Source organism: Parambassis ranga, chromosome 8, assembly GCF_900634625.1.
Source record: "Parambassis ranga chromosome 8, fParRan2.1, whole genome shotgun sequence".
Taxonomy (NCBI): Eukaryota; Metazoa; Chordata; class Actinopteri; family Ambassidae; genus Parambassis; species Parambassis ranga.
The window spans coordinates 8,418,019-8,489,635 of NC_041029.1; the positions used below are offsets into that span (position 1 = coordinate 8,418,019).

Consider the following 71,617-nt stretch of genomic DNA (forward strand, 5'->3'; position numbering starts at 1 on the left):
ATGAATGACAGTAAACAACACAGGATCTCTGGCTGCACCCCCCCCCCTCCCTCCACCCCCGAGGAGAAAGGGGTCACACAAACACAGCATCTGACTGGCTCTTAATTTGTTTAAAGCAGCCCATTCAAACAGGATCCCCAACAGAGAGAAAATCTCGTTTCCAAGGCTGTCGCCATGGCTCGAGCTGTGTTGTTTAGGAAGGAGATCAGGACGCCGCTGACAACTCAGCTGACTTCCAGCACACACAGCTTCACAGAGGCGCCAGGTTGTAATTAACACTTTGCAGATTACGTTTACAGGACCAACATGGTCTGCCTGAAGTTTTATTACCGCCTGGATTGTACTTCTGCCCTCCAGGTATACAAAACACTTTCTGTTTGACGCTGCCATGTCCTGTGTGAGTACATTTGACAAGTTTTGATCGCGCTTAGAGTCAGCTGGGTGTTCACTGCTCCACAGAGATAATGAGAATCTGCCCTCGCTTCTGCCAGTTTTCTAGCTATGACTGTCCCCTGCCTATTTCTGTCTCCCCTATCTGCAGCTTTCATTCATTTATTTGGGCTCACGCTGTTGGTCTAACAGTCTTATTAGAGAAGCAGTGAAACTAATCCATTTCTTGGCAGCTGGCAGCAGACAGCTGGGCAGCTGAGGAGTCGCACAAAGTGGCTGATATAATTGCAGTGTAATCATTTTCATGCAGCTCCTCGGTTTCTTCTCGGACAGGCAGGCAGGCAGAGCTTCAGGTTAACATGCTAAGGTGATAAAAGCATCATTAAAGTCCCAGTGACCTCAGAATGTGAGGGCCAAGTCAATTCAGCTTTCATCAAACGTGTCACGACAACGCAAAGGAATTCTGATCATGCAAAAAAAAGTAATAAAACATGAGTACAGTAGATTCCTCAGTGTTTGTCTTAGATCTAAATATATCATATAAAAGCACTAATATTAGGCCGAGTTAATGTAGTGAACACTTGTGCTTTCTAATCACGGACCACAGCGGCGTCACAGTTTGCATTCCGTATCCTTTTACCACAGAGGAGGATCTGAATGAAATACACATTAAATGCAGCTGTGGGAAACATCTGAACACATCTGTACCACTAGATGGCAGGCAGGCATCCCCTGAAATACCTTTCATACAGCTGTCATTAATATACCTTCATTGAAAATTCAACACTGATAGCTTCCAGTCATGACAGAAGAAACCGGCTAAAAATAAACACAGACATTTATCTGCAGTTCAGACCTGAATCAACCTGCAGTTAACTGCAGCAAATACCTACTGAGAGAGTTAATTATAGATCAGAATACAGAGAGGTGTCAGTCTCTGTGGAAAAAGCCTGAGTTTCCCATTCATCTCTGCAAACCCAAACTCATGTGTCTTAAACACTTCACACTGAATTAAGCTGAAGTGGAAACCCACTCTCCAGACTTGCAGCACTTCTTTCCACTCCAGGCTGGGTGATAAATCTCCAGTCTTCCACTCTGTGCTGTCTGCTTCCCTTGTTCCCTCTGTTTTACGCCCCTTTCTTCTCCTCCCTCTGTTTGGGCAACAGTAGATCGCTCATAAAATAGGCAGAGGGGACAGCACGAGGAGCTGTGGGATTGTGAATTGCACAAGAACATGTAATGCCAGTGAAGACGTTTATATATGTTCACTTTTCTAAAGGATATTTATAATTTCTGTCTTTCTATGTTGATGAAATCCTTAAGCTCAGCACAAAAACTGGAAGCTCTCTACAAAGAAAAAGGCTTACCAACATCTAATTCTCCCTAATGAACATGTTGCATCTTGTTTCTTAATTCTTACACAAACAGAAATGTAAAAACAACAATTTGCGGTTTTAGGAGGGGCTGCAAGCTGGAATGCTATCTGATAATACCTTTACAGCCTAAATCAGACCCTAACCAGCAAAGCTGTCAGTTTTTCCTTTGACATATGCCATAAAGAAAAACTCTTATTTGTATCTTTGCTTGAGTCTCACTGCTGAAATTTCTGGGATTAGTAAGATAAGGAGTGTTGTCTGACAAACATACAGTATTTATGTGACATGTTTGTGCAGCAGCTTGACAGAATGCAATTAAATCAGCACCCACAGGCGTGTTAATGACTGTACTCTGTCATCAGGCTGGAGACGCTGAGTTGGTTTTGTCTCGGCCTCTGGTGCTCAAGGCCTTTTTTTCTTGTAATAACCTTTCATGCTGAACTTCAGGTAATAATGATTATGTAATCAATCTCAATAGAAGTAGCAACCAACACACAGTTCCTATGGACCTCTGCACCTCTCTGAGTCATACACAGGCTACGAAAACATCCATGCTGCCAAGCAAGCTAAAAGATACATTCCTGCTGTATACGTCCAGTGTCACTGCCGACACACAGGGTTTACCTGTATCAATACCTCTCAATATCACACATGCTGAGCGCTCTAAATCTCTGTAGAACTGATCTGAACCTGTCAGAACAACCCTTGGAGTGCATCGATGTACTTTTCAACACCTGGTGAAAAGGGAGAAAGGCACAGTCTGGATTGCCAAAGTTATCCGCGAAGCTGCCAAACGTATCAACAGTTTCCCAAAGCAGGCGTGATGCTCGCTATGCTCACATGGCTGCCAATGCCGAATACCATCCCGAACAAAAACCTCCGACCAAGGATGGACACCTTGAGAAACAATTCTGCTTATGAAACCAATCCAATCACATGGGAACCTTTAAGTGTTATGGGATGTTTTATTTTTTGGATGTTTTATTTGTAAAATTCCACGAACAGGTCATCTATGATTTAAAATATTCAAGCTTCTTACTGGCTCAAATCAAATCATGTATGCTAACAGCTAAATGTGTTTCTTTTTATCACTTTGCCAACATCTGATGGGCACTTCGTTTGCACCTGAGTGTTCTCCTTATATCATGTCTTCTTCAAGTGACTGCTGAGTGGTATTTAAGGAATGAGGGAAAAAATACGAGGAGGGAGCACTCTTGTTATTACTTTCTCAAGTTATTGTAGGTGAGAGTCTAAATCAAAAGGAGGTGGACCTGGAAACAATTTGCCGGGATCCTGGAGTACATCTGAGAACCTCACAAACCTCCAGGAATGATCGCTTTAGATACTTACCATCTGATCAAAGCAAAGTGTGAAGAGAGTGAATTAATAAATATCCTTAGGCGGCTTGTTTGGTTGTGCAAGATGACAAGGTGATAGAAAAGCTTTGGCGTGCTCTAAGAAGCGGGTGAACCTGAATGTGCTTGAGGGGGCATACGGAGACATAGGAGAGGAATGATGGACGGCTCACACGCCAGTCATTGTGAGAAAATTATAGCTAGATGCTGCCAACTGAGGCAGTGTGGCGGCCAGCCAAAGCCCCCAGGAGTACAAAGGCCCAGGGATCCCTGTGTGTGAGTGAGCGCCGGCCTGCCTGCCTGCCTGCGGAGCCCCAAACCTTCATATTTACATGCGACGCTCAAAAGTTAATTGCAGCGAATTCCTGCACTGGGTGCAAAGTAGGGGCTGTTGTTGCTTTATTTTACATAACAAACACACAGTTTCAACTGATTTCAAAGGAACGTAAACCAGAAATGCAATTGGATTTGAGCTCTTCTCTAAAAATAAACAAATTAATTGATGCTTGCTTATACAGACAATTGTGCTGATATCTTGTATATATATATATATATATATTCTTGTCATGGCTCTTTTGTCACTGGATTGGTGGCTCCCCGAGGGAAACACAAATTCCTCCAATTACCCTGTGTGTTTGGAAAATGATTTGTATTTGATTCAGCTTCTTAGGAAATGTTCATGTGCATGCTATCAGCAGCAGGAGAGCTTGAAGGCCCGCATTATCAAGCCAGACCTCATTTTCACAGTAGTTGATGGACATAAGCCATAATGTGTCAGGGTTGCCACGCTTTCTGATTTTTGATAAACGAACAGTGCCCTCTCCACTCTCTGGACTTGGCAGAGATGGCCCGTGCATATCAAAGTTAAGGTCTGACCTTGCATACCAGATGAGGTTTGGATTAACGAGCTCTGGACATCAAACAGCAGGATCACCCCCCCCCCCCCACGCACAGACACACAAGTCATCAAAACCCATCTCGCTGAAATTTACAGCAGACAAAAAAAAAATGCTGGAAAAATCAACATCGTGCTTGCCACGCATCTCAGTCTGAACATCGTGACCAGGATGGGGGAAGAGCAGCAGCAGTACCAGCGGAGAGGATATTTCAAAAGCCTCCAATTATATTATGTGTGGGAGAGCACAAAGAGCTGGGCCGTGTGCCAAACGGCATCCTTTACCAAACAAATAAAACTTCTGACAGGACGTGTCTGCGTTTCATTGGACTACACACAAACAGACTGCAGCGAAAAAAAGTCTCACATAATTAAACAAGTCACATTCATATTTAATAGGCATGGAACTACAAGAGGGGTGCATTATGAGTTATAAAATAATTTGTGTCCCACGCCCACTCGGGACATTAGAAAGGAGTGGGAGGAGGCGGAGGATTCAGATGCTGTTCAAAGAGGCACACTGAAGCCTTTTATGTGTTATTCCATCTACTTCAATGACAATAATCAGGCACAGGTGGATTATCATTACTGTAACTAGGCCCTATTCTAAACATAAAAATGGACAGAAAAATGAGGCTTTAACCGAGCGACAGGCTCATATCAGAGCTGCTTGAACAACAGAAACAGCTGTTCCCTGCTCCACTGGGAGTGAACACCTGCCTTCATTTTGTTTCGCTGAGGCCTCTGCTACAGCCACAGCTGGACATCTGGACAGGGAATGAATGAATGAATGAACGAAACGAGATTTGATTATATTGACAGATGTACGCGGCTCATTAAAGCAGGCCTTGTATTCACTGACAAGATGTGAAATACTGATCTATGTACGTTAAATTAGGTGAGATCGTGTTCTGACAGATTGTAATTCACAGATTATAAACAGCAGGTGTCAAACCATCAATACATGGTTAACAACTTTTTTTCTTTGTTACACATATTTTGAAAGACATCCTATATTTGGACCAAAAATAATATGCGGATGAGTCGCACATGTTGTTTCCTTACATTTAATCTAGATTATCTGGGTAAAAATATGGTTTAAAAGTTGAAAGTTAAAGCCGCTTATCACATTACGTCACGTCCATACCGACCTTTACTTAATCATGTTGTGACCATAGCAGGCAAAAATACACTGTGCATACATTAAAGCCGCCAAGACTGCAGGTAGCTGTATAATGGCTGCTGTTGTTTTCCCTATTAAGCTTTTGAGAATAACAATGCGCCTTGTCACTCAGTTTAAATGATAAATTTTTTTTAATTTATCTCGTAACACAACTATTTCTGCTGCCAGTCCATGCTTTCTCTGAGCTACCAGCATTATAAAGATCAAAAGGTATTTCTCAAGCTTTCATCACTGCAAAACTTTGTGTATCAGTTTATTATAGAGTTGTGGTCCAAGTGTACTCGGCGCTCTCAAACCTGATCATTACGGCCCATCCTTTCATGTGCTGAGCTGTTTAACGGGATTATTTGAAATTTGTCATTCCCACAGAATAAACATCATTCTGCAGTCTGACTTTTACAAACTCAGCTGGCACACTCAGCTCGTTATTGTATTCATAATGAAGGTGCCACAAAGGTCACCCTGTGGCCTATTAATGAGCCAGGCTAGAGTTATTAAAACTAATTTTATCATCTGTAATGAAAAATGAATGACTTGTGTTTGATATTTTTGGCAAAACTAACAAGGAGAAGTTTGCTTTGATCAGGAAAATATCTGAACCCTGTAGGAGAATTTAATCAGCAACAAGGTTTTGGCTTCAGAATATCTGCATAGAAAAAAAAAGGTTGATTAGGTTAAAGGGGGAGGGGGGTAGAAAAGCAGTAAAACAACCCTGTACCCAAAGAGATCATTAAGTTAATGGATTGCTGGTGGCTAAAAGCATTTCATTGTTGGGTATCTGAGACTTCAGAGATCTGCGGACGGCCGAGGCTGGGAAGCACCACGCTGAGCGACGAGGCCCAGCACAGAAGTGACGAAGGGCATTAGCGACCCTGCATCCTCCAGTCTGCAGCTGGTATTAGCAGGCAGGCACCGAGCGCTCTGTCAACACGTGTTACTCCGCACACAAATCATCTGACCGGCGTCAGCACTCTGCCTGCGTTACAGCAGGAAAAACTAAGGGGAAAGAAAGGTTTAAGAAGAGGGAAGATCACAGAGCAGCTCCTGTTATTCTAAGATAGGATAAGAAATATGAGGAAAGCGTTCAAAGTGTAGCCCAATGCTACATTAATAAACGTCATCTGAAGGTTTTGTGTGTTGAATACACAGGGAAATAGAAATATTCTCTACATGACACCTGTTGAATGAAATAATCAGATTGCAATACATCAACGTGGAGTGGTATATGGTAAATAATATCTCAAACATAAATTTTTGGGGGCAGTTGTTAACTGAATACCCTCTAATCCTTCATACGGCTTTAACACCTGACTGTGACACACACAACCTGAAATAGGTGGGTATCCAAGCAGCTTGTCAACTGTGAATCCTGACCAGCGCTGGCTTTACACAAAAGGACAAACAGTAACATGTATAAGACAAGAATATCAGTGTCAAACACTGTGGACCCAACACACACACACACAAGCTCAATGCAGGCTACGCATTGAGTGTTTGTTTAAGCTGCATTGTACAGATCTTCGGCCTTATGTTGCTATCCGGTGACAAGTACAGGGATTTGTCTGCTGCACGCGTATGTGCAGAGCTGGCTCTGAGGCTAAGGAGCATCATTACGACCTAAACACAACTAAAACAAAACACAGGCTTTCTGGTGCCCCACAGTCTACCCAAGTGAGGCTCTGGAACAACTGAGGGGGGGAGGTTGTCTTAGTCAGTGTGAGAGAGAAGCAGCAACACACAACTCACACACATACAACTAAAAACAGTGTAAATTTGTTTAAAAAAAAAACTGAGACCCAAACGTTGAGAACATACAGTCTATGTGATGATGTGTGGAAATATTTAAAATTTAAACTTAAGGGAAAGTGTAATGACTTTTAAGTGATTTATCAGACTTAGTAATCAAAGACTACATGCAGCCAACGTCGTGAAGCGATCACTCCTGCCTGATGCCAAAAGTTGTGAGAACAAGACATATTCTGGTCTTTTTTGTTTCTTTTGTTTAATTTTATTGTTGTAATGATTCCACCTGCTTTATTTTAATGTCTCTGGAGCAGGTTATGGTTATGAATTGTTTTGTCATACTCTATACAATCAAAACGTATAGTACTTTACATTAGTGTGAACAGAATTGTTCTTTTACAGCATTTCAGAGAATGCTGAATTGGTGCTATAGGCGTAAAAAGTCTAGAGTCCCATCAACATTAAACTGGTACTTACACATTTATGCATGAGTATAATAATTCACTTACACACTGATGGGGACGATTTGGCTGTCACTTGAGTGCTTCCATTATTGATTAACAGGTTCACAATACTTAATTTCTCAAGATGGCATTTACACTTTATTATTTCAGTGAATGCTTGTCATTTCATTAACTTTGTGACTTTTTAAACAGCAATGCACTTCTTTGTCTCGTCTTTTTTTAATCTAATATTTAAGCATTGATGAACAGCCAACAATCATTGTTCATTTTTATATTTAAAAACAAATCTATTCCGTTTTAAAGGTGCCTAATGACTCAGTTCTAAAGACACGTAACAGCATCCGTGTGTGATTCTTTTTCTGCTGCTCAGCTCCTGCTGGGCTGCAAATGGGTAGGAGGGTTTGTGCAGATGAAAGAGTGAGACCTGTGAGCAGCTGCTGATTCCTTCAATCACTGACTCTGCTCCTTTCTTTATCAGCTTGTAATGGCTCTGATGTATGACTGACGGCTTTACCAGTGATAAGATAAGTGGCTGTTAACTTGAGAGCATTATGGACCACATTTCTTCAAATCAAAAGCTGATACTGGAAATAGAACCAAAACACATTTCCTTCCAAACACCTATAGTGCATCAGTAACTCATCTTTTGTTTGTATAATTATATTAAGTTACAACATAAAAAAGTAGGCTATAAGCCCCTGATTGTAAAGAGTACATGATGCGTAAAATGGTGTTAGCTGAGAATCCCACACTGTGCGCACTGTGGCAGGTGACTTAAAGGTTTACCCAACGCTCGGAAATGACCAGAAGAATGAGCAGAAGCATTTTCAATCGTTTCAGTGTCGTTTTATTGTAGGAATATAAAGAATAAATAGCACATTTCCTTAATTTACAGGTTAAAACAAGTCACTGATACACCAATAATCCACATTTAACTCTGAGGTCGATCAGCTTCATCCACGTGTGGAAAAAAGTCCTTACGTGGCTCTATGGGCCATATCTCCATAAATACAAAATATATAACCAATATTCTCCACAAATAAAGTAGACTCTGGTTACAAATAATACTGACTTTGTACAGGGAGTTATATATAACTGCATGGCACCGCATATACAGAAAATACATTCCTACACTCGGTAGTGCATGTGAACAAAAAAAAACGATCATAAAAATACTGAGCTTATAATTTATGTTTAGAGTCTGTTTTTAACTCGAACAGGAGCATTTGCAGTCTGTGATGATCGGATACTGCACAGGTATCCAGGCACATTTCAGCCCCCCTTTCCTCTGCACGCATCTCCATCGCAGTACCGTCAGGTGGGTAGAGTTCGCAGGTTTACACACCATCCCCTCCGGAACAGAACACGACCTTTTGCTCAGGCAGCTGCCCACACGCACGAACCGCGGCCAGAACCTGTTCCCCAGGTCGGTCCAGGTGTACACGACCGGACAGAACGAGTAGGCCCACAGCCACTGTTGCAGTCGTCGCTTCAGTTTCTTACTGGGTTTGTGCTTCTTGCCAAACTGGACGTCGAAGTCCACCGCTCGGATTTCTTTCGGGAGTACTCCACCGGGCTTTTGGATCTCAAAGTCCTCGAGTTCGTCGTTCCCGGTATATTTGTCCTCAATAGGAGGCAAAATGGACAAAAAGCGGCCGTCAAAGTCTCCGAGAACGGTCTTAAGCTCGGTCTCGTTAAGGTCCCGCTCCTTGGGGTCAAAGATTGGATCTGGATCCTCTTTTAATTCCACTAGTGGCAGACTGTCACTCGGGATGGGGCGGAGAAGGTAGTAGTGCTGACAAATCCCTCTTTGCATCAGAAGTCCGAGAGACAGCATCAAAAGATACATGGCTACACACTGCTGAGACTGATCCATGTCAAACGGGGAGATCAGCGCGCACACGGAGCTGCTAAAAGTCCACTTTCTTGTGCGCAATTACGCGTGAGCCGTATCCAAACCTGAGTCTTGACTGTCCCTCTAAATTCAGTTTCCCATGATAGAAATCCGCGCCAGAAATGAAAAATGTGTCTGCAACAGCATCAGAGGAAGCTATTTTCATTGATCGACTGCATGACAAAAGTGTGATCTCTCCTCGGGCTCCGTGCGTCCGGGCTCGGCATGATGCTCCACTTGTCTCCTTCGCAGAAAAGTTCTGAGAGTGACCCGCGACCTCCGTTATATCCTCCACGCGAAGCGTGATGTAATTCGTGTGCCCCCTCTTTGAATGTGGGTTTGTTGTCTAGGAGGAGATCCCCAATACCTCCTTCTTCCAACGCGCTGGAGGTGGGGAGTAAGGAGGGGTGGGGGATGCAGGGAGAGGAGACGCCCCCTGTCGGTTTTCCACATTTCTTTAAATCTGACTTTTCATTCGTCAGAGAGGTGTTGGTTATCTGGTGAATCCTTCAGCTGGGAGTCTCTGCAGGCTTGCAGAACGCAAACGTTTTTTAGCACTTAAACAATACCTTGTTGCAACTTCTTTTAACAGTTTTGACAGTCCTGAATAAGCTGAAATGTTTATCATAAATTAAGATTCTGAAGGTTTTAAAAAATTAATCTTTCAAAATAATCTTTGCAGCTTGCAAATTAAGGTTAATCTGCCCAAATTTACACAAAAATCTCAAACATTCTCCAAAAGCAGCCAATCATGTTGGTTAAAACCCACACAACTTCTAGCAGAGATCTAAAAGTATCCAAAGATGTTATTTATGCCAGGACCAGTTTTGTTGTAATGCATACACACGATGCACAAGACCACCTGATGGACTGAACCTTCAACTTTTATTAATTACTGTTAACTATACCTTTTGCAGTGTATTTGCTGCTCGTGTCCAGCTCAAGTGGGACAATATTTCTGCCTGTAAAGGTGCCACAGCAAGCCTCTCAATAAAGCCGGCCAAATTAGCTCCCAAATAAACAGCGCTAACTAAGCAGCAGCCATGGAAAGTATCACAATTTGTGAACCTGTCTAAACTCATGCTCAGAGAATCATTCTTTGAAAAATAATTTAATGGAAGAACTTAGCCAGCTGCTACATCAGCCATAAACCATCCGCTTTAGATAAATGCATCTCTGTTTCATTTTGAATGAGCTAATTCACACGCAAGCACTTGAGCGCACGACTCATTTAGTTTACGGTGAAATGATGGTGAAAAGTCTGGAAAATGTCACACTTATATTTTTCATCTGACCGGCATGTATCATAAACCATCGCTTGACAGATAGGCTCAATCCAGCGCATTCACATGTGAGACGGTGCAGAGCAAACGACCCACACATGCAAATATAAACTGAACATTAGATATGAAGAAATCTGCAATCTGCACATACCTACAGAAAACAAGCTTGATTCTCTTTTTTTTTATTTGAGTTGCACTTCCTTAATGACACGCTTAAGGAAGTTTCAAAATGAAAATGGGCATGTTAGCTCTCTTAAGAAATAATATTTCATTTCTAATGTGGCTGCATGGGTGAAGTCCAAATATGGTTCTCATTATATGTCATCAGGATTGCCAGGCTCATTTAACGCTGAGTTGTTTTTGTTTCTTCTAATCCCTTCCTACTGTTTTACCACAGGAACATTTCGATAGTGAAATATTCCTCCTTAGTAAGTCAGGCTACTTGAGACAGACGCCTGCTTAATTGAGGACTTAAGTTAACCAAACACAGTTCCCTTGGGCTAATAAACTGGCCAATGTAATGACCTTTTTTTTTTAGTTAAATGTGGGGTCTGGTTCTTGAAGACTTTTAAACCCGCGCTTCAGGATATACGTTCAAAATGAATCTCCATGTTTGAACCGTGCAGGTCATTGAAGCCTTCCCTGCTGATTTCTCATTTAGTGAGGAAAAGCAGACTTCTGCCTTGGCAGCCATCTTCAGCAGTGGTACCAAGAAAAGTCACGCTCAGGTGGAAACACAACAGAAAGGACTCTCAGATAGCTTTCATCCACGCAAGAGAGAACCACAAAAACCTGAGAGTGCGTTTTAGGGCATTTTATTTCCTCCTTTACTACAAATCATTCAAGCAGATTTTTGAAGTTTGATATGCTGCCTTCGATGGCTCATGGTTATCAGTGACGTATAACAGTATCCATCAGAAAACGCAAAGCACCTTTTCACAGGCTTTATCTCCTTTGGTGCGTCGTTTCACACCTCTTGGTGATTGAGGCCACATTGCCAAGCTGAATACACACAGACATGAAGTGGGTGCTATTCTGTTTACACTGGCACTTGGGAGGTGTGCAAATTGCTAGTTTGTTTAGCACTTTTTTCCATTCCTTTGCAATCCAAAAGCAATCACAATAATCACTCCCGCTGTGAGCTTAATTAAAATTAATTGCCGCTTCTGACCACTGACCATGACTGGGACGGCAGACTGCATTCCGAAACACTATTCTCGTCCTGTTGAAGCCTGAATTACTCAATACTGTTAACATAATTTCTCAGAAAAAAATATATATAATAAAATCAGTTTTCCTTGAACCTGAAAATAAAACAAGCAAATGTCTAAATGTGTTAGTCAACAAAAAACACTATAGCTACAGTCTCATTTCATTCATTTAAACTAAAATAGAATGTATTTTTAAAATAACATATTTAAATTAATCCCTTTTATCAAAATCCATTACCGTTAGGGTGTGTAGAAAGCTCTGAGAAAACTCTGCGGTTTTTAAACAAGTACTATAATTATCGCATTTAGCTAATTTTTCCCACAGGTCAGAGAGCTGATGAACAAAGCACCCAAAGCCTGATGTGAGCATGTGTTCCTTCCATTCCTCCATAAACTCTTCCCAGACAGAGGACTCCACACACAAACAAAGTTGTTAAAGCAAAACTCAGAAAAGCACACAGTGAGTATTTAGAGGTTGAAGCACCATATAACTACAGTCCCTTCCCTCTCTTTGTTAAGTTAGAGATTCTTTAAGTTAGACATATCTCAATAGGATTTTAATGCTAAGTGAATAATTACATGAACTAATAGGGGGTCAACTACTGGCAGAGTAAAAACAACTCTTGTGTACAATGTGTGGGGTAAATGTGGGCGTCCTTTACCAGAATTTGAAAACTCCTCATTTTTAGCTGTGATGCATACGCAGAAAATTATTTTCTCTGCTAGCCATTAAAACATCTCTTTCACAAATGTGACATTTGGATTCATCATATGGCTACAACAAAAGATAAAAAAAGATGGTTTTCCAGTAGTCAAGGATCGCCTTGATAGCCACTTGTAACACAACAGCATCTGCTTGTACATACTGGTCAAACCCGTGCAGGCAACAGTCACACATCCACTGCACACGCCCTCTTACTCTGGCTTTAGTGAGAGACCAGATCAGCAGTTTTAGATCAGCCTTTATTTTACTGGAATCAAAGTAAATACTTTCGCCCTTGGTGGATGATATAGTACTCCATCAACCCGGCGTGTGATATAAATGAAGCCTGACGACCAGCACAGAGACACAGCAGGCTTCCTCTGTGGCTAGCAGGGCATTTAGTGCATTTCAACGCCCAGTTGAAGCCGAGGCGTTGATCTCCAAGTGGTGATCTGGCCGGATCATCAAAAGCCAATGCTGCTGGCGTGCCAGAGGCTCCTGTGAATGAGCGAATGGGCCAGGAGTCTGAACATGGTGGTGGTGGTGGTGGAGAGGGGTTGATGGGAGGTTGTGGTGTCTCCAGCCCCTACAACACAGACGGCTGTCTGTTTGTGCCATGCAAACCCCCCAGCGACCCCACCTTGGTTTCAAACTCTCAGCTCCTAATTCACACTTCATAAATCAAGATGACCTATTCCCATGTGAATTCATCTCTCACTGTGCTGGATAATAGTGGAGCTATTGTTCCCACTGTTTTCAAGACATAAACTATCCTCGAGGCCGATGTATAGCCTTGATAGCTATAGCAGCTCCTGGATGTCCGCATGGAGACCGTCGAGCACTGAAATTGCAGTCCTCCGTGTCAGACCATGTCTGCGTGGTTATATTTTCAACTCCTCTGGCAGCTAATGCAGTTCCAAAAATAAGAACACTAATTGGCCAGTGTTTATTTCTGTATGGGAGAAATAAGTGTTTTTAGCAGGTTGTTTGTGGCACGATGGTTTAACAGTCAGGACTCTCTGGGAGGTACGGCTCAGTCCACTGCATGGAAAAAGAGCCGACTCTCCCCTTTTTTTAATAAATAAGGTCTTTTATACGAAAATTGGTACTACAGTATAGTTGTGTGTGAGGCTGGCAAGGTAGCGTGTGACATCATGAGTGTTGACTCATGAGCAGATGAGTGATGCACACTGAGCTTTTTGCCTCCTCTCAAACTCAAATTTAGTGGCACAGAAACAGCAGTAAAGCCTCACTCTACTCTTGTCTGTCTCTCTCTACAGCTGGGGGGGTGGGGGGGTCGGGGGTCTGGTAATGAAGCAAGTGTTTCTATGCGTTGTGAGGGGGGCTGTCAGCTCTACACACAGCAGACCTCTGTCACCTGTTGCCACCAGCGGGAGGCTCAGGCGACGGGCGTGGAGCCAAGCCTGGCGGCCAGCGGCAGGACCCTGGCTCCACCTATAGACAGCTCAGCAGGGTGATTTACTCTTGCCTCCGTGCAGACGTGTCTACGGATGCCCGTGTTAAAGTAGCCGCGGCGTGCAGCCCTGCCAAAGCCTGAGATTTTACACCCTAAAATGGATGACAGGGTTATTTCTCCACTTAATTAGCAAAAGATAAGAAACACGGCAGGCAGTTTAGGTTAGATTCAGGAGAAAGAAGTTCACCCGCTGACCACATCTAAATCATAAACATGCCACTCCACCTATACTCAAGAAATAAACGTGAAAGTCAAGACGGTGCAAGAGTGCAACGAGACCTTGTATATGTAAGTATTGCAAGTATTGCACTATAGCCATACTGGTTTGTCTTATAGTGCAAACTGTGTGCAAGTTAAAAATATCAGAGATTGTATAGATCCTTGGTGTAGTGCTACAGACATGCAGCTTTGCTATGAAAATATTTTAAAATATCATGAAAAATGGTTTAAATGCATGAACCGCACCTTCTTTGACAATTTAATGCAACTTCCCTCTGTGTACTTTGTCACACATGGCCACATGTGACATATACTCTGACTTGTCAACACACAAAAACTAATTGATGTCAGCACACGTGAAGTTTTTCAGATGAGCCGGCTGGCTCTCAGTGAAGCTGAAAAAGGAAACAGTGAAGCAGTAGATGAGACGGAGAAATGAAGACTGACAGCGAGAGGAATGGGACTTGAGTTGGAAAGAGGGGGTTTGGGGCCTTGCCAGCCGCTGCAGTAGCAGTCAGCGCTGCCACGGAAAGGGTTAACGCGAGACAGTAAAGTGAATCCAGATGTGCTGTTATTATTAATATCTCTGGCTGATGAATGGGAAGGTAAAATTACAGGCGCCAGCCAGGGAGGCCCCGTGTGTTGCCCTGCCACCCAGGAGCTTCCCCGACTCACCTCTGCAGCTCTCACAGCAGCGGATTGGGTTGAGACTATCAGTGACGTGAGACAGTCAGCGTTCCTCCATGTGGCTTCAACGTGTCAAACTACCAGGAGGCCAAAACAGGCAAGGGAGACAGGAGGTCAGTTTCACCAGCCACCGATCCTGCATCGGGCAGAGCACAGGGCGTCAGACACATGACTTCATGCCTCAAATTCTTCTCAGTTGTGGCTCTGTGTAACATGTGTTGATTTACAAACAGACACAAGATTAAGACACTGAAACAAGAACTTAAACTTAGAGTCAGTTATTCCAATAGTCAATCTATAAGAGTTACATGGTAAGATGACATGTATAAATATGTGAAAATGATGGTTTCTGCTTCAAAGAAATTCAAAAGAATTTCTACAAACTTCATGATTAACTGATAATTAAAATCATTAAACCAGTCAAAACCGTAATTAAATTAAGTTAGATTAACTTAAGGAGGGCCTCGGGTTGCTCTGTGTTTGAGCCCCTGTGCAGACAAAAATCAACATGTTTGTTTAAGCGGCTGTTGAACCGAACTGTTAAGCAGATCTGTGGGCTTGATAGGAAGGAACCTATAATCACTTTATTGCCTCCATAAGCTTCTCACACCTCCTTCAATTCACACCTCGGTCAGCCTCTCGTGTTGGTTCAACAAAAGTGACAGTGTTGTCGAATTCAAACAGACATGGAGACAGACAGGATTTCATACTGGGAAGCAGAGCGGGGTTTTTTCCTCCCTTTTTTTTTCCTTTTCATCATAAAATGTGACACAAAGTAGGCAAAGTTTGTACGAGCTAGTTTAGAACTGTCCTGCTGTTTGTGCTGTGGCCATTCAAATGGTAATATTTTTTTTCTTGCTGAGCTACTTCAGTTCATTTAACAAGTTCTCTGCAGACTAGTTAGCCTTCCTCTTACATATCATAACTCAGTGAAACTACACAGAACAAGGAGGGAGAAGATTGATTCAAGTTTTTATAGGCTGTTTGTGTTGGTTATGTTTTATGATGATCGGTTTACAGTCGCAGGGCAAAGGTTGTGTGATTTGTCACTTCATCCCTCTACAGTTTACAACAGTTATCTTCTGTGTGTTGAAAGATTTTATTGCATTTCTGTGTAGTTGCAAGCCAAATCTTAAATTTTACAGCAATGCCCGAATAAATCTGAATTTGCATCGCAATCAGCTGCACATATTTTTCTCTTCACTGTGGGCTTTCAAGTACACTGCACTGCAGTCCATCTGTGGATCTCTACAACTTTTTAAGTATGCTCTCTTCAGGAAACTGTCATGTTTCTATATGGATGGTAAAGGAAATGCTTACTGCTGCAAGAAGACTGTATAAAAACATTTCAATGTGTGAGCAGTAAGCTTTGATACCACTTTGGGCTCACCATCAAATCACAATCTACACTTATGTAGACATCTTTCCAGCATTGACATACTCACACATTTGGTGCATCCATGCTTCCACTATCTACTCTTGCTTATCCTGTTGAGGGCTGCAGCAGGCAGGAAATGATCCCTGCATACGATGGGTAAGAGGCCTGGACATATTATGATGGATAGAGTGCCAACTGAAAAAAGGAACGACAGACAGGAATTCAGTGTTAGACTCATTTAATACTATATATTATGAGGGAACATCTAACCACACCCCAAATGCATTACAACCTCATGACCATCATGTTTTACAGTATAGTTTTCAAAGATTCTGCATGCAGGCACAGTGTTTGTGGAATTTCAGGTAGAGTTTGGTGTTTGGCTTAAATTAAAAAGCCCTAACAGTTGAAAGAACACAGATCCTGCAAAACAGAGGATGGAACAGAAGCCAGAGACAGAGTAGAGGGGCGGTGGGAACTAAGACACAAGCGTAAATCCAGTAGGGGAGATGGAGCCTGGCTGGCCGCAGGGGCTGTTGTTTTAACCGTCAGATGCACGGCTGCAGGAAGGGGGGGGGGGGTGATACAGCCACTGTAGGTAGGTTTTGGAGATGGGGAAGGGGGTAGTCCCTCTCGGGTTGCTGCTGTCCCCAAGCAGTCCTGTGGGAGCACACCAGCCTCTCTGCCGCTGTCTGCCCACATGTGGCCCCCACCACTGCCCACATGACAGCTCAGAAGACAACTTCATGCTGGCTTTACTCACCATCCTTTGTGCATTTTCAACACAGGGATACCAGACAAATTATGCTTAATGACCGGTGGAGGTTGCCAGAGCAATGGCTGCTTTGTTGCCAATGCCAAGTGTGTAAATGTTAGGGTGCAACCTTATACAGCACACCCTCAGTCCTACTAAGCAGATGCTCTCTCTGTTGCTGGAATAAACAGGATGGACCAGGTTTGGAGCTGCAGGGCAACATACCAAAACTTCAGAGGACATTTGTCCAAAGAAGGGACCTGATTTCCCCCAGGTCACCAGAGTCCAATGAATTTTGAAAGAAGACCTTGTGAATTTATGGTCTTTACATCACAGCTTTGGAAGAGGTTAGCTCCTCAGATGACGCATTTAAACTGACATTCTGAAAACCAGCGAGACTCACCCCTTCAATTACCTGTACTTTTCAATCCAATTTCACAGTGACTGCTGACTATGTCCCCTGATTTTTTTTTTTTTATAAAATGGAGGGAAATCAGTTAATTACCTTACTCAGTCAGTGACTGAGAGCTTTTAGAAAGTGTTTGTGGAATAGAGCTTGCAGACAGTTTGTTTCTGGTTACAGAAACAGCAGTTACGCTTTTAACATTATTACATTATGGCTCTTTCTATTCTGTAAGAAAAGTTTGTCTCCTGGAGATGTAGTAATGTTTCCTCTACTTTCTATATGGAAATGTGCAACTCTGCTGCACCCTCAGGAAATACCACAGCACCAAATCTACCACAGAAAATAGTCCAACAAATGCAATCGTTCTGCAAAGTCTGAACTCCAGGTTAAAGTTGCTGATTTAATAAAAGACTATTTGTAATTCAGCAATGATTTTCTTACTATATTTCTTTATCTGTGTCTTTAGAGTGAAGGCAGAAAAATGTGTGCTGTGGAGCAAGCAAAACGGCATTTCAGACTGATTTATCTCCAGCAGAGTTGAATTACAAAGCAACTTTCAAAATAGGAAAATGTTAATTGATTTCTAATCAATGTAACTGAGCTGTGTGGGTAAGGCAAAGACTGCCTAGCTAGAATTTCAACCAATTCCAGAAGTCTGAAAAATGAGGAGTGGCAGAGAGAGGAGACTTTTTTAAAAACGCTGGAGTCAGTCTGATTGCTCCCCAGGGAGACATTTCCACCCCAGTGTCCCACAAATGACATGTTTGTATGTAACGTAATATGCTTTCTTTAAGAGGTGACGCTTTAGTGGGAGACACATTCTTCCCAAGGGCCCTGCAGTCAAACGCTGAAAATGTGTCTGTTGTTCTACTCCATCTTTCTTCTGTCAAGCATAAAAGTAAAAGTAAAGACTTGTACCTGCTCAGGTGGCTGATTAAGCTTGATTTATAGAATTCCTGGATAGTTTGCATGACAATGTTACTTCTCATGTGCATATATACTGCATGTGAATTAACTGGAATGTTATCACATTTTTTTTTTAGAGAGAGATTCTTGTGGGCAGATTTATTGGACTATGAAATCAAACATCTGTGCCGCACACAAGCAAATTAACAGGCAATTTGTACCAATGAGATCTGTTTTAGTTTAAATTAGACCATCACATAAACACAGAAACAAAAGACATTTTCCACTGCTTCAGGCGGCGCGCTGTTTGTTTTCTAAAGCATTTTTCTCACGCAGAACGCAACGTAAAGACATCCAACATGGCACAGACAGTATGGAGTCCCACAGACTCTGGGCAGCTGCGTTCATGTGTTTGATAAAGAAGTTTTTATTTAGGTCACCTGGTGTAAATTTTTTTGGCTGCAAAACTGACTTTTATTGGAAAGTGCCCAGATGCTGACACACAAAAGAACACATGAATTTTGATGTGTGTAAACCTGATCTGTGAATCCAAAACACACAACACACACACAACAACACACAAAAAGGGACTATAACACGCAGCCAAGAAGAGCAGTTTGTCTTCACATTTTTGCTTTCAAGATGTGGGATTTCACAGACCTCTTGTAGATAAACACTGAACCAAGAATACAGATTTGATAAGATCTAGTTTTGCGCTGTTTGTTGCTGTCTGTTTTTGTTTAGTTTTGAATTGTATGGTTGTCCGAATTTTTTTTTTTTTTTTTTTTTTTACACAGGACAGGAAAAATGTGCGGTCTGGACTGAACATCATAACAAATGAGAAGAATGATTCACTAGATATCATTAATGTGAGACATCAGACTAGACTATTCTAGTCTATTCTCTCTTCCCTATTAAGGAAAGAACTCACAATGGCATTTAACAAATAAAACACTAGTCACTAGTCTTGTTTTGTCTGATCGGAAAAACGCATCAGATATTTTGTCTCAGCTCTTTGCAGCTTTTCCAATCTGCTGCTGATAATTGCTGTTTCTCTGAGGGAAATCTAGATTGATAGATGGCCTGCTACGTTGTGACATGGCAATTTGGCACGGAATGGTGCACTGTCACCAAGGTCCACTGATCAAAGGAGTCACAGGGGTCAGCAGGACAGTTCACAGTCTTCACACCCCTACCAGCTCTCCTTGAGAATCTCTGCATATTTCTCCATCTTATCCCCCTGCCGTGTGAACTATAGAGGTCTGACTTTTGGCTGCGCACAAATTTTCTCTGATTTACAAGTTGCGTTTTTGTTACATTTTGTTTCAGACTTGGCATTTTTTTGTACAAATTCCTTGTGATCACATGTTAATTTATCAATAGGGGTCTTACATTGACATCTTCGCTGGATTTTGTGCTTGTAAGGTTTGAGTTTCTGCATGTGCTGCTATTTTCTTGGCAGATTCTACAACTAAGTTCAGGATATTTTTTTCCCACAAAGACCTACCTGTATTTACAACTACTATAAAAGTTTTAGTGAAGTGGATATTAATCAAATTACTGTTGTGTGCTAATGAAGTAGTTAACAGATGCTTTAAACTACTAAGTTTTTGTTTAATTTTCAGTTAAGTTTAGACCTGGTGAAGGGACAGTGTCCACTAGCTCTGTCGCATTGGAGCTCTTTGGGGATCAAAGAAATTCTCAGCCAGCATGGGTGCTGTTTGACTGTTAAAACTCAGCGTTGTGTCCCTGACTAGAAGGGATTCACTGCGAGATAGAGACGGAGAGGGGATCAGTGGCTGAATCGGCTGAGTGGAGGGAGGGAAAGAGGGAAGGAGTTGAAGGGGGGGGGTGCGGCTTGAAAGCAAACAGCCTTCTGCCAGTGTGATATATGTTTAAGCCCACTGGGTGCAGAGCAGAGACACCCAGCTTAAGATCTTTAACTCGTCTCAGCAACCAGGATGGTCGATCCCTGCCGACTCAAGCTGGTGCTTTATTAAAGAAAAACAGAAGCTGTGCTTAAATGCTCATATGAAGGCAAAGGGAAGAGCATTGTCTCTCCTTTCAAAACTGCTAGGTTATGTCCCATCATTTTTTTTGTTCACTAAGAATTTACATATGTGTAAAAAAATAACCCTCCGCCAGGGGTATTGATGTTAATTTAATATTATTTGAAAAAATGTAAGCCTTCTAGTCATAACAGCGCTAAAAAAAAACACTTTTAGACATTTTTAAATAAACATTTATGGTGAGGTTTGGGTGAGTATATAATTGGTGGGTTTAAAAGACAAATTTTAAGTGATTATAGTCATTTTTATGGTCTTATGACTGAGAGAACACCAAGAAAAGGATACCATGACAAAATCAAGTATCATAGTTGAATGAAGTAAAATAAAGACTTTGGAATGCTCATTTACAAGCTGCCATGACAAATTATTTATGATATTGTATATACATACTGATATTAAATCTGATTATATGCATGTTTTATGGTATCATAAGAAAAACTGCTATGATGAACAATACACTCTTGTTTTACTGTCAACTATAGGATCAGGTCAAGTGTGGACTGCATCCAAGAAATGTACTTTTCAATAGGTTGATGGCAAAATAATGTTCCAGTCCATCAATATAAACTGCTGGAAAGAGTTTAAGCTGACTGGAACAATGATGAGTCTTTATGATAAATATGACGTTCATCCCCTACCATCAGCCCCATCTGTTTTTACATTTATCCCAACATCACTCTGCTTTGTCCAGCTGCTCTGACCCGTTCTTAACTGTGCCGTGAAATCCATCATACCGTCTATGAACATTTATTGCTCCAAATCAGCTTCCCAGACACTGAAGTATGAAAATAGTGTCTCAAAGACCGAGGCTCTCTACCCGACCCTGAGACCGACTCACAATTTTCTCATTTTCCCCCCTTTCTTCTTTAAATTTCAGTCAGACGCCAACTGAGTCTGCAAGTAAAGACGGGGCGACTGCTCTTTGCCATGCTGTAACAATTAATTAGGAGACACTCAAATTACCTGAGTGGTCCTGAGACAGTCAACTGAGAAGCTCCCACAAAGAAAGAAGACCAATTCAGACCACCCAGTTCCACATTTTTTAGGATAACGGTAAATAAAGATGATAGCACTGACAAAGGCAAACTTAAAACACAAAAGAGAAGTTAAGCATTAAATTGGGGCACAAATTGAAGCCCAATGTTGGCCTGATGGGACAAAATAATTGAAAAAAGGTCACATTTGAATCCTAATACCCTCACTGGAATTGTGCAAACTTCCATTATTTTCCCTGGAGTATTTAAAAATAACATTGGTACTCCATCTTCTGGCCTTTGGACGGTGTGCAGGAGCAGAATGGCAGTAATGTAGACCCGAGTTATGACAGTCACGGCTTGACTGACAGCAGCTCGACATCCTGTTCCTCTCCACAGCTGACTTATTTAATATTGTAACCCATTTCACAGAATTCTCTGCAGCAACAAACAGCCGGAGCTGGTGAGGACAGACAGGAGAGTGTTGACTGTGAAAACTGAGGAGTCTGTGGTCAGCTTGTTTTTATTGTCTTTCCAATTCTGCTTGGCAGGGAGCTTGCTCCTGTGCTGCCTGCTACAACTTCTACTGTGCACTCCTCAACACAGCAAGATTTGAAAGGTTAACAATGAGGACTTGTTCGTACTAACAAAATAACATGTTAGATTTCAATCTGTAATATATGCTATATTATTACACTTGCAACCTCAATTTAAGCTAATCCCTACATTTCCCAGAGTGAATCACTTAAATATGGACATGATTTCAATCCTGCTGCAGTCAGATGTTTATAACAATGATAACAGATCTGCCACTTCATGTTTGTAGAACCAGAAGAAAAAGAAAATGTACAAATTGTATTTATTGAAGAGCAAAAATATATTTGACTTTTGTATAGTTTGCATACATAAATACTACTTTTGTTATGCATGGGCTTGCAACATCTGATTCTTCTTCTAACTACGGTAACCTGAGGGGTAACTGACCTGAATGCCATAGTTGACCTGCACATGCACCATTATCTTAAGACTTTCATACCCTTTGGTGATTGTATCTGAATATTTTTACTAGTATAAACGCAGGTGCAATATGACAGTTAAAAAAAAACGCTTGAAAATGCTTTCTCAAAAACACCTGTTAAAATCTACCACATCAAAAAGATCTGCAAGACAGGATGTGTGTCTATACTGAGAGATGCCGTTTAAAAAGGACTGACAGTGACTGATGCACTGCTGGTCATTCAGACTCACAGATTGGCGTCTCCAAAGGCTTTAGGAGCAGAGGAAGCACACTGAGGTCAGACTAAACAAAGACCTGTCCTCTGTGGGACTCCAAAGGGCAAAGCTGCTCTTTTCAAACCTCTCTGAATCCAGATTTCAGAAAAGGCGGCAGGTAAACTAATTTAAGAGTTCAAACGGTGATGCAATGTATAAAAAGTATCACTTTGGACATCCTGTCACTTCAAAGATGTAGCCAGATCTCTACTCCTTTAAATGTGAATCCATTAATGCAAAAAAAGTAAACACCAAAATCAGCTTAAGGATGAAAGCAAGGTGGCTGTCTTGCTGGTTTTGATCGTCTGACTGATAACAGATAATGAGAACATTTGAGGTTCTTCAGGTGTTTTGCCTTATGGCAAAGTACTTTCATTTCTAAACTGTCACACTACATTTGTTAGAAGATTTTGTAGTAAAATGTTCATATATCTCAGGGTAAGCTGCTGAAATTACAATTAGCTTGGCACTGTAAAAAACGTAATCCTCAGCCCTACAGTAAACAGCTCTAGCGAAAAGGGAGACGCCATGTTTCAAAACAATCAATAACATTAAAATGTCCAGTCCTGAAACCAGAAAGATATCAGTACCTTACGGAAGTAATGAGTAGAATTATGGCTAGTTTTGATCTACAATTCAGCATGCAACTGTGGACATAAAAGGAGCTGGTTTTACTACTCTAATAAGGGGCCTTGAAGTCTATGTATTTCTTGAAATCAGCTCTGAAGATCGGTATTGAAGGGTCAAGTATTTTCCTCTCACAATATTTGTACAGTTCAGCCTGCTGTAGTGATTGTGCGCATCTCCCTTATTCTGTAAAACAAACTACAAGGTGTGGAATCATCCCACCTAAGATCCACGGCACCAGTCTCATCCAAACGAGACTGAATGGCAAGTAGTGTGAGAATCCAGTCTTGGATCCCTTCCATTATTTGTGAGACGGCTTAATAACTGTAGAATTATACTAATTACAAACACAAAGTTAACAGTGGCAGAGCTGCCAAGCACAGGAAGTCTGGACCCCAGCCTATCTTCTGATTGCAAAAACATGCTAACAAAATAACTGGATTAAATTGAGGTGGAGTGAATAATTTATGTCCACAAGTCTCGTTTTGTTTTGTTTGTGGATGCGTGAGGTTGGAGTGCACTGCTGAGCCATGCTTCTCAGGAACTTACGCCACAGTCAAATGTGCAGTACAGTCCATTAAGATGCATTTCTCTAGGAAAAAGTGAAAGAGACAGAGTTCCTGTTGCCATGGCTGCAGTCATTAAACACTTTCGATTCCTCCTGGTATGTGTGGATTCAAGGGCAAAGTCATAATGAACACTGGCGTTAATGATACTGCAAGATGTGCTTCTGCCGCTGTACGTATTACCGCAGTTAACTGGGTTTGTAATGGGGTAGTTTTTCAGGCACGTGCCTGAAAAGAGGAGACGAAGAGCAGGATTCAATCATATCTAAGTGTATTACTGGAAAGCAGTGAGAGGATGTGCAGTCATTACTGCTCATTACTGCTCATATAGCTCAATTGAGTCAGATGAGGTGGAAGAATGATTAGTCTTGCATTTTTCTGATATTTTTGCATCTGTCATTTTTTATCCAACAGATTTTTCAAAACAAATACGAATTTTTGCCAATCCCTCTTGACTTTATGCACACCAAGCTGCGTACATATTGAGACAAATTAAAAGGGGATTTCAACAGCATCTTTGCAGCAGCACATGAATTATATCTAATACCAGTGATTTGATAGTGAGGGGTGAACAACAGCGGAATGATAATAACAGTAATATTGTCGCAGCCATTGTGTGTCGTCCCACGACTCCCACTGTGTTTGTGAAACGGGTCGGTATGAGGGTGACTGGCCTTTGATTCTGGATATCAATAAATCAGTCTGTAGGGCTCCAATGAGACATCTCATTTGAGGCATTTGTGTATTTTGGGTTTATTGGTCCCAGAATGCCCCCTATCCATCTCTGACCAACGCAGCATTTTCTTTACTAGGGAATACACTGTTGAGAAGTTTATAGCGGAGCACTTAAGTTCACAGACGGGTTTACTGCTGGCTCCATGCGCTTGGTGTGAAATAACAAACATTTCTCTTAAAACTGTTTTCACTGCTCAGTAGAAAGTGAGGGGTTACTGAAATTCCAGAGACAGACAGATTCATATCTATAAAATGACTGCCTTTGGTGTCTATACATATACTGTATAAATATCTCAAAATCATGTTTTAAGTTATCAGTCATGCTCCACTAAACAGTCTTTTGCAATTTAAAATAATTATCACTAATCAGAGCTATAGAGTGAGATCTGTAAACCCCTTTCTTATGGGAAAAAAGCTTTCTTCCTGAGTGGAAAAGAGATCAATAACCATCCACATCCATCCACTTGCTTGAGTCTGCAGTTGTCACACGTGCAGCACTGCTAACATCAACTTGCTCTTTGACATCTCAGCCACAAGTTCCAACCTCTGTCTCCATTCAAGCAGTGTTGATTGGTCAGCATTGGACACAAGTAAACTTGTTGCCCTCTTCTGCCTGCATACATCACAGACTGTGTATAACTATGAACCATGATGTCACTCTTAGGCCACTACGTAGCCATTTTTACCATCGGCATGTTGACAGCATCACAGTCTGCCAAAACTCCAAATTCGGGCAAAAAGGTGGAGTCTCGTGAAGCTGAGGCAGACAGGCAATCATAGAAGCAGGAACCTTGAACTGTGAGTCGGTGTGCTTGCATCACAATTAAAGTGGTCACGCCCATAATTATGCCTACTTTTATATTTACCACCCGTACAATTGTCACAAAAAGGGACTTCATCAATAGAAAACAAAACTCTTTTTGTACTGGCCTGTTAACATATTTATTTCTAGTGTAAAGCCGGCCCTTCTAACAAAGGTGTCTATGGGGATTGACTCCCCTTTAAAAGGCAGCCCCCAGAGGGCACGGGTTGAACTACAGTTTCATTCCACAACTTAATCAAACTGCATGAATTTTAAAATAATGCGTGAACTGCAGTTTTCCGGTGAAATGGACATTATTTTCATGTGTTTTTGAACACCTTATTTTAGGACATTGCGTTTTAAAGCTGGACCCCAACCACTTTGTGGGTGAATGCAAACCTGCAACTCCTATAGGTGAAGGTCCACTATAGGTTAGATTACACAGACATACCTACTCTTCTACTGGAGAGTTCAATAAAAACAATAATAATAAATTAATTAGAGATGCACACTTAAATACAGTAAAAAGGTTGTATAAAATGTGTGCATTTGCCAGCAAAAATCTTTATCTGTCACATTAAAAATACACCAGTCACAGCCCAAAAGAATCACCTCAGGTTGTTCCACTGCCGGTTTAGTATTTCTCTGCCTTTTCTTGAATGGTATTAGTATGATTTAGTCAAATCCAAATAATCACTGGAAGCGAAGCGCCGCTCCAAGAAAAGCACTTGGATGGTGCCAGTGCAAATCATACCATTTATCATTCCACAGTAAACATGTCTCTGCATTACATGCATTCTGAAACAACACCCTTATTTTCGGGATGCTTTAAATATTCTGCCATTTAAATAACACATTAAGCATATTAGCACATGCATGGTTATGGGTAACGACTTAATTTGAGTTGTGGAATCCTGCAAATCAGAGGGATGAGTCTGTCTGCAGCCGTTTGCCAATTACACACCCAGTGTGCAAACAGATCGCTAAGAAATGATACTGACATTTTTAAGCTAGTATTAAAAGGCCTTTTCTGAGGAGGAAGTGGTGCATGACACTGTCTGGCTTATCACTAAACAGAGGAATAGTCCTTCAATGAGGAAAACTGACAAAGCTGAGAGAAAACACAGATTCCCCCCCTTTCAGTATCCAGAAAGAAATGCTTCACCTACTTTATGTTCAGCCATTCATACTGCTTTGTTTCAAGCTGCTTGGCTGACTGCGGGTCTGGCCTGCTGATTGCACTGATAGACATGGAGGAATCTGGCTCTGGCTGCCAGAAACCACAGAAGAAAAAAAAAGGGAGAGGAGAGGAGAGGACCATGAGTCTGCCATTGGACTGTGCCGGTAGGGAGAGGTAAACACAAGTAGTCCCTCCTTGGTATGCAGGGCTTATGTTGGCCCAAAGAGGAGCGGTAACTTTTAGAGGAGGTGCAAGTCTGTGGTTTGCACAGTAGAAAACACAATTATTTTTAATGAACTTGAAAAAAAAAAAAGACACTCAGCAAAACAAATAGCTGGCATTAAACATGTGAGGCATCCCATGAGCATTACAGTTATGCAATCAAATCTATACCAGCACACACAGGCGAAAGAGTGCAGCTTTTAAATTTAGAAATGCGTTCACTCGGAGCATACTGTAAAGTGGGGCTTGTCTTAATTGCAGGTGGCATCTCCCTCCTACTCAACTTTTAGGAAAACACAAACAGAAACCGTGACTGCCTCCTTGCTTTCTTCCCATAATGAGAGATAAAGAAACGAGAGATAAATAACAAACACAACTGTAACTGTAACATGTAACTGATAACTACTGAACTTTGACAAAGCTGTTTTCCGTCTAAAAGAAATCAAATATGATCAAATCTCACGTAAACCAAAATCCCCTGTCAACTTCACAATATGTGACACATGAGCATCATTTTCAAAAGAAGCTCCCTTAGCATCTTTTTACCACTCAGTCTATTTAATGTCTGCAATAGGGGCCGACGCAGCAGAAGTGTGGCTAAAATCCTATTATTAGAATTTGGTCAAAAACACAATATTTTTTAGAACTCTTAAAAGAGGATGTAAAAGGTTTTGAGACATCAAACCTTTGAATAATTTTGCATCTTTCCCCATGATAATACCATTACAAGAATATAAATGGCAGCTGGATCACTAAAGTAATGCAGCTCTGCATCGTTAACAAAGCAGAAATTAAGTGGAATCCAAAAGCATGACCTTCATGTAGTTTCCTAAATGCACACATAGATCATATCTAAATTGCACTGCCTGAAGACAACTCTTTCTTTTATAGGAAACCAGTCGTCTGAATAACCCACTTAGGGCTTTTGTGCAGTTTGATGAATTATCATTCAACGAGGTAGAATTACCTCAAAACGTTCAGGGTTTGATTTACTCAACTGAAAACTGGCAGGGGAAATACAGCTGTGCTAAACTTAAAAATATCCACTGCGGCGAAACTATTATGCAACTTTTGTGGTCTAAATCAGAACATTATCAAATTATCAAACAGGGATGTAAAAATAAATGTGCTTTTTTAAAAAAAAAACTATTTTTAAGGCAACAATGGGGCAGCAGAGGGTAAAAATAGTCTACATTTAAACAAATATTACAATTTCTGAATTAAAATTTTGAGTCAAGCAGGCTCCAATTGTTGAATAGCTGTGTCTGACAGCTTGTGTAGATCTTCCACTAACAACGGTTATGCCCACTTCAAACAGTGGAGGATTTGTGGAGCTCTATCCCTTTTTATTTGACACTTACAACAGTAAAACATCTCAAATACCTAAAGTTTCAAATCTAAACAACAACAAAAACACAACACAATATATGAGATGATTAAAACGCCCTCACCTTACAGGCTTTTCTTTGATTGTGTGACATATTTTAAGTACTGAAATTGGTATCTCTATTTTTACTTTTATAAAAGGGCTCACACTGAGCATTCATTTGAATCTCCGTGCATAATAGAGCAGAAAGGTTTCCATGAAAATATAGCTGAATTGAACACCAGAGTGCAGAAAAAGAAAACGCATAAAAGCCTATTCGGGTTCAAGCATCCCCTTGAGCACACCAATATCTCTAATAGTAATCTATTAAAAATCACTAAAAAAAAAAAAAAAACAAACGACATTGAAAAATAGGCTTCCAAGTGGAGCCATTATTTTGTTACCTCTGGCAGACAGTGAGGCACCTGGGAAATCTGAGCTGACGTTAACGGGCAGCAGTGGTCCAGCAGAAAAACTATATCACTTTCTTAAGCTAATTAGCTCTGTATATTACCAATCAAAAGAACCCCACTCCGAAACACAATGGCCAGCCAAGAAATATATTTGTCTTCCATTTGTGAAAGACTGGCAGTGGAAAGACTCCAGGACAGAATATTATTCAACCAAGACATTCCAGGGGATAAAATGTTGCATTAAAGTGGGATCTGAGCGTCTGATTTTTGTCACTGCTACCAGTGTTATTCCCAAACAAATGGATGAAAAGATGAAACTGGAAACAGGCACTTCGGGTGGAATCGGTTGATTAATATCAAAAACGTTAATGAAGGTCACTGTTGGACACAAGCCGTAACAGACTTTTATTGGTCCTGACCTACATTTATTGTATCAATGAGGTGAAATCTGTAACCCACATTATGCATATTATATTTATAGGATGTAAACCATGCAGCCACCAAAACTAGTAGTAGTAATGAGTGCTGTTAAATCACATTAGACCATGCAGTGACTATGCATGCCCCTTGCAAACTGCATACATTTAGCATGTGTTATAATATATTCCCGGTTATAAGGGGAGTGCTGAAAAAAAAATCTAACATCTTTTCTTTCCGAAACAGCACACGCTCAGAAGCTGCAAAGGCCTCAGCAGGCCGTGGTCACCAGACTTCAGTCAGTGCTCGCCTTCCACCAGCAGAGGGAGCAAAAACCTCAAAGATGGAAGTCAGCTGTCAATCTGCTGTAAATGCACATTTCTACAAAGCAGCTTTGTACTGAAGTAAAATACACAGTGCATGCTGCAAGGAAAACACAACTGCACGTGTGTGTAACACATCCACCAAAGGCCAACAAAATTAACATTACAGCAGTGTTAATGTAAAAAATGTGCAATATAGTTTTACATGTCGTTCATGTTTACTTTAAAAAAATAAATAATTACCTGTGGTTTAATAGAGAAATGTTTACGTTTTGTTTGTTTGGTGTCAGATAATTTTTAACATTATGGTGATAAACAGTGGTTGGAGGGGGGCAACAGTTTCTAAATTGCCACTGTCTACTTGAAGTAAATTTTCCCACTTCATAATCAAGTTTTACATTCAGTCTTATGACTAAATGTGTAACTGTTTTTCCACATATTTACCAAGCATGAGCTACAAAAACGTGCAGATTACTTCTGCTTTCACTCTACAGAGGTGAGTAAGCCCTGAAGACACAGAACGAATGGTGGAAAACAGGTCAGCATGACCAGTAATCTCTTTTCAATCTCTCCTACAGGAGTGCCGTCCTGACTTGAATTTAAAAATCAGAAAAGTTTTGCTTCTCTGTCACAGTTTTACTTGAATTGCTTGGGAGCTTGTTTTAAAATAGGGTGTATTTTTTTATTTTATTTAGCCTTTATTTAACTTTGTCCCATTGAGATCAACACTCTCTTTTACAAGGGAGACCTGGCCAAGAGGGCAGCCTTAGTTACATTAAAACAAACAATAACAGATAAAATTAACAACAAGACTCACCAAAGCCTTAAACTCGTTCAATGTAACAAGTGTTTGCAGTCGAAGTTGGGATTGTAATTTATTCCAGGCATTGGGTGCTGAGAACCTAAATGCCTTCTTGCCCAGTTCAGTTCGAACTTTGGGGACTAATAATTGCAGAACATCCATTGAACGGCGATTATGACTTCCATGTTTCCTTGTTAAAAGACAAGAAAGATCGGAAGGGGTGATGCCCAGAATCGTTTTGTAAATAAATACATACCAATGGCTGAGGCGTCAGGCATATAAGGATGTCCAGTTAACTTTAGAGCAGAGTACACAATGGTGAGTGAGGGGACCACATTCAGTAATGAATCTTAGAGCCCCATGATAAACACACAGATCTCCATACTCGGCAACAGGCAAAAAGGTTGTTTCCACTGATTTCAGTTTCACAAGAGAAGCAAGCCTTGTTTCTGTAGTAAAATCCAAATAATAGGAGTTTTAGTTTTTTGCAACGTATTGAATATGATCCTTAAAAGATAGCTGGCCATCAATTAAAAATCCTAGATATTTAAAAGTAGATACCGACTCAATTTGCGTATAGTCGCTGAGTGTGTCACTTTTCGTCTAAGATAATATCGAAGAATATCTTTACTCCTGGTTGTTTTTTTGTTTTTGTAACTACAGTCACCTTAGCAAAACAGAAAATAAAACAAAGGAGCCCACCAAAACCACTAAGTGACCGCATAGGAAACCACAACCATTTTCTCCCCTCAGGAAACATCTGGGCCAACAATTCAGTTTCACGACTCATCAACAAAGAAAAAAAAACTTCAGGGGTGGGAAGGTGTGTCACAACATGAAGGGGGGTGGTGGTTAGGGTTCTAGCCTGGTTTCACTAACTCTGTGGCTGAGGAGTAATCAAAAGGATTATAGGGGCAACACGGAAATGACCCTTCAATTCATTGTTTCCACGGACAGCTCCAGTGATGCAACAAGAACTGGGCTTCAAGTATTTTTAAATATTCATAATCTGCAGTTATGCATAAGAGATTAATGTGCAGATTAACAAATGGTTGCTATATTATTCAGTGCATAAAAGAATCTTTTATTTTTCCTCCTCTCTGTAGAACAGTAATGCAAAATAATGTCATTACAGGTCGGGATTTTTATATAATACAAGACAAACCCCTGTCCACACTTAGATTACAGGCATGTTTTTTTCCTGTGGTAAGCCTTCTGAAAAGAGGCTTACCACAAAAATCATATATCATTCTCAGACATTCTCAACAAACATGTAGACACCAACCTTTCACGATCTGTCAGTCTGCATCTATTTTTTGGTGGAGAAAACACACCGTCCCAGGAACACCTGCCACACAGGAGTTTAAACATTTCATGGGAGAGCATCTCCTTCACAGTAAGAACACAAGGAAGAAAGATTTGGTATTTTAATTTGACAACAGGTGGCTTTGCCTTCTAATGGAAAAAACTTCCAAGAGCAAAGACACATGTTCAAAGACCTCATTGTTAACAAAACAAATAAACAAAAGAAAATGGATTATTTGAGAAGCATTTGTGATGAATTTACTTAAATTAAAACGTTAGGCAGGAAAAAAGGATGCAAAATGACAAACAAGTTAATCCATTAACTGGATAAGAAAAAGACCATTTATCCAATTCAATTCAGGAAAACAAGCTAAATGTTTTAGCAAATTTGACTTATCAGGTAATGTTTGGACAACTCTAAGAAAAAAACTCTCATAGTCAAATGTTTTTATCCTGTGTATCAAAATGTTTTAGGTAGACATTAAATTGTGAGCGTAATGTGTGTTTGGTCAAGCTAATCCCGTGCATGTGATTGTATTGAAATTCCATCTTGATGCTATGATTATAACTTTGCACACATGTTGCTCTTGTCGGTGATAACCAAACTTGAGGCAGATAAAGTCTTCAAAGCAAACCTTTGTCACGTTGAACTTTAAAAGAATAGTATCGTCTGAATAGGCTTTCATGGTGTGTTTATTGACAAACACAAACCTGCGGCCAGGTATAGCTAATCAATTAGCCACTATATAGCAGCAACACGTGGCTTTGCTAGCTTGCTAAAGTAAAGGTTTAAACTAGCAAAAAGCAAGCTCATGAGGCTGACCTTTCTATTCAGCTTATTGTTTAGTGAAGACTGTAATTGAAGAAAATAAAAGTTTTTTGTTGAGCTTCTTACCTGAAGAAGCGGAAGCAGCACCTCCTCCTGGCCAGGAAACGCTGTGGGCAAGCGCATGCGCACTGCGCAGAAATGAGTTTCCGTGACAGGTGCTGTCACCACTATGTGCTACTACTTACAATAATAGAAATAAACCTGTTTTATGGTTGTATTTATTGTGTTTAAACATTATGATCACAATAAACATTTGGTCATAATGTTGATTTTATATATATGTATTGTGATTTATCAATGTTAACAACATTTAAAAACACCAGTTATGCTATTATGTTTTTTTTTGTTTCAATTCCTCATTTTATACAGTTGTGTATCCAGCTCTGTACCATTTAACGTATAACAGGTTTTACTTCCTCATAAATCCTTAAACAAAAACAATAGACCTGGTGCTTTGAGTTCATAAGGAAACTGTGTAATACAAGAGAGTTTACATCCATAAATTCCAAAGTTTATTTGTGTCAATAACACGGACATATTACATAGTAATAGGCTATTCATGATCAGACCAAACCACATTCACCTGTATCAACAGGAGCACAGAGGTGCTGATGTACATTTAAAATTAATGCAGCATCTGAGATCAAATTGTGCCTTTAAACCACTGGCACTGTTGCATAAGTGATTTCATTGTAACACAAAAAGAGATTTCCAGTGCATTCAAATAAACAATAAGAACATCCCAGTGTAATCAAAACAATAAATCAAAAAATGATTAAAATGATCATCATTAACCTCATTTTACAAGAAGATGCAACATGTTTCACCAGATAGGGTGTCATTAACACCTGATTTAAAATATACTATAAAAGCTCCTATAATCCTGAATGAAGTGCCGGAGCTGATAGAGATTGCACAAACAGGACAATACACAGCACAATGGAACAGAATTGACTCGCACTGGCCTTTTGAATGAGGGCGGCCGTTCATGCGCATCATGCCTGAGTCAACAGTGTGCTACATCAATAAGTAGCAGCTCACACCATGCCACATTCACCCCATACACAAAAGTCAGATTATAATTTCACATTTAACACCTCCCAAAACTGAAACAACAACAAACCAGCAAACATTCAAGCCCTTGAGCCACTTTCCTGCCGGTTGCATTTATTTCTTCTCGCAGTAGTTTTTATAATTGCTGCAGGCCTTCTGCATGTCTGTTAAAAAGCCTGGCACCCCGCTCTGTTTAAAGAAAAAGCATACACATGGAGAGTATTTGTATCAGTTAGGGCACATGTGCCAAGATAACACAACATAAGAGAGAGGAACTGTACATCTGCAATCAATAAAGATGGAAAAACACCAGGCAGGCAGAGCTCTGAGAGGACTGAACCCTGTTAACACTCTCATCAAAGGTGTGTTTCAACAGATCAACAAAGAACATGGGTGCATTTAAGAGGTTGTGATGTGCTGGTTGGAACAGGTTTTTTTTACAAGATGTCACTCAACGTATGGCTGAAATTTGTAATAACAAATGATGGAAAGCAGAAGAGAGCCGAGGTTCAAGAGGTCAGAAGGAACAAATCAGTTTGTCTGAGTCACACAAACGCTAACATGCAATAGGCTCCGCCGACCTTTGCAATACAACGCCACCCAATACTGAGTGACCTGTCTGCAGAGGAAGGTTCAGCACCCCGCACTTAACAGGTTGATCAGGTTCAAATGTTATTTTTATAATGTAAATCTCTGAATATTTATTGACATATCTACTGACCTTGGCGGCCCAGTTCACCAGCCACGTAGGAATCATACCACCAGGGTTGTCGAAGTAGTTCATGAAAACTGAAAGACAAATGATTTCAAATGACTGATTTCAACAAATGTTGTAACGCATGTTAAATTCCATCATCGTCTCTGACCTTTAGTTCCAGTGGCTCCGTCGCTCTCCATGGCGACACTCTGCTTGTAGTCTTTGACCCGCAGCACGCCGCTCTTCTCTGCACATGGCGTCTGTACAGAGCTTCTGGCCAGGATCACCCAGATCTTTCTGCCGTCCACATCCAGGTCCCTCCGCTCCCGCACATACACATACTGAGGAATAAACTGTCAGGGAGTATAAATCTGTAAAACAGATGTTCAGCTCTTTTGACAACATTTGTTTGTCTGTGAACATTTCTGTGTTGGAAGGATACATCTCTGTTCGACAGAGGGAACGGGTATTTGACTTCCCAGTAGATCGCTGATTGTCCCTCAAAGTCTTTCTCATACAGCTCTGAATAGAAGGAAGATGAGACAATTTTACACAAAACGTATTCAAAACAAAAGTGTTAATTAGACTATAATCTGTAAATTGAGAGATTACATGGATTGTTCTGACTCACAGGGAGTAAAAGATGAAAAAGCCCTAATCTGACACCACAATTTATTCTAAAGCTACTCGAACTACCACAACAATCTCAACAATTTCTATGTAGATTTTCCACAATGAGACTACATCAAGTTACCTGTTGTTTACTGTCGATGTGGATGAAAGCAAGGATAAGAAAAAGGGTTAATTTAATGTATAAACTTGCCTATATATGTCAGGTAGATGACGATTAAAGCTCAGGATGAAAAGCTGGGATAAAGGACTGTGGCTTGTCTGAGTGGGTTTTTTTTTGTTTTTTTTACCTTTCACATATGTATCCCAGTGTTTCCGATACGTCAAGTCCATGTAGACATCTGCACACAGCTCTGGGGTGCAGGTGGTGAGAACACCAAAGACTTTGTACTCATAAAGTCCAGTTTCCTGCAAACAGCACATGAAAGTTCTCTCTCAAACAAACGCAGGCCACACCCCACAGAGTGGAACTAATCCCAAACCACACAACTCTGATTAGAGCCAGTCTGCACTACTACACCCTTTCTCACTGTCTGTAAGTGACCTGGATTTGATTTAAAATTCCGGGTTCAGATCAGGTCTTTCTCATGGACAAACAAAAAAGACAAGTATAAGACAAACATGTCATTCCAAACTCCATTCAGAAAAACACCTATTTAATGTCTGTTTGAAGTGAATTAAATAGTGCAGCACATAACTCCCCGGGCAGAATACTGTAGCCTGTACTTTCTATAATAAATGAATAACAATGGCTGCCTGCATGTGACCTGTGTATGCCGAATTAAAAGAAGAATACTTCTCATGTCATAACATGTGTTAATTGATGTTGTGTTGTGTGTACATGCGTGCAAAGGAGAGGCAACGTGTGAACCAACACATTCATAAATGGAGTCTGGTGTGGCCGTCAAGAACAACACACTGTCGCTCAGTCACCGGGTATTTCCGACGCCTGCCACTACTAGGCCGTCACTGCTGATGTTTCGTATGTTTGTTGCTAACATTTTGTGCCACGCATTGGTTAAAAAAATACAGTAAGCTAACGATGCTGCAGGCTCTGCTCAGCCCATACAAAGTCATGTATCACTCTGTGCTCGTCATATTTCCTTCTGCAGGAGCAGCAGTTTTCACTCCTACCTTGTCATAGAGCCGGTAGATTTTCACCCCCATCGTCTCGGTGAAGAGCTCCCATCCTCCCTCCAGCTGCGGCTCATCCAGCTCCTTCCAGGCGTTGTGGAACTCCTCATCCGTAAACTGCAGCGACATGACGGCTCTGACGAGCTTCCTTCATACAGCTGGCCGTCAGAAGGAGCCTCACACTCAGCACTTCCGGGAACCGCTTTCAAAATAAAAGCCTGCAGTCGAGTCATTTGGTGTATTTAATACTCAGCTTGCTATTCATACATTTCCACATATTAAAATTGTCACAACGAAAATAAGGGAAGCAAACATTACGGTTTAGAAAAAAATATAGGCCCCTCCAATGAATGGAAAACTCAGGCATTTTATTTTGAAATCTCCACCATGTCATCAGTTTCCTTGAACATTTTTCGCTTCACGCTGCAGTCATCGATACTTGAACTAGTTGTTGTGAATGGGATGGCAGTCCGGCGTGAGGACCTCACATGAATGGGAGTCCTGTTGCAACCTAGTGGCAGAGAGACACCGAAAAGACATTGAAAAAAAAAACCCATTGACTTTTCACTCCCAGTCTGACTGAAAGTTTAATCAGCGGCTTCACTCACAGTTACAGACAAGTTTCACTGCAGCAGGAAGGGGGACACTGTGGAAACATGGAACACGGCTCCGAGGTAATTTCTTCTGTCTATTCAAACCTTGGTCAAGCTTGTCAAGAGGGTTTACTACAATGCCAATTACAATAGTCTTGAGGTTAGTTTCTTCTACCTGAAGCCAGGCAGATATATAAAGAGAGGTGGCATGTTCATTTACAGTTGGGGAATAAAAGGTGTTGATTATGATGTGTTTGTTAAAACATTTCTCTAAAATATTGCAGATTTTATTTTGAAATATGGCTGCTTCACATCTTAGAACTTCTCCCCTGCTTGATCTTTAAATGGTAGCACTTCATTTGTCCTGATGCTTACCAGTGATTCTAAATTCAAGATTCAAGATCTTCACTAAGTCAGTCCACACAAGAGTATATTGAAAAGTTGATTCAGATTTATGAAAAATAATACAAATACTCTCTGGTAGGTTCTCCGTATTCTCAGGATTTAGTTATACATTGATGGATTTTAAAGAAAATCATGATTTAAACCAACTGAAACACACCTGAAGATAGATGGAGTAAAACTTTCTTCATAGCATATTGATGTCTTGGTTGCAAATGAGTGTTTTTAATTCTATTTTTTACTGGAGAAACGTTTCTGATGTGGTCACAGACATGTCCACTGCCCTTGTTCAAAGCTGCTCTTTGTTACTGTAACAGGTTTAAAACTGTAGTTCCGAGTTGATGCTTGATACAGGACTATGTTTTTGACAAGTGGAGACCTGATGGCTCTCTGGTGGCCTTCTGTTTTCCAGTTGCTATTATATTCTTGCTTGGCTAAAAGCTAAATAGTTTAATTGTAATAATTTGATTTATTAATTAGCTACAAAAGCCAGATTCCTCCAAACCAACAGCCAGGAACAGCATCAACAGAAACAGCCTGTGGTGTCATGTGACCGTGTCTGAGCCTGAATCATGATCCGTTTTTTTCAGTTTCTTGTTGTGTTAATTAGATGAAGATGAAAAATAGTCTTCTTTGTGTGCTCGTTAAGTGGTAACAAAATCAGTGCCATTGGCTCACGTGTAGCATCTGACACCCGGCCTGTCAGCCTGCGTTTCATTAAGCCAGAGTTTTCTTCTTGTAATAAAAAAGATTCAATGACATCTGGCAGTCATTAAGTATAAGTGACACTGTGCTTCCCATTTACTGCCACTCAGCGCCTGACTCACAGCTTTTCCGTGGAGCAGATGTGGGGTGGGGTGTAGGGAAAGCAGGAGGGGAGAGGAGCGCTTGTGAAATTGCTGGTGATTTCGAAGCTCCTTGCATTTCACGATGCAGTTCATAATGTCATATCCTGCGCTCTCCAGGGAATGTCTCAGCTCACGCTGGGCTGAGTGGTCCTGCGTCATTCTCCCCTGACTGGGTCAGGAGGCGGCTGAGATTGTGCAAAGGGGTTACATGGGTTTGTTAAAGCAGAAAGTGGTGTTGAATTGTAACAAAAAGCATCTGGTGTGTTTTCTTTTGCTGAGTCCAGGGTTGAGCAACAAGCGTGCTGTGTTTTCTCCACAGAGTGGGAAACCCTGAGGCAGACGAGACTGGGAAAAGGGCAATAACATCAAGCCATCTGTGGTTGGTTAACAGAAGGCTGCCGAATCCTGCAATGCCAGAAGAAGCTAATAAGGACGCCATGAGAACACCTGCGACCCCCGAGAAGGCCAACAACAATGCTGAGCGCCCTGCCCCTGGCATGACGACGGTGAACATCCCCTTGGTGAATGAAGTCCAGCTGACCGCAGCCACAGGTGGGGCTGAGCTCTCCTGCTATCGATGCACCATCCCTTTCGGTGTGGTGGTCCTCATCGCAGGCATCGTGGTCACCGCGGTCGCTTACAGCTTCAACTCACACGGATCCACCATCTCTTACTTCGGCCTGGTGCTGCTCTCGGCAGGACTTTTGCTCTTAGCGTCCAGCGCCGTCTGCTGGAAAGTGAGGATGGAGAGGAAGAAAGAGAGACGGCGGGAGAGCCAAACCGTCTTGGTGGCCAACCATAGGAGCATTTTCACATGAACCATCAATCTGAACAATGCAAACCCTGGAGTGTGAAAAGGCCTGATCTGGTGGTGGTGGTGGTGGGTGTTGTGACGGAGAACCAGCTGTAGGCAGCATGTGTTGGATTTCCGACCAATAAAAAGTTCAGACCGCAGACTCTCAAAGCCCAGAACCCAAAGCTTTGAAGACATTGTAAGGGATTTAGTATTTGTCAAACAGACATGGAGCATCTGGCGAGCTGGGAACGCAGCCAGAAGGAATGTACCACAATTAAGATGAATTACCACTGTGCGATGCAGTGTAGAGGAAGTCTCCCATTAATCTGCTGTTGGATGTGGCGGCTTTGATTGTAATGTGAGGGACTGTGGGCATGAAAAGCGCCGGGAAAGAAGAGGAGAGGGGTTCACGCCTCAGTTGACTTGCACATATATATCTGTTTATAAAGTCTCATTGGTTATGAATTGCCTGTTATGGTAAAATGGTACGCAGCTAGATTACATATACAAAGAGAGACTATTTAACCATATGTATTCTCTTGATGCACTTTCATACATCATACCCATCATAATCAGTATTGAAATATTTTGACAAATTTGAAAAAAATAATAAAATGTAGTTTTGATGTAATCATCTGCATGTATTAATTGATAACAGGACTTCGTAGGGTTAAATAAAATAATCAATATTCCAAACTGTTTTGATAGTGTCATAATTTTTCATAAATATTATGTTTTTTTTAAAGCCACTGATACAACCAATGTTTATGCAGCTTATAAAAAATGGAGGACAAGCTGGTTGCAGATGGGAGATGTCATCTTAACTCTTTTGCATCTGTGTACTGAAAGTGTGTCTCACACAGTGGCTGTGTGTATGTTGCCAGGCGAAATGTGATTCTGTGTCTTGACGTCAGAGTTTGTATTTCTTACAGACAGAGTTTATGGGATGGAGAAGTGATGAGTTATTATATTAACATTCAGCTCTTTGCTTTCGGTGCTGAATTGAAGGAAGTGTTTTTGTGCTCTCATGACGTACATGGGTGTGCCTGACTCTTCACACGCAAGTATACTTGCCTTTCGGTGATTTAAGAAGGGGAATTTAAGCATCTGTTTAAAGTTTGCACCACTGAATTTAAGACAAAAGCAATGATGGTGAATGGAATTTCATTTGTGCTGCTGATGGTCTTGAAAAATCCACAGCTTTCAAGACTACTGCTTTTCAAAATAAAAGCATGGTCAGACAAATATATTTAATTAAGTAGTAAGGATAGATTAATTTCTAACATAATAATAATATAATAATTCATTTCTAATTTCTTTTTGAGCAAAAAAATGATTTCTTAATATGAAATAATCTAATAAAGTGTGTCTGGCAAACACATTTTTACAATAAATAAACTGCAAATAATCTTTCTATGTAAAAAGCCTACTATTTAAATTATAATCAGTTTGATCAATTTTATAAGCTCTGCAAAAAAACATATTTTTAGTTTTATTACTGTTTTATCAGCCTTATGTTTTAATAATGATCTATTCTGTGGCACTCTGCGGATAATTCAAGATTTCAGGATATAAATTGTCAGCAGTAAAAGGAAGTTAAACTCTCCTGTTTGACCCTGTTAGGTTTTAAATAGCCTGGACATGGAAGTATATTTATAGGCAGCATTTGCGTTGCTATGCGTCCCTGAGACACCAGACACTACAACTAAATGGTTTCCTTGCGTCAGAGGAGATCCTACAACACACTTTGTCACCAACACACACAAAAAAATGTACATTATAGCTATGGGCGGACTCCGCATCAGAATCCCACATCAGGTCGGTAACATATTTAACAGGACACATGACACAGTTGAGGCGTCTCCCTCCCCCTGCTCGTCAGGTTAGAGGAAAGCCAGACTGAAGCTGGAAAAAACAGGTGACTTGATATGAAGTTTGACAGGTGCTCTCCAGCAGCGTCTTTAGCAGCCCCCCTTTTACACACTGCTGGCACCTCATGCAGGGACTATGTGCGTCACTTTTTGTGCCTCACGTGGTTTTCATTCTTCTCTGTGTCATGCTGCAGGGTTTATCAATAAACAAGAAGGGATTCGTTTTCATAAACAGAAAATGATTCAATAAAAAAAGACAAAAAAGAAGAAGAAGAATAGAATCTGATTAAGTCCTCACTTTCTTTCCCCTCTTTTCCAAACAGAAAAACAAACCACAGTGTGAAATTCCAGTCTTCAACACAACTGATTGCACATTGTTCAAATCCAGCACAATTAAACATAATGAGCTCAGGGTTTACAGGCATCCTGCTCCGTCCAGTTCATGCTCATAAAACAGCTGTGCAGCCAGAGCTTGAAGGGGCTCAGGCAGACCCGACCTGACAGCTCTCTGACCAGCAGAGGTGACATTTTCCGGAAGAATGTCTCTCCCTCTTTTTTTCCTCTTAGGCTTGTTTGAATTGATTTGCCTCAGGTTGTGTCACTGTTGCTGGAGGGGGAACAAATACCGCTCTGATAAGATCTGTTTAAAAAAAAAAAAAAGACCAAAAACAGCATGCAGTGGGGAAAGGAAAAACTTTTGGGGCGGAGGAGATGTTTCAGAACTGAACTCAGGAGCCAAAACACTGGACTTTACATGTCCTATTTCTTTTGGTAAGGACGTCATTCTTGGGTAAACAGAGGGCAGCATAATCTCAGGATGCCAGAGATAGTCTGTTTTTGCTTATGATAAGAGAGTTGATGTCTGACGCCATGTAAGTTCACTGCTGTGAGAACATTTTGGGCTAAATCGTCGTCATATCACTGTCCAACACCCATAAGGAAGGAAGTCCATAAAGGTAAGTCAAACCTGCTCCCTGATCACAGAGGTTTTAGAGATGTTTTATAAAGCCTACTCAAGTTGTTCTTCCTGGTTTTGAGCATCAACAACAGGCTCAAAAGAAGGACACAGGCTGCTTTATTTCATGCGACAGTGCCAGTGGTCAGAAACCCCTGCAAAGCCATGCTCTTTGATTCGCTTCTTTCATGTGCTGCCAGTGGTTCTCGGAGAGCCTGAAGCTCGGCCCCAGAGGTGCTGCCCGGGAGGTTCGCCCTCATTCTGCCACATAATAAAGAGAAAGCTCTTCCTGACCATTTCCCACCTCAGCATGACTCATGTCCAATAAAAGTCGACCAAAACATCACACGGCAAGCCATGTATACGAGCCATATTTCTTTTTTTTATTATCAGTATCAACTTGAGTCCACACCCATGATCTGTGTGATGGTAAACTGCTTAGACAGCACATAAAGTTTCTGTAGTTTCTTTAATGTTTCACCTTCTGATGCTCTGCAACCTTTCACTTCCTAATTAAATCGTCCCTTTGTTACACTTTCCAAGTGCATCTACCCATCTAAATCCTGCACCACATCTGAGTCTGCATTTTAAAGTCTGTGGTGAGCAGCAGATGAAGGAACACAAAAGAACAAAAGGAAAGTTGACACCCTGCTCATCCCGCATCGAAGATGATCACGTCCACATGCGTGAGGGAAAAACATGACCCGTTGTTTAACTTGGGTTTATCTTTCTTCTTTTAACATGCAGATTGTTTCTGCATGCGTGACCAACGTGTCATCCCTCCACATCCATTTATATGTTCTTATGGTAACTTTGGAAAAGCTGTTCCTGATCTGCAGCTGCCCAGAGTGTTTATTTTTCAAAGATTAGCTCTGAATTAAATCGCTCGCCGGCCTATTACATAAATGTCTGAAGGGAGCACATTAACAGACTGAAAAGTGCGTCATTGGTCGCATATGATGCAGTTTTGGAGGAGTGTGGCCACATTTTGCTAAACGTTTTTCATGGCAGTAGTATGAAACAGGCCAGAAACTAATTATATAAAGTGATTTAGGAAAAGGTGATTAAAACACATGCTAAAACTGCCTGTAGCTGCAGGATTGTGGCAACAGTCCTGCTAGTTTACGCCTGTATATTTTTTATATGAAGACTTGGCTCCGACACAGGCTGATAATATGGGAACAGTATCTGCTCTGCTGCGCAAGAAGAAGGCCTTAAAGGTAGGGTAGGAGATTTCCTTCTGATGCACTTTTTTTAAATTAGTGTAACTTCTCTTTACACTTTGATAGCAACCGATTAGTTCGGCAGTTTCGCTTTAAAACAAAGATTATTAATTGTCTGTGGAAGCTATAAAACGTTAAAAACATCAGCCAATCCTACAAGGCGCCCCTGCGCGGAGTATTGGCTGGTTGTCACTCGCTTCCTGCTCTGCACACACCAGAGAGGTACGTGCATGATGGCCGAAGTCACAGACGTTGGACAGGTTGGAAGGCGTTGCTTCGGGGTGAACTCCAAGCGAAAGGGGCGTGTGTTTACTTTCAAAATCTGGCTGACTCTCACTGAGTTTTCAAAATCTCCTACCCTACCTTTAAATGATAGTTTAGGCCTTTGTAAAATAGAATATTATGTCTGTGTGCTCAGATTTGACTAAGGGATGACTCTACGGATGGTCAAAAGCACCATGTCCTCCAGATAAACGCCACATTTGGTGATTTAGCCTAATCCAGACGGTTATGTTTATGCTATGGAACACGAGTCCGAGGTTCAGATCCCTCTGACACTGCGACCTGTTTTGTTTTCACGGGTTAGTCCAGGGGATGAGGGGAAGCAACAATAATGTTACCCGGGCCTGAGGAAGAGACAGGAGACGGAAACGCCGACTGCACATCATACCTCCTCAATAAAATAGACGGCAAAGCAAACACAAAAGCAAAACTCAACGGATCAGTACTGATCATCTTGTTCTCTTCCCACTGGACGGAGAAGAGACATGTCACATACATGCCCACAAGCTGGCCCACTGGCCTCAGCCACATGCACACCACCAGTTGATATAGGCATGCTAGAACCAAGTGGAATCAGCTGTTAGCGATCCACTTGGTTCACCGGAAGTGCACATGATACCTGGACAGAGAGCAGAGACACACACTACAACTAATACCGGCACGTAACATCACCCATTTTTTAAGTTTTATCTTTAATCTGGATTGGCATAAAAAAAGAGATAAGGGGATAAGATTAAGGAATGATGCTAATTGTAGCATTCTTGTTTAGCATCAGTGCAATACATGTCTGTGCCTACTGCTCACAAAACACAGCAGTCAAAGTGAAGAATAACTCTGCATTTTTCAGCTTTGTTTTAAACCCTTTTGACAGAAATAAACTACTTTCTTGGTCTGTCCGATGAGGTAAATAATTTCAATGGCTCAGGGAGGAAATGAGAAGGTGTGTCTGCCTGCAGAGGTCATTCAACAAACACAGTGATGTCATGGGAAGGAGCTTCTTCCTTTTTCATGTGAACAGCTGAGCAGAAACTTTCCTGCTTCGGGCCTTGTGGAGCTCCAGCATGAACCCCAAACTGTTTCCGAAGTGCAGTGTTATGACTTGTGGACTTAAAAACTCCTTTTATCTATATCTGTGTGGCAGTGTGACATGCAAGCTCTCCCACATCTGTTTCCAACATGCTTCATTTACCGCCTGAAGCTATGTGTGCTTTTTCTAATTTACATTGAGGCCTCACCCTGCACTCAGATCAGGCTTTACTTTTTTTTCTTCTTACATTGGGTATCACTTTATAACTTCTGGCAACTGTGACAAATGTTCTTGTTTGCACTTCCTGATTAACTTTAAGCCATTGTTTGGTTGCATGTTTAGCTTTAAATTTTGGCTTTAAAATAAGAAAAAAGAAAGTACAATCCTAAAGTACTGCAGTAAACACCCATCTAGTGTTGCGGTGATGGTATTAAACAGTGAAATCTGATGCTGGAGAGGCTGCGCTGAAGGATCTAATTTCATTAGCCTCTTGTTCGTCATTATAGGGATGCTCAACTCTGAGCAACATGACGCAAAATGTCTTGGAGTTTTTCAGCAACAAGCTAATGTGATAATAGAGTCTTCATGTTGGACCACCCTGAAGAGAATAAGACTCATCCATCCTCCTGAAACAATCAGCAGGGGATGTGTGTGTGTGTGTGCTTTGATGAGGTTTTTTGGTTTTATCAGTTGTGGACATTCCTCTGAATGCTGCCTGGGGGAAAGCATACAAGCCGTTGTGATGACATACTGATGGGCCTGTTTTTTTACAGCTCCCCGCTGATTTAAACTGGGTGTGAATTCTAAACACATGAATTTAAAGTTGTGTTATTAATCACAGAGACATACTATGAGAGGGAAAAGAAAGATTCCCCAGTCAGTCTGAGGGGGTGAGGGTGGGGGGGGGGGGGGTGACACACAAGCTGGTGGTGGGTCCTTGGTGAGAGGAAACCATGAACTCTGGGAGGAGCAGGTTCCCACACCCAGAAGAAGAGACGCACACAACGCTCTAACACAAACAGTCCACCAAGTCAGGAAGGAAAGGGCTCTCTGTGGGCTTTTATCAGATCTTCAGGATCCTCGGGCCGTCACCCACTGCTGCTGCTTCAGAGGTGCGACCTCCACCAGCCGTCTTCATCAGGGATAGAAAACTGAGCCCGTCTGGCATTTTAACACCAAGTTTTTTGGTATGACAAAGACTTAGTGTCCCCGTTTTTTAAAGAGAAATATGGATCTGCTTCACCTCTGAAACACCTCACATCTACAACAGGATTTAGAATGTGTTGAAGTGTTTATATACTTATATACTATATATACTATATAGCATTTAAATTTCTGCTGTTACAAATAACCAAAGAAAACTCACACAATAATATAAAACCCGCAATTTATTGCCTTTTGCAGACTGAATTCAAAGTCATACGAAGAGAAAAAAAATCATTTTACCAGTCTTTAAAACATCTAAAGTTAAAGAATCTTCATGTTCAGAACACATGAGTGCCACATTGTCAGGCTTCGGATCCGTGCGCTGTTTTCCGAGTTAGCGGCACAGCAGGAGCTTCCCTCAGCTGTCTCCCCGGTTGTGTAACAGCACCTCCTTGCTGACCTCATGGAACATCTCTGCAGTAACTCAGACTGAAGACACAAAGGGAGACGGAGGATCACGTTCGCCCTCCTCATCACCTCCCTCCCCCCTCCCCCGGCTGCCCTCTGCCCTGCAGGCTGAACAAAAAACTTTCAAACCTTTGGCCTAGTAAAGTAGACTGAGCTGATTCCCATTAAAAAAGACTGAGAGGGTGAAACCAGAATGCTTTTGTTGTGTAACGTTTCTCTATGTTGGTAATCTGAGCTTTTGCAAGAGTAACTTTCCCTTTTGATCCATGGCAGAACAATTCTCACACGAGGGGTTTCAATTAGAACAATTAAGAACACTGGAAGCAACACAACCTTTCTAATATTTCTTGCAGGAGTCATTTATTTAGCGTGTATCATTCACACGGTGTCAGACAGCAAATGTTTCCTCTGTGTAAGTTCACTTCATAAGGTCAGGAGGTCAGAGATTCTCACTCCTCATTTGTGTTTAGGATGGTTGATGGTGGGGAAAACAGGGGTGAGCGTCGCTATGGGGGTGGTTTTGGTGGTGGTGGTTTGGGGGACACACAGTGAAAATGAACAAACAACCTGTTGTGGCCTCACTGACGCCCTGAAGTGCCCCTTTTGCAGGATTTGTCAACACAACCCTCTCCCACCTCTCTCTCTCTCTCTCTCTCCCCACTGTCCGTCTGTCTCCAGGTCCCACTGAAGCTGTCGGACTCCCTGGCACCAGAGTCTGGCGCTGGGGAAGATCTATCTCCAAGATATGAGCAGGGGAGAAACTCCACCCGAGAGGCCCAGTGTGTACACACACAAACACACACACACACACAGACAAACCTATTACATCCTCTGGGGCTAATCATTCCACAAACATCCCCAGGACAGAAACATGTCTCTTCCTCTGACATGGTTTTAGAGCTCAAATTTTTTCTTTCCTTTGACCTTATATTTTAAAAAATAAATAAATAAAATTCTGACTTGTTTTTATGGCAATTCATGAAACAGAAACATCCTATTACGCCTTAGAGCCCCTCTCAGGATATTGAACAATCCCAGGCTGCCAAGAGTAAAACTCTACTGAATCATTCTTTGAAAAAATTCACTTTATTTGCTTAATATTAGGGTGTAAAAATATAATTTTACTTTACAGCACAGTGTTTATATTTGCAAGACAGGGAAAGTACTGTGGATATTTTTATAGTAGCATACATCTGGTGCTATAAAATCATAAATTAGTAGCAGATCATGTCCAAGAGAATTTCCATATTGAAATTTACTGTTTGATTTCTCTGCTTCAAACAGTGCAAACAGACAGTTACATCACATAGCTCTTCTTTTGTGTCATCCCAGACGTGTAACATATCATCTGCAGCCTCTTTTATCATCATATATTATATTTATGAACCATTTATTATCCATGAAAGAGAATTATGTGGCTTGAATGATAAAGGGGTTAATTCAGATTTATGTCATGTGTTGCTGTTCTCAGTGTCCTGATCGTTCTCCAGTGAGATTGTGACATCCAGCGATGTGGAAATGACGCCTCCAGCACACACGCCACACTTTGACTTTTTCCAGATGCTAACTTCTGGAGCGGTGACGCACGGAGGGTCATCGTTTCACACAGATAGATGATTCCTCGGCCCTCAGTTTCCATCCTAAGGGACGAGGGAGGGTGGTGGGGAGGGAGCAGGATCGGGGTCAAGCCTTTCGCCTCTGGCATCGGTTTCCTGAGCATATAGAGGGATTACAAGAGAGGAATGAGGTCATCAGGCGCTGTGCAGATGTGTACATCTGTTGCTCACCCTCATGGTTACACCAGGGAGGCAGGAAACATCATGAGGTTGTCCTGCAGGAGAACTGGAGCGGATTAGTGCCTGATTTCACGCTCCCCCTGTTTATGTTGTGTGTAGCCAGTGAAGTTTTCATGTTTTATGAGCGAAGACAGAAACCTTTGTATACAAAAGTGCAAAATATGAAGTAAATACTGGAGGTATTTTCTTTTCTTAAGGCCAACATCTGCTGCTTCCAGTGTCTTAATGACTTGAGATGAATTAATTTTTTGCAGGATGCAAACTGAAAAAACATTTAACAGGTGAAGCAGATTTCAGAGTTTTAGACAGAAGAAGAAATTCTTCTCAAGACACAATTTGACCTTTGACCTCAGCTTTCAGTGGACCTAATGTTGAAGGAAATGCACATAAAACATTGTTTTTATGTCACAATTTCAGCACAAGTTTGTGCTACATTTTTCTTGTCTCCTCTTCTTCCTCTTCCTCTTCTCTGCTGCCCTCTGCTGTTCAGCCCTAATGAAAAAAAATCTGCACCACAACAGTTAAAAAAGAAACTTCCAAGTAAACTAGACTGTCATTCCTTTCCTCTGCACACATGCAGCATATTGTCATGTATTGGCACAGCTTTGCTTTTCCTACCAGTGATAATCCCATTTCCTGATTTCCTGATAGGTGACAAAGAGGAGGAGTCCGACAAACAGAGGACAAAGCGTGCCGTAATCTGTCTGGATTTAATGTTTGAGAAAATTAAATAGACATGTTTAAGAAAGTCTTCCACCCTCGCTCTGTCTGCCTGTGTGCTCACCAGTTAGCATCTTAGCATGTCCTGAGTGGCTTTTATTTACTGGTACTCTCCTGCCTCTATTTAGCCAGATGGCTTCCTCTGTCAATCCCCACTCACAATCAAGATTAAGATTACACCACACACACACACACACACGAACATGCACTCACATACGTCACATACACAGTAATTAAATGTTCACTTGCTCTCAGATGATGATGTAACACAGAGTCTGTCACAGATGCTGAACAAAGCTTGAGTTAATAAAGTCATGCATTGATCGCAGAAATTCCAGGTTAGAGGAGTGGTGCTGGATTAAAGTATTTTTACCGCAAAGCCACATATCCACGGCGCTCATCTGAAACACAGAGGTGGGAGAGAGAAGCGAGGTAGAGAGGATGGAGGGAGGGAGGGAGCGTGTGGGTGAGGGCGGCAGAGAGGACAGATTGAAGAGGATAGAGAGAAAGCCCTGCTGTCACCAGGCTTGTGTCTCACTCTGCACCGTTGATACCTTCTGCCTTCCTGTCCTCTGAGGTGCTGGTTCTTGGAGGCCTTCAGGGCCACCCAGCATGAAGCGAGCACCATGGGCTTTCTGGAAAACTACCAGGAGATTGATCCTGTCACTTTGAACCTTTGCATCCTCATCGCTAGCTACGTTATCTTACTCCTGGTCTTCCTGATATCTTGCATCATGTATGACTGCAGGGGCAAAGATCCCACCAAGGAGTACGCCCCGGATCCACAGCCGACTCAGTCTCCCATCAGGTTGGTGGTGATGCAGAGCTCTCCGGCCCCCGTGGGACGATGGGACACAGCAAACATGATCACAACCTATCACGAGCCATCACACTCGGACTTTAGGGAGAAGAAAAGCACGATGGTCTGAGTCGGACTCCACAGGACTTGTATATACTTTTTTTGTACATAATTTTCTTTTTGCATTTCTTTGTTCATTTTTTGTGTGTTTTTTTTTTTTGCGGGGACAATGCTAGGTTTTGACCTACACAGGATCGGGCTTGGACGGTAAGGGGAGAATGACATGTGCTGGTGTCTTTAAGTGCTGTGTACTGAAATCCCTCTTTATCTCAAGGCCCTCAAGCCAAAGCCTGCAGTCTGCTCTGCAAAGGAAATGTCACAACTGATAAAGCACAGGGAATAAAGAGGGCATTTCTGCTTGTGTTGTGTTGACAGACATTGTGGAAAGAGGGGTTTAACGATTAAGGTTAGTGTAAGGAAAACATAAGACAAACAAGTGCCTATGTGGAACACTAGGTGGACTTTACACCTGAAGACACATCCAGTATCTCCACTTTATTGAAATCAAAGGTATATTGCTCATCACTGGCTGCCATTCAGGGATTAATGTTCAATGTTTATTTAGGTCTGGACGAATTACACAACTCCAGGAAGTGTGATGGGTGCCAAGGAGGTAGACAGAAGCTCCTGACCTGCCAGGTCTAGATTCTTATTCTGATAAGTGTGTCTTTAATCACCACAGAAACACACACACACACTCACACACAACAGGAAGACACAACCTTCTAATCGAATCAGAGCTCCACCTGCAGGCCTCAGGAGTGTGTTTGTTCGTCCCAATTGTTTTGATAAGGCGCTCTTAAGATACAAGGAGTTTTCTTTGTTGCTTATATCAAGTGCAGATATGCTGCCTGAGGTCTATAGAGACAGGCAAACAAAGGAATAAAGCTCATGATAACAAGCCTTGATAAGGAAGTGGAGCACTGTTCAACTGACCATTGGTTATTGTTGTGATAACCTCAGGTGCATATTCTTCTTTTTAATGCTGCTTTGGATGCATTCACTTGTCATTCACTGTGTTCACCTTGCATGCAGCCTTGTGTTGGATTCTAAGGCAAGTCAGACTGAATACCTGTTTTGCCAGACCAGGGAGAGGGTCTGAATTGAATACATTTACCTGGTGCCTGGTTAGCCTAGCATGCTATTTCAGTAAATATCTGCTTTAACCACTACACTAAAACAAATGCATGCATAATAATAGTAATATTACATCAGACTTAGGATGCTGCTACAGTTTGGCCACAGGTAAAGCAGCAGGCCCTGTCCTTCGATTATTCAACACACTGATTACTGCGTCTGCCACATACACAGAAATAGATGTGAGAACTTTCACAGTGTAAAGCTCAGTGTAATCCTGCTGCTTCTGAGAAATGTGCAGTAAATGGATCTCATTCATAAAAGAACCTGTACAAATACATTATGTAACCTATTTTACCATTTTAAATGGCAATTAGAACCTATGTTTGTGAGCCAGATAAACAAGGAAACTACTTCATCCAGTGTGTTCATCACACATATAACTTAATGTAGTGAAACATTTTTCATTAAAGTTTTTCATATTTATATATTAAGATGTCAATCAAAGACCTTATTTGAAAGATGTGTTTGGGTACATTTGATGCTAGAATATGTTAGCACATAGCATGTGGCCCTGTCCTGATAAAGGTGAGACAAAGCATTGAAATATATAAGAAATATATACATATATATGTTCTGTAAATTTTATACCATGACAGGATTCCAATATTTATTTTAAATGGTTCCACACACACATTGGTCAGAAACAGCTGCAATACTGTGGATGTAGGGATCCTTTTGCTGCTACAGTGTCAGACATGTAAAACTAAATTGGAAAAAAAATATTAAAATCTGTAATGACGACCGCAAGAATGATTTTTAAACAAAGATTCTGATTGATTTGCTGTAGTACGATCAAAACATGTCTGCCTGTGAGGTGCGAGCGCAGTAATCCTCAGCTAGAAGCAGCACCATGTGTTCCAGCATGGAGAGGCTCAGCTGGTTAAGCTGTGTAAAACAGAAGCCACAAAGCTCCTCACATCAATGCTTAATTTTTTTCTCATGTTGTTGCACCGGTGTTGTCATAATGCAGGTAGTTATCTGTTCATCTAAATGTAAATAGGCACAGAAAGGAGCAATATTTATTAATAATAATAAATATACATATTTAAAGTGACAATTAGTCTTTATGTTGCTGCATCAATGTGATTTTTTTTATATATATATATATATATATATATATATATATATATATATATATATATATATTTATGAAAATACATGCCTACCATTAACTATTCGAAATGACCTGGAACCTGCTTTCTAGCATGAAACAGTAAACCAATTAGAAAGCTGTTTAACCCCACGTCACGTGCCTTTATAAAGCCTCTTTTATTCTAAAGGGCACTCCAACCTATAGTTCTGTCCTACAGAGACCAGGGTGGCTCCATTAAAAGCTCATTAACACTGTGTATTTGTGTTTACTTCTGCATGACATAATGTCAGAGTTATTAAGCTGAGAGGTGACGTTTGGAACAAGAAAACCAAGGGTCGGCCAATAGAGACAGCACACCTGACCTCTGACCCCTGCTTTATCAGTAAGAGTAGATGACCTTAGACGCACATTATAAATGTCATAAAGAAAAGAGTGCTGCTCCTTAAGAGCTTTCCTATAAATGCCAACTGAAACTTAAATCCCACAAAAACAGCTCGATCTGTCTGTCTCCAGGCCCACTCTTTAGAGTTTTCCACTCTTTAGTTTGCAAAATGAGACACGTAACCCCAAGCTGTTTTTCTTTCTGCCTCTGTAGCAGCACCCTGAATTGCTGAATTAGTCTACTGCTTCAAAAAAGCAATGTAACCAGTAGTGTGAAGAGGAAGGTAGTGAGGTAGAGAAAGTGAGTGCTGTGTACCGGCAAACAAAAGGCCGCACGGCTGCTGCAGGTGAGCTTTTATATCCTGTGTTTTAATGAGAAAACAAGGAACAGGTGTGCAGGACTTGAGGTGACTGGCAAAGCGTGGAAACTCCGTGGTGAACAGGAAGAGTCCACAAAAAATACCTTAGATGATGTTTTAAAAAAAGAAAAAGTCCCATGAGTGGTAAAAATAGAGCACAGTCATAGTCAATTTAAAGGGACAGTCTGTTGCTGGTTCGTTTGACAATGTTACATAAACCTGTGCTTTTAAGTAAAATATGAATGTATAAACAGGAGTTATGAAAATGTCCCAATAAGTCAACAAATAATCACATGTGCATGAAAAATATCTCTTTCTTTTATTTTTCATTCTTAAACTGGTCTTATGATAAATGACGCTGTGGTTCTGTGTAGTCATCAGGGCAGTTTTCAGATGTCTGTTGGGTGGAACTGCGAGGAATTAGGTGATGTCATGGAAGCGTATGTGCTAATAAAGGTACAACCTTTGAATACATTGCTGGAGGCAGTAGTGACAAATTCTCTAACCAGTGTGTGCATGTGATCTCAAAGAGGCCTCTGTGGTAGTAAATGTGATGCAACACGTCCTGCAAGGGAGAAAAAAACAGTCTCATAAGGCATGACTGCATCACCTGTTGTCAGTCATGTTGCATTGTGGGCAATGTAGGCAATGTGAATAAAAAGGACACTATGTGTAACTTTCTGACCCACACCTCTACTTTTTACCTTTACCTTGCATGTAAAAACAGAGAGACCAAAACAGGCTAAATATTGCGCTGTAGGTGTGAACTGATACTACTCTCATGTGTAAGCACAGGTTAAACACAAGTGAAACTCCATCCATCTACCACCCAACTGAAAAGGTGATCAGAGCAACTCAGACGCAAGTCAGACTGGGATTGTTTACAGCTGGGATGTCAGGAAGTCATCCTGAGCCGTTGTGACTCAGTGCCAACATGCCAACTCTTATGTCTGTACCACATTAGAGGTGTTAGCAAAGCAGCATGGGGGTAAAAACAGACTGGAGCCAGAAACAAGGAGACGCTGTCCCCTGACATATGGCCTCTGGCATTCTCCCCAACACAGACAATGCGCTCTTTCTTTTTATCTGGATCAATCCCATTCTTTCCTTTCAGTGGTGCAGTATATAGCTGCTACGTGTACCACAAAGGCCTGTGCACCTTTATTTAAAGGGTTTGTGCACTGTTTTATCTTTCAATATTGTTCAACCTAACCTAACTTCGCATTGTTATTTTGAGAGAAAACACACTCAGCTCTGAGTCCATGTCTCGTCACAGAGAACGCAGCTTGAACTTGATTAATCCAGAGGATTGCACTTCACTCCACGTCTTACATAAACACTCTGTTGTATCTAAGAACCACTGATGAAGTTACAGTGCTATTATGTAACTGGACTGTCACAGCCTGACAGTGTGTGTGCTGATTACTGCCTGGCCATGTGTCACACACACATAACACAGAGTACCCAATGGTGAACAGAGAACAAACAAAGTATGTGTATGAAATGAATTGAAAATGTATATGTGTAAATGTCCCTCCTTCCCAACATATTTATTCATTTATTAATAAATTTATTTTTTATAATATTTAGACATTTTATTTTATTTTTGTTGCCCTCCATACCATCAGGCATTAGTTAAAGTCTATTGGCCAATTATATATTAAATATTTTTTTATAAATGTTGCAAAAAAGAAACATAGAGAAATATATATATATATATATATATATATATATATATATATATATATATATATATATATATATATATATATATATATATATATATATATATAAACTGTGTTTTTATTTACATGTTTGTTTCTTTGCCATAAATGTCAACTCAATCTGTGTAATGTGGAGATCACATGACACCACCTTCCGAACATCTGATTGGCCTATGTTCCGGTCTTCTCGCTGCTTATTGGCTGACACTGCTATCATTCATTATCTCACCACTGGTTGGGCTGTGGGGCTCCAACAGAAATCATATTTTTTGGAGCAGCTCAGCGGGGGAGTAGCTGCTTATTGACCGGCGGGTCTGCCTGCTTAGTGTGTGTGTGCGTGTGTGTGTGTGTTTTCTTTCTATTTGCCTTGGCTGCTACTGCTGCTTATGGATATTTGTAGCTTAGAGGCGAGGGAGTGAGTCAGTATTTGCTGCAGAATGGTATTAAGAAAAAGGCTAAAATGGTGCCTTTGTAGCGGGAGTATTAATGTAACCGGTGCCTTGTAGCTGCTGTAGTGAAAGTTAGCTTATGAGTAGCATAACGTTAGCCGGGTAGCTAATGCTAGGCCTTCCGTTTCTTTTGGTTTGTTGGGACAGTTTACGGTTTTATTCTTCCCTTTGTAAAGCGAGCTTTAGTGGCTGCTTTGTTTGCCGGTTTGTTCCTTTGCTCCCTGCGGTGACTAAGGCTCTGAAATGAAGAGAATGAACAGCTTCCAGAGGTGGGTACAGAAAGCGGAAATCTCCCCATAAAAGGCTGTTTTGGTTTTGACAGGCAAAGACTGCTGATTTTATTGGCTCATCCATCCACACGTTATCGTTTTTTTTTCTTTTTTTATAGTGATATTTGACTGCAGGTGAATTAAGCGTGTTCTATGGGTCTGTTTTTGGAACAAAATTAGACATTTAAAGCATAATTTAAACTAAAACAACAAATAATATATTAACTGAAAGTGACAGATGAGATTTGTAGCTCTAGACCTAAAGTTTATGTATTGTAAGTGCAGTACAACAGTGTGTCTTTTGTTAAATAGCAGTTCTTATTTTGTAGTCTGTCAATGCCAATCCAGAATGTTACCCTCAGGGTTATTACTTTTTAATTAATTACTTTCTTATTTGATTTTACAACATTGTTATTACAGTGTTTAAATCACCTTTACCTCCAGTTCCTTCTTTCACATGGGCAGAATGATGCACTTGTTGCTGATAAGCTGAAGGATTTCCCTGAACCAGCCTGCCATCATTAGTAATGTTTTGTTTATATGTGTGTGTTTCAGGTTTATGAACAGACGGGCCACTGCTAACTGCCGCTATCAGCCCACCTGCTATGAGCACGCTGCAAACTGCTACACTCATGCGGTGAGTGGCTCTTTGTTTCCTAATAATCTCATATTAATCTGCCCTGATGAGTGTTTTTATGTGTATTTTGTGATTTTGTTTTTGTCTCATCTCTGTAGCTCCTCATTGTGCCGGCCTTTGTGGGCATGACATTGCTGCACTGTCTGTCGGACACCCGTTGGGAGAGGATCACAGCCTGGGTGTACGGCATGGGCCTGTGTGCCCTTTTCCTGGTCTCCACTGTGTTTCATATCATAACTTGGAAGAAGAGCCACATGAGGTGAGAGGAAGCAGCTCAAACGAGATCCTATAGGGAAATATAGCTATTATAAAGCAACACTGGCATGAGTCAAGCAGGTATTCCTTATGCGTCCTTATGCTTAAGTGTGCTGTATTCTAACTTTGAATGGTGCGATGTGTTACTCCATTCTTTACTGCCTTCTCTGGCTGGATTTAGTTATTTGGTTTCGTGCTTGTTGTTCCTGTTTCAAGCAACAGACTGACTCTTAACTTGATGATGTAAATGTTTTTTATTTTTATCAACAATATTAGCACTGCCTTAACATTTGTTCTTGTTGGTTGCACAACACTGGACTTTTACCTATCAAACAACCAATGTTGCCAGTTATGTTACCCAGGATATTGCCATGTTTGGAGTTCTAAAAGGAAGGAGGGACCCTAACACAGACAAACTAAAAAGAAAAGGCGAGCTAAGCAGTACAAAGTTCAAACAACACATCCAAAAAGAGAACCAAAGACCAACCAGAAATGAAGAACTATAAGGAGGCACACTAGAAACGCAGGAGCAAGCACAGGGGTAGCATCAGCATGTAGCAGCATGACGAGACTCAAACACACAAGAGGTAACAAGACACAGGTGACTATGATCAGGGCGGGGCAGGTAATCACAAATGGATGGAACACAAGAGGAAGTAAAGCAGACAGACGCACACAAGAACGCGTGCTTTTTCAAAATATGAGAGGAATCAAAATCACAGAGAAACAGGGAAACAAAGAATTACAATGAGCGCCAAGACAACAAAACAAGGGATCATAACAGATACTGTCGTCTGTACATTTGACTGTGGCTCTGCAAATATTGTATATTTGCATTTATCCTGCGCTGTGGTTAAAGTTTCCATGAAGCATATGTTTGAACATTAAAAATGATTGAACCCACTCTGTTTCAGGTCTGTGGAACAGTGTTTCCACATGTGTGACAGAGTGGTCATCTATTTCTTTATTGCTGCCTCCTACACACCTTGGTGAGTGTCAGACAGAAGAAAGTATATTCTCACTGGGACCAGTGTCGTACATGGAGGCTTAATTTGAATTTTTTTTCCCCTCATCTCAGGTTGAACCTGCGTGAGCTGGGCCCTCTAGCGGCACACATGCGCTGGTTTGTGTGGCTTATGGCTGCTGCTGGAACCATATATGTCTTCAACTATCATGAAAAGTCAGTTCATGTTTCAGCAAAGTTTGTTTTATTAATTATAACAATTGTTATAATAATATTTCCACTAATATATCTAATTATAGAATGTAAAGGAAGTGTCATTGAAAACGTCTCCCATTGTATGTTTTACGGCTGGACTCAGCATATGTTTGTTTTCACTGTTGCTGTCGACCCTGATTGTGTTTTCCTTGTGTTTGCAGGTATAAACTTGTCGAGCTGGCCTTCTATATAACGATGGGATTTTTTCCTGCATCAGTCGTGACGTCAATGGTAATGCAGTTTATTAATATATAAACTCACAGTTTATGACCTGAAGCTTCACATCATTCACTTTACTGCTGCAGCAGGGTGGAGGTTGTTCAGAGGGTGTGTGTGACTTCATAGCAAAATAAGCTGTCTTATCCTTACACTTAAAAATGTTTTTTGCACATTGTGAGGCTAAATCTGTTTCAGTGTCTGCTGCCCTCTTGTGGCAATGACAAATATAGCAGCTGAAAAGAAAACTTTCTGTGGATTTCTATGAGCTATGAATTCTCACGTTTCTTCAAATTATGTTTTTTGCAGAGCAACACTGAGGGACTACACGAGCTGGCCTGTGGAGGACTCATCTACTGCCTCGGTGTATTCTTCTTTAAGAGCGACGGCATCATCCCCTTCGCCCACGCCATCTGGCATGTGTTCGTGGCCTTGGCCGCAGCCGTGCACTACTACGCCATCTGGAAATACCTCTACAGGGCTCCCAGCGCTGATACCCTCTTTGAGTCATGACCACAGCCTGGGATTCTTTCCCCTCCCCTCTTAACATCTTCTCCCCCCTCTGGCGCTCTGGACCTGAGGCGCCTGCACACTGACTCCCTCAACTGCCCGCTGAAGCTGCAACGACAGCCGTAAAGTTTACGAAAATAACGACCAGGAATTGTTTACTGTTTTCTAACATGGAGGAGGAGGAGAACAGATTTCTCAACATCTTCCTGTTGGGGGGGGGGAAGCTACTTTCAAAGCTATTTTGTAGAAATTATAAATATATAAAAAAAAAACAATTGACAGTGAGGGAGGTACGGTATTTCGTCCTTTTACACTTGGTATTAACCTCAGCACATTCGTGTGAGTATTTGTGAAATTTGATAGCAGTCTTTTTGTATCACTTTAAGTGAGTCACATTCCACATTTTGGGGCTGTTGGAGCATTAGGAGCTGAAGCCGAGGTGCTAAAAAAAGCTCATTCCAGATGCTAGTGTTGATAGAATGGCTGGAATTCAGGAAAAACATGTTTTTAAATTTATTAATAAAAGAAGCCAAAGGTCTCAGATATGTTTGAATTTTGCCAAAGCAAAGTAGCTTAAAAATGGCAACGCTCAATTTAAATCATCAACAAGCAAGGTGTTAATCCAGCACCACATTCGATGCCAACGTTAATACCAAAAAAAAAAACACTGGAGTTTGAAGTGTTTGACGTCAGTATTTTCCCACTTTCTTATCTTATATTTCTTATCCAAATTTGCACTTTTCTGTGTTTGTACTCGCTTTGTTTCTGTGATCAGGTGTAGTCCTCAGTTTCACCTGTAAGCCCCACAGTGCCCTCTGCTGGCGGGCTCCTGGATGTGAAAGCTGTCAGCAGTGATACTGGGGAGGTGGGATTTGTGTTAATGAGCCAAACAATGGGAGAAAATCACTTCAGGCAGTATGATGATATGGAATATTTCCACTTTATTTAAAATGTGAACAGTGTGCTGTGTAGACCGTGTGTATGCACGACCTTTGTACTGTGGTCCAGTATTAACATTTCTGCTGTTTTTTGACTTGCACCATTAGGCCGAACTATTCTGTCTGTGTTCTGCAGTGGGTCTGATCACGTTTTTTGTAAATTTGCTTTTAACCATTCATACAGTTCCCTTTTCTGTTGCTCTCTTCTTAGCGGTTTATGGAGCTGTATGAATGCGTATTTTTTAATGGTGGCTCATGTCGATATGATTCCTTAACCACTCTGTTTTGTAATGTTTGTATATCTGTTCTTTGTTTTGTTCATTACATGATCCTGGCCTTTACAGGGTTAACAGAAAATTTGCTTCCTGTCTGTTCCATTGGCTGTTAATGGTGCTGCAGAACTATGAATGCTCCTCCACTATAAATATCACCTTTCTAATGTGACAATAAAAGACTAAAGTATGCGTTATTGTTACTTGAGTAAATGATAGAAACAAGATTTAACCCTTCATTGTCAAGCCCAGTCTTTTGTGTAACACATTCGGTCTGGACTGTCAGTTCAAATTACAAAAAATGCTTTTTGAAACAACTGGTATAAAACTTCAGTGAGTCTAAACAATTTACATACGTAACACCAAAACAAGGACAGCTTTTTAGCTTAGAAGAACTTTTGGTATCAAATATTTAAAAGTTTTTGTGATTTATTTTTTATATGAAGAGGAAAAATAAAGACAGCAGAAAAGAATCAGAATTTTTATTAGACACTACAAATTACAGAGACAGAGACTGAGGGCTGAACACAGCACGATTAAATGTTACGCATCCATTCCATGACAAAACAAGACCGAACACTCGTCTGTGTTGCACTTTTACACACTCAGTCTGTTGGTGTTGCCATGAATACAATGGTTACAAGTCTGTTGCAATGTCCAAAATATAAGAAATGAAAATAGTTGGCGAATATATATATATATATATATATATATATATATATATATATATATATATATATATTATATATATATAAATTTTGATGCACCAAGAAGCCCTTCAGTGCAGATCTGAACCTATCCGAGCGGCGCGGTGATGAAAACTTTACATTGCTGAGAGACTGGGGAACAGTCAGTGTATTCAAGGCACTGGAATAGACTCAGAATTATGGTTAACATTTCCGGGTGAGGTAGTGAATTCACTGGACAGTGAGGTAATTTTGGGATACACATGGAGTAATTATTGGCTTTTTCCTATACATATAATTATTTTTTTTTATATGTATGATTTCATTAAAATAAAATAAAAAAAGATCCTCCAGAGATCTGGGAGGCACCTTCCAGTCTTTACTCTTCAAACCCTGTTCACACTCAAGTGCGTCTGTGCAGATACAGGCGGAAAAAAGAGCTTCTAAAGCGCTGCAGTTTGAAAAGAAGAGGTTAGAAAATAAACTTTTAACATATTTTTTTTAGCACTCACTCCTTTCGGATTGGATCAAGTCCTGGACTGAGACTGGAATGTAAAAGTTTTGTTTTATTTTAAGCCAATATTGACGTTTCTGATTATGGTAAAAAAAAAAACAAAGAGGTCCTGAATACCAGTGATGAACTGAAATTCTGAACTTTAGTTATAACGAAGTGTTTAAAAATGAATCTGTAAACATTTTATAAATTAAAATGCAATAAGTTGATTAAACAAATCAAACTCTATTAATGCAGTATTTTTTTTTAAATGTTTATGAGAATTTAACTTTATCGTTTTTCCCCCATATATCACTTCTTTCTTTACAAAAAATAAAAGTTAGCACAGCTAGCCTGTCTGAACTGACCAGCTAAAAACAAAACAATCCAAACACTAGTAGAGAACATAACAATCATCAATAACATCAACTTAACAACCTCTCAAAGAAAGCAGATGAGTGTGACCCACTCATATAAAGAATTTCAATATCGGCATTCATGGGCTTTCGTACAAACGGTCAGAAACGTCAATATCAGCCTTAAAAATAGGTCGCATCTGCGTCTCGGACTGATTGGCAGAAAGCTTTTGCGGCCTGCGACGGCTCTACCCTGCAACACAGTCAACGTTATGGGGACTCCACTGTAAGCCTTCACTGAAGAGAGAGAATGAAAAATAAACAAAAGCTTCCCAGTGTCCATCACTCAGGTTCAGGGACACACTACAACTGGATTGGCTGTGGTAACCAACCAATCACACACACACACACACAGAGCAGCAATAGTAACCAGCTATAGATTTCCCTTCCTTCATAGTAACTTCATCCCATCAAATCAAAAAGCAACTGAACGCACAAGCTGCTATAGCGAAGAAGAAGAGCCTGTTACCGTATGACTTATTAAACATCACTTGGCGTCAGGGGGACACTAAACACAGAGAACAGAGAGTGTTTTCTCACCAGATGTGAGTTAATGTTTTAAAAAACGGGCAAGTACATTCTGTCTTCTGGACCGCATTCTCACCATCTGCTTCTGTTGTGTTACATGTGATTTAAATGAGGCTAAAGATGCAGGAGTGCTGCCATCATAACAACGGTGCTAACGGTTACAATAATGCCCGGGAGTTCTTTTTTGTTTTTTGTTGTGTGTGTGTGTGTGGGGGGGGGGGCTGCTGAATGTTCACAAATCTCTTTAAAACTACCACACCTTACTTAATATAGAATAGCAAAATACCACTATATGCATTAGACTTTGAGTTATATACTTGTATTCTTTAATAATTATCTGGATCTTGTGCCTTTAAAATACATAGTTCCGGAAAAATACTGTACAAAAAGAACATAGGTTTATATATAAACATATCTCTTGTAACCAATATATCATCTCTGTTTGGTCTGCAGTAAACAAGCTGATCAGGTTAACCACAGTATTGGACAACACCATCCAACTCATTTTTTTTGTGTGTGTCACCATCTTTTACATTCATACAGCCATCTTTAAAAAGAAGGCAGACATAGAGCTACGAAGAGGGACTACAGACATCTGTACTGATTTTCTAAAATAAAAACACTCACATTAATCATGCTAGGTGAAACAGAAGCAAAAAGAATTATAGACAACGTTTGCAAAAAGAAAAGAAAACAGAAAAAAATAAGCAAATAAGCTTTTCGTTCTGTGAAAGAAATCATGCTTAAATCAGAACTCAAGGAAGAGGTTAAACAACAACAAGAGTAATAATACTAACAACACTATCAACAGAATATATATATATATGTGTATGTATATATGTTTTCATACACACATATATAAATATATATATATATATATATATATATATATATATATATATATATATATATATTTATATATAACATAACAACAATCTTCCATCTGAGAAATAAAAGGTAGATAAATATGAGGCGGAGGAAATTTTTGAGCGAGTGGAAACATTGCACCGGATCAGATTGTGAGACACGCATTTTAGTGCAGAGGTTAACTAAGGATGACTCAGTTAACAGAGGTGAGCTAGGATGCGAGACAGAGGTTGTAATCTGTAAAGTGGGGTAGAAGGGAAATAGGTTAGGTAGTCGTTTCAGTGGATATAAGGAAATTATTGCTTAGTGTCCGAGGGATGAAGGAGCAAAGAAACGAACAAAAGGAAAAAGAAAACAGCAACACCATGCTGTAAATGTGCAGGGTAGGGGGGTGGAATCTGAGTGTAGAAGCCAAAGTGGAGTTGCCCAAATGAAGATTTAAAAGCAACAAGTTAGGGGTGGGTAGGAGCACGCTCAAGGACACGTCACAGAGAGAGGAAGGGGGGAGACGACAGTTTTCAGTCCTGATTTCACGTATAAAATTGGTATGAAAGTGAACAGCGAACAGCATGGCATCGTTTCTCCAAAGTGGAAGGGGGTGTAGGGGGGGGGGGGGGGGGGGGGGGACTCGGCGGGTGGGTTGGCTCATAACTCCTCACAGTACATTAAAGTGGGAAGTATGCATGTGTAAATGTGTATATGTTTATATATTTAGTCAAACAACAAAAAAAATATAAGAAGGAACAGACAAATTGATAGAAGTCAAAATGACAGTTATAACACAAGAATCATACAGGTGTGTGTGTGTGTGTGTGTGTGTGTGTGTGGGAGGAGGAGGAGGAGGGGGAGAAGGTGAAGGTGAAGGTGGGCGGAGCAAGAGAAGGTCGGGGATGGTGGAGGGGAGGGGGTGCCACCAAAAGACACATTGTCCTTCAAAACCCAAAGGGAAGTGGAGGTTTTTTTTGGGGGGGGGGGGTGGGTGGGTGTCAGGAGGAGGAGGTGGTGGAGGATGGGTTGAGAAGTTGGGGTTCTGGGGCTCATAGGGGCCCGTGTCGGGCCTCGTATTTGCCCAGAATGTTCTTGCAGCGGCCCAGCTCCTTCCTCAAGTCTGCGACCTCCATGCGGAGAGCGGCGTTCTCCTTCTCCAGGAAGGAGGCCCGGATGGCGATCTGGTTCTCCTTCAGCCGCCGGGCGTCCCGTGATCGCTTGGCTGCCATGTTGTTCTTTCTGCGCCGGGCCCAGTACTTATCGTCCTGTGAGGGAGAAACAGCCAAGTGTCAAAAACACCTCATCAAGTGATCATGCTGATTGAATTCACAGTCTTGTTATGAAATATTTTCCAACCAGGTTTTCCTCTTTTTCTACAAGATGTCGGGAAACATTTATATGGAAATATGTTCAGTTTTACTTTAATTCTTGGTGTTGGTCACTTGTTCTTTGACTTGACATCCTCTGTATTATTATACATTTAGCATGTATTCTGATTTTTTATATGGCAAAACTCCATGTGTAGCCACTTCTTTCACTCTCAGTGTCTGAGAATGCAGCTTGTTTGTTGTAGTCCAGGATTCTCCCTGCCCACAGGGTTTAACTTGCCTTAGACCCTCACCTGCTTACATAATAACACACCCCCTCAGCCAGAACAGGACATCCTTTTTACCACACACACACATACACACTCCTCTTACAGCCCCCCCCCCAACCCTAGATTACACTCCCAGAGCAGCAGGTCACCTTCAGGTCCTCAGGAATGAAGACCTTGCGGGCTTTTTTGATCATGGGCTGCGGCTTTAGCTCCTCGGCAGAGAATTTGCGTTTCCTGGGGTCGAACATCTCCTGCCCAGGCACGCTGGACAGAGCCAGGTCTGCTGGGTCGGGGTCATAGGTCACCGGCACCTGAATGGACTCAGGGTCAATGGGGCTGGGGGTGTCCCGTGCTGAGGAGAACAAGAAAAATTCAAACACATTAGCTGCATGCTTGTGCACAGAGGCTTCTGGTTTAAGTGTTATAAATTACAAAAACAGTTGAAAACCTCTGGAGATGGGTGAAGTCAACAAACTGTAAGCAGCTCTTTTCCGGCACCAGCAGCAGACTTTCACCTCAGGTTTAATGTTCCTTCTATACAGACATGTCCGAGACCTGATCCTGGACTGTTTTAAACAACTGCCTCATCTGACCAGCAGGTGGTGCCATCGCACAAGCTTTAAAAACACAAGCGCTGCTATCTCCAAGCCATCAGCAGCTACTGTCAGCTGATCTTCAACCAGCACATTTTGTCTTCAAGTGTCTGTCCTCAGTGAGCTGCTGTCTGTCTTGACGTCTACCTGTATGTTGTGCAAAGCTCTTCTGACTGAGCTGAGGCTGTGGATGGACTGCTAGAGGGGGTGGTCCAGTTCATTAGCACGCCTAAATGAAAGAATTACCCTTTGATTCATTACATTATTTGTGACAACAACAACAGCTCAGAGTATGGCTGTAAGTGCAGCAGGCTGCTGATACTCAGCTCGTACATCATGACCCAAATTTTTGTTCTTGTGAGCCTGCCAGCCAGCCAATGGTGCTGACCTTTGGCCAGGGTGTACACAGTCACACTGCTTTCTGCTTTTGATTGCAGTGAGGAGATTTGAGAAGGGGCCATTGGATTAGCTCAGACTGCTCTCCCTAAAAAAAAAAACAACAGGAACAAACCGGATGTTTGTGTTCAGTCTGTACATCAGGAGGCGTCGTCCTACCCCAGAGGAAGTGCTTGGCTTCATCACAGAGACATGAAAACCACATGCGTGTGGCACGCTGCCTCAGATTGTTCAGATAAACCGGAGAAAAACAATGTTTTAGTGCCAACACTGAAACCTGTGTGTTAAAAAAAAAACTACGCAGGACCGTTAAAACAGCTAATTATCACCTTGTAATACTGAGCGGAAATGTGGAAAAACTGTGAAAACACAACAGCTTTCCCAGACATACGCTTTGGATACAGATGCTGATGTTGCATCCTGAGGAATGGATAAAAACATTTCACTCTTTTTTATGTCAGGGAGAATTCTACTTAGAGCTTGCCCAAGCAAATGCAGTTTAATGCAGGGATTTAATTAAAGTACACACATTGACCATGTCTGAAACCTCTCCACCACATTTACACTGCAGGTGTAATACACCTATAATCTACAACAGAAATAGCCCAAACATAACCTCCTACCATTCACAAAGGGGACACCGCCAAAGAGCAAGCTGCTTACTAACTAAAACGGGTTTCTGTCAGGACTGTACTCCAGGCTGCAAATAGCTGGCCTTGCCCTAATCACCTTTACAAGTCATTCTGATCTGCTAATTAGCAACGTTACAACACAGTTGGAGAACAAGCTCGTTCGTTGACCTGCAATGTCCTCAGTGAGTGGATGACACATTACAGGGGAGAAGAAGTTGTCGAATGTACATTCACAGGAGCAGGAAATCTAAAATTAACAAACTAGGAAAGGTAGTCCAGACCTGACCTACAAAGGGCTGCGTAAAAAAGCGCCGGCACACAGGACTCCTGATGACATACCTGTGGAAGCTGTGCTCTAATTGGACATGACAGTGTTTTATCTGTTTACACATGTTCTGGTTACAGGTTGGTGTCACGCTAGCTGATCATATCGAAGTCACTGTGAGTGTTATCCTGTAGTTATGTGCGTGATAACCTGCAATCAGAGATAAGCTCAGCAATTGGTCATATCAGTGTGCAGGGACAGAGCTGCTAAACTCTGACCTGGGTGTAGCACGGACCAACAACACTTACTTCTTCAAAAACAATTAATCTTTGTGAATGAGGGTCAAGAGAGAACCCTCACTCCTACAAAGCACTCATTCAGGACAAGCTGATCCTTCTTACAGGCCGCATGATGATGATCATTTAAGAGCAGTAGTAATTGGCTACTAAACCAACAGGAACAATAAAATTATATAAATCATTTTCTGAGCCCAATAAGTACATGATTTATGATGATGATTAATGACCTACTGGTGCTTCTTTGACACTAAATGGTTTGTACATGTTGACAGATGCATGGATTCCACCTTTTGCTCCTCAACTTTGCAGATTTGTCTCTAGACTCTGGACTAATACATTGGAATGCACTACAACACACCCTTTGACCCGTCCTTCATCCGACTTCCCCTTTGGTCTCTGCCAGCAGCACACCAGGGTCCACCTCCTGAACTAAGCCTGATACAGACCGCCAACGTCTGCGTCTGTTGTCACTGCTGGGGGAAAACAATTGTTTTTTTTTCATTTCTTTTGCGATAACACCTGTTATCAGCTGCCTGCTGCAGGTATTGCTTGCAAACATAGCACAGGCAGAGAGGCAGCATGGTTGTTGTGGGTGGTGGTAGTAGTGGTGATGGTGAGGCTGGTTAGACGAGACGAGACTCTCTGAGGTGGAACAATATTGCGTGCACGTGACAAAAGCACACCCGAGTCCATGTGATCTCGGCAGGGTACAGCCTGTGCTTTGGCACCAAGTCCAAGCTGTGTCGGAGCCGAGCCCGGAGAGGGAGGGAGAGGAAGACTGGACGGGAAGTGGAGAGTGTTGAAGGGAGAGAACGGGGAGGGGAGGGGTGAAAGTGAGAGTGAGTGAGCGAGGGAGGGAGGGAGGACAGAAGAGAAGCAAGCAGGTTTATGCCGTGACAAGCTCCTGTTTGCAACTCCGCGCGGCACACGGCGCCTGCATGTGTCAGTCACATGGCCCGGCACACTGCAGGAAACTCCAGCCGCGTTCACGTGAGGGGTAAATGTGAAGACGCACACACGCAAACAGACCACACACACACACACACACGTATTGCCTCTGGACATACGCACATGTGCACCATCATAGCTGGAATAAACTGTACTGTACACAGATGCACCTCCTCTGGAGCATCCATTTATCTCTGGCTGTGCTGTTCTCAGGTTCAAGCAACAAGTCTCGTGCACACTCTCCCCTCACAGAAACGGACACTGTTAGGCTGGAACACTGTATTGTAAATTTTGTCATGTTCATGAGACATTTTATTATTTGATGAATTTATTTTGTTTATAAGGTGAATAATAATAAATTGCTCAACTTGTTTGTCGATCTATAAAAAAACAAATGTGATCATCTCTGAATTTTGAGCGTTTTGCAACAGTTTTAGATCAAATTAATTAGTGAACAAAAAATATCAGTCTGGTATGTGCTGACATATTTGAGAGGCAATGTTAGCTCAGCCCGCTTATCTTCTTATCAGGATATTTAGTACATATATAATAATTGTTATTTTACATGTTTTTTTCATTTTAGTGTAACATTTACACTTTGTAAATATTAATTAAGCACATCACTGGCTGTGGTTGTTGTCGTATGTTTTGTGCTTATCTGTAAATTACATCTGAGTCAAGTGCATAATCATATGCATTTACCATTAATGCATTAATACAGTGGGGCTCAGGTAACACTATGTTTACAATACATCATCACAGTTTCTTCATTCCTTATCTTCCAGCTAGGAGACACAACACACTGAAAGATGGAAGCGCTTGCTAGATGGCGACACCCTCCGCTGCACAAATCTCCAAACATCACACCCACATTTGGTACAAACAGCCCCCCCCCCCTGAATTAATGTGAGTCATTCAGGAGAATGCTCACCCAAAACAGCAGTAGACACTTCAAAGTATTTAGGCTGACATATATTGGCTGGTGGAGTATTCTGCTGCTCTGGTCAAAATCAATGACCATTCATCCTCTATTAAGATTCAAAGTCTCTGATCATCAATGAGGTCAATACACCACTGCACAGAAGGATAATCTGCCTCAGTCTCACACTGCAGGTCTTGTGATTTAAACGTATGACTCACAGAGCAATTAATACAGTCTGTCAGGCTTTCATTCTTTTCCCCCAGAGCCCCACCTCCTCAGCATTTACAGGTAAAAAAGGCATAAACAGCAACACTGCAACTGTTTATCAGTCACAGACTGTCAGATCTCCTGCCAGGAGACTTTGTGTGTGAAGTTTGGATGAGAAACACACCTCCAGTGTGGTGGATCAGTTTCACGTTGTTTTGTGTTTACGGTAAAGGTCGACCCTTTAAAATGATATAAAGCATTCTGGTGTCGAGTGAATTGAAAATTTAAGATTCTTTGAAATTAAATCAGCCACCCTGAACAGCCAACCAGAGCAGCTTCTTAATCCCACATGTGAAGTAACTTTTAAGTAACTTCCAAACACTGCAGGCAAGCATTAAAATGGGAGCCAACTTATAGACCTTTATGACCACAGCACAACAAACAGGCCTGTGCTCTGCTAACCAGAGGTATATATATAGGAAACTGTGCCTCTTTTTTAGACTTGAGCCTGATTAGCTTGCACTTTTGGACTCCAAAGTCTATTGTGGGGTTGTAAAACTGAAGTATGTCAGAGTGCATCCAACCTGTAGCTCTAACCGGAGAGGATTAGCATCAGGAGCTAAATGAGACACAGATCTAAAATAGCAATACGAGGCGATACCTTCAGGGACTCCAGAGGAGCTTGTTCTATCACAGCATCTCAGGGATAGTGGATACTCTAATCATGTGTAGCAGGTGAGCAAAAAACAACAACATTTATCATCCTCCTCTGACACTGAGAACGTGAGCAAAAAGCACATGAGTGCACATGACCTCGCGTGCAGGTGTGCTCTCAGGTGCACATCAGTAGCATGTGCTTCCTACCTGCTGTGGTGGGGCTGTGGAGGCAGGGCTGAGGCGCCATGCCTGTGTGGACCGAGGTGGTGGCGCGGCTGCTGAGGTCCACAACAGAGGGTGTGGGAGGGGCTGGTGGCGGGGCCTGCTGCAGAGGGGCCTGTGGTGGTTGTGCCGACTGCTGGGTCTGGTCACTCTGGGCTGTGTTGGCGGGGATGCCGTTTTCTGACAGGAACTCCTCCAGGTCCATGTACTCCAGCTGAAAGTTGTCCCCGTCATACGGCAGGGTCTTGTCCCAGAGGGTCGGCCCGAGGAAGGCCGACTGTGGGTGGTTGGCCGCGCTGCTCTCATCGTCCAGCTTCTTCTCTTTCTCCTTGTCTTTCCCAAATGCTGCAAAGTGTGTGGAGGAGATTCATGGGTCATTACATTAATATAAACAGAATGTATGTGTGGGATTTCAGCTTAAACAGTATGATTAGCATAAGGTAAAATTCTAATATTTTAATTTTACTAGTACCATCAAATAAGATTTTCAAAATGTGTCATATTACAGAGCAAAATCTGTTTTTAAACACCAAAGCGATTCAAAAACTGCAAAACAAATTGGGATGTTGTGCTGTTTTTTGTGTGGACTGACCCTTTAAAGTTTAAAAACTAGGTCTCCATTCATGTTCAGATAACGTGACGACACTCAATACATTGAAGAAAGCGCTGACAGCATCCACAAACAGCTACAGGAAAGAAAAGACGCCCTCTGTCGACAGCTAACGGCATAGTATAAATCCCATTGACAACAAGCGGTTTTAAAGGGTATAAACGGCGCCTCCACTCTAAAAACAGCGCAGTCAAAACAACAACAATAAAAATAACACATGCAAATTAAGTCCGTTTAAGCTCATTTAGATCATACGTTTAAGCTGAAAACGTGTTTAAGTTTAACCTGTGTGTCAACTTAATTTTAACCGAGACAAGCAGCTTTCTGGTGTCATTATTTCTGTCATTCTCAGACCAATAAGAATAAACTGTTTGGTTTTCAACAAAGATTGCAAAATGCTGAGAGGAGTCACTCCTGATGGATTTGCTTAATCTATGTCCTTCACTCGTTCTATCTGTCAAATCTGCGTATGTCCACAGAATTACAATACACCAGCACATCGGAAACCCGTGTGTGTGTGTCTGTGTGTGTGTGTGCATGTCAAGTTTTGAAATGTACCTTCATCGTGATGGAAAGGCAGCTTCAGCGGGTTTTCCAGCAGGGATTTGAGTACGCCGTGAGTCGGCGGCAGGAAAGTTGGGTTTATAGGAAGAGGTCTGGCCATTTTCTCCATATGTCTTGAAGGGCAAGTGAAGAAGAAAGCTCGCAAAGACTTAAATTTCCCCCCCTAAACAAAAAACGCGACCGAACTCGCTAGCTTGCCCGTGGAGGTCCGCGCTGAAACGCCGGGGCTCGCAGGGAGAGAAGACGGGGCTCCGCGCAGCAGCAGGACGGTGAGCGGCTGGCTGTCTGTCGTCGAGGCTGGCTGGCAAATAGCTGGAGGAGGAGGGCGGAGGGAGCGGAGCTTTGTCGGAGCTTCAGCACTCCTCCATCCATGTGCGGAGACGGACGCCGGTGACGTCAAAGCATCGGGAGGGCGGGTACCGCGGTGCGTTCAAACGCGGGCGGAAAAAACAACACCTTCACGTATCATAGCGGCAGCCGCTTCAAAGACGCTCGGAAATATGACTTTCATATTTTTGAGGCGAACAATTCATTAAAACGCCCTATTAAACGTACAATATTTCTAATGAATCCCACTTAAAGTAAAAAAACAAAACAATAAAATGTATTTATAGTATTAAAGTGCAAATCAAACACAACATCCACATGAAAGCCGGGACCCCAAGGTGGTTTCCAGAGCATCACACTGCCTTTGTCATATTTTTATAATCATCAGACCAGGTCTCTTTCGCTTCATGGTGCAGTTGTGACACTAATATGCTGCTTTGTAGCAGCGAGGAACGGGTGTTCTGACTCAGCCATTTGTGCAGCAGGTGTTTAGGCTTTGGTCCTCACAGATCGGCCTTCACTCCACTGTGTAGGCTACATACTAGAGTATCCATGATTTTGTATGGCAGCTGTCCTTGCACGGACAACTTACTGCAAGAAGTTTTGTACCTCTGCTACCAGATATATCCAATCCCTAATATGGTCATTTATGTGCCAACGATTATTACAAGTACCAACAATAAATGAAACATGATGCATAACTTTTTGTTTAGTTTTGTTTCATTTTTGATGTAATGTCTACACATGATTTGTAAGCATCCCTACAAAAGAATGATGCAAAACTAGGTCAGGCTATCAGCAAAGCAAACAACACCCCCAGGGCTCCATATTCTCCCGGGCCCCCAAACACAGTCTGAGCTTGTGATTTCATTAAATTGTAGTTTGTTTAAAATGTGCACCTGACAAATGAGCAATAAAAGTTCTATGCTTCTAATCTCAAATGTAACCCATAATTACTTTTGTTCTACTGTTCATGTGCATGTATAAAATTAATACAGGCAATGTGAAGCTGTGGGGTGGAGTTGTGGAGGTTGTTCACAAAGGTCTCAAATTTTACTTTCCGCCCCAGGGCCCCAGGGGAGCAGGTTAATCCAGCCATGATACAATGACGGGTGCTGGATAAGGAAATGTAACAAGTGAAATCGGGGTCAATAAATTATTGTCATTGTGTGTCTGTTCTAAACGGGTTTCTGAGTGATTTATAGCAGACTTTGTGGTTTTACTGCATGTTTTGTGTAACTGGCTGCTCGTTACTCACAGCACATCTGTCAAATATGCTGTCTGTTGTAAATGGAGGCTGTAGCCTATTACCAAACAGGTTCATGTCTTAATTGCTCCTGTGTAATTTTCCAGCATTTGCAGCAGCCGCAGGGTATTCAGAGCCGGTATGTCAGCACTCTTCACTCTTTAAGCTGCATTTGCATGAAAACAGTGAAAGAAAAAAGTTTTATGATGCCAACTAAACATAGCTCATCATATGAGTGGCATAAAAATGAACTTCCTATTAGAGTAGTTAGTTCTGGTCTGATAGGTGTCCTCCTCTTTTTTAATTAAGCAGCTTTATTTTGTGCCATGGATTAGATCCCTGAGTGGTACGGTTTCCCCATATGCTGGCATATGTCACTGTTTAAAAAAAAACCCTGGATTGTGTGGTCATTGTTTCAAACATGCCTGAGCTTCTGTATTCAATTCTAACTCTAAGGCAAGGAGGGAACAATCTACTGTAGTGGAATGACGCGAATCTAAACTTGACCTACTTTCAGCCAATGGGTGTTGTCTGGCTGCAGTTCTATGGGAGCAGGTCGTGGCACATGGAAGCTCACGCTCTCCAGTGTAGTAGTGGCTGAGTCATAGTTTGCTCCACTCTACCCATTTGTTTGTTTTGTTGTTGTTGGTTGTTGTTTTTTTATGATTACAGTGACTCATCAGCACAAAAAAAGATGGATGACAACAAGCACAAGCCGATGAAAGACTATTTTAAGAAACGCTACATGACAGGAGCTCAAATGCACACCAGTCTGGGATGGATCATTTCATCTGACTATCCTCCTGTTGATGTAAATGTCACAGTTTATCATCAAAGTCTTCAAGGACGCTAAAGGTTGAAAGGCATACTGATTGGAAATGTCCATTTGTCCCTATTAAAAGTACATGAGTTTAACTTTATAGTCATGCCAACACATTGGTTGCTATAACACACTCATAAGACACT

General features: G+C 41.4%; 5 protein-coding genes across 6 annotated transcripts; 2 read left to right on the forward strand and 3 right to left on the reverse strand.

The window, feature by feature from the left end:
* Positions 1-8,613: 8,613 nt before the first annotated feature.
* Positions 8,614-9,282, reverse strand: nog1 (noggin 1). Its single transcript, XM_028412575.1, has one exon. The coding sequence runs from the start codon at positions 9,280-9,282 to the stop codon at positions 8,614-8,616; it is 669 nt and encodes a 222-aa protein (XP_028268376.1).
* Positions 9,283-32,738: 23,456 nt separating this feature from the next.
* pctp (phosphatidylcholine transfer protein) lies at positions 32,739-35,898 on the reverse strand. The gene is made up of 6 exons (XM_028412437.1): positions 35,741-35,898; positions 34,897-35,014; positions 34,419-34,498; positions 34,146-34,317; positions 34,001-34,068; positions 32,739-33,468 (listed from the first exon to the last, which is right to left on the reverse strand). Exons 1-6 carry the CDS (start codon positions 35,867-35,869, stop codon positions 33,394-33,396), a joined length of 642 nt encoding a protein of 213 aa, XP_028268238.1. The 5' UTR covers positions 35,870-35,898; the 3' UTR covers positions 32,739-33,393.
* A 288-nt stretch (positions 35,899-36,186) lies between these two features.
* Positions 36,187-39,075, forward strand: tmem100a (transmembrane protein 100a). 2 transcript variants are annotated; one of them, XM_028412050.1, is made up of 2 exons: positions 36,187-36,414; positions 37,903-39,075. In XM_028412050.1, exon 2 carries the CDS (start codon positions 37,994-37,996, stop codon positions 38,399-38,401), a length of 408 nt encoding a protein of 135 aa, XP_028267851.1. In that variant the 5' UTR covers positions 36,187-36,414; positions 37,903-37,993; the 3' UTR covers positions 38,402-39,075. The 2 variants fall into 2 exon arrangements, with proteins under 2 accessions (XP_028267851.1, XP_028267852.1); XM_028412051.1 differs by lacking the exon at positions 36,187-36,414 and adding an exon at positions 37,653-37,795.
* Positions 39,076-53,693: 14,618 nt separating this feature from the next.
* Positions 53,694-58,380, forward strand: mmd (monocyte to macrophage differentiation-associated). The gene is made up of 7 exons (XM_028412855.1): positions 53,694-54,141; positions 54,697-54,778; positions 54,877-55,037; positions 55,948-56,022; positions 56,112-56,213; positions 56,414-56,483; positions 56,778-58,380. The coding sequence occupies exons 1-7, from the start codon at positions 54,116-54,118 to the stop codon at positions 56,979-56,981; spliced, it is 720 nt and encodes a 239-aa protein (XP_028268656.1). The 5' UTR covers positions 53,694-54,115; the 3' UTR covers positions 56,982-58,380.
* A 3,766-nt stretch (positions 58,381-62,146) lies between these two features.
* On the reverse strand, positions 62,147-69,441 carry hlfa (HLF transcription factor, PAR bZIP family member a). The gene is made up of 4 exons (XM_028411457.1): positions 69,073-69,441; positions 67,890-68,249; positions 62,913-63,115; positions 62,147-62,431 (listed from the first exon to the last, which is right to left on the reverse strand). Exons 1-4 carry the CDS (start codon positions 69,185-69,187, stop codon positions 62,216-62,218), a joined length of 894 nt encoding a protein of 297 aa, XP_028267258.1. The 5' UTR covers positions 69,188-69,441; the 3' UTR covers positions 62,147-62,215.
* Between the last annotated feature and the right edge of the window lie 2,176 nt (positions 69,442-71,617).

What these genes read in the sequence shown, in the direction of transcription:
- pctp (XM_028412437.1), bottom strand. Translation starts at nt 35,869, where the DNA reads ATGTCGCTGCAGTTTACGGATGAGGAGTTCCACAACGCCTGGAAGGAG. An exon ending in TCTACCGGCTCTATGACAAG is followed by an intron (nt 35,015 to 35,740) that starts GTAGGAGTGAAA and finishes TGCTGTTTGCAG; the next exon opens with GAAACTGGACTTTATGAGTA. An exon ending in TCCCTCTGTCGAACAGAGAT is followed by an intron (nt 34,318 to 34,418) that starts GTATCCTTCCAA and finishes TTTATTCCTCAG; the next exon opens with TATGTGTATGTGCGGGAGCG.
- hlfa (XM_028411457.1), bottom strand. Translation starts at nt 69,187, where the DNA reads ATGGAGAAAATGGCCAGACCTCTTCCTATAAACCCAACTTTCCTGCCG. An exon ending in CCACAGCCCCACCACAGCAG is followed by an intron (nt 63,116 to 67,889) that starts GTAGGAAGCACA and finishes TGTTCTCCTCAG; the next exon opens with CACGGGACACCCCCAGCCCC. An exon ending in TCATTCCTGAGGACCTGAAG is followed by an intron (nt 62,432 to 62,912) that starts GTGACCTGCTGC and finishes TCTCCCTCACAG; the next exon opens with GACGATAAGTACTGGGCCCG.
- nog1 (XM_028412575.1), bottom strand. Translation starts at nt 9,282, where the DNA reads ATGGATCAGTCTCAGCAGTGTGTAGCCATGTATCTTTTGATGCTGTCT.
- tmem100a (XM_028412050.1), top strand. Translation starts at nt 37,994, where the DNA reads ATGCCAGAAGAAGCTAATAAGGACGCCATGAGAACACCTGCGACCCCC.
- mmd (XM_028412855.1), top strand. Translation starts at nt 54,116, where the DNA reads ATGAAGAGAATGAACAGCTTCCAGAG. An exon ending in AGAATGAACAGCTTCCAGAG is followed by an intron (nt 54,142 to 54,696) that starts GTGGGTACAGAA and finishes TGTGTGTTTCAG; the next exon opens with GTTTATGAACAGACGGGCCA. An exon ending in GTCTTCAACTATCATGAAAA is followed by an intron (nt 56,214 to 56,413) that starts GTCAGTTCATGT and finishes TTGTGTTTGCAG; the next exon opens with GTATAAACTTGTCGAGCTGG.